General features: G+C 42.4%; 1 pseudogene; it reads right to left on the reverse strand.

The window, feature by feature from the left end:
* Window positions 1–41,741: 41,741 nt before the first annotated feature.
* LOC125439540 lies at window positions 41,742–41,848 on the reverse strand (annotated as a pseudogene).
* Between the last annotated feature and the right edge of the window lie 30,241 nt (window positions 41,849–72,089).

Consider the following 72,089-nt stretch of genomic DNA (forward strand, 5'->3'; position numbering starts at 1 on the left):
GGAAGGGAGGTAGGGTTTTAGCACTCCCTCACCTGGGCATGTTTTGTAGGCCCACAGAGAGCTTTAAAGATAAATGGAATAGGTAGGTGAACAACAAACAAACATCATTATCCCTGTCAGATTTGGTCCTTGGCTTCACCCCATTCTTAAAACAGAACTACATATTGGAAATACAAAAGGAAATCGAGAAGGATATGTGAACTATGAACGTAGAATGCAAGAATTCAGAAAGACAACTGATTATGGAAACTAAACAAACCAGAAATTCCCAGGGAAGTAAACCAAATAATCCTGTAGGTTGTGGAGATAATTATTTTTGATTCTCAGAACTGCATCAAATTCTAAATGTATGGCCACTCAGTAACAGTTTTTTTTTTTAAGTCTTCTTTCCCATAGTAGTTTAAAGCAATCTTTAAAGGCATACTATCAAGATTACATGGGTGTATTTTGGATTTCATGATTTGGGGAGCATCCTACTTTGATCTCACAACAAGACGATTGTTACTGAGAGACCCTGCAGACCAGATGAGGCAGCAAAGGATACTCTTTTAATTGACGCAAACAGAAGGGGGAAACGTCTTAGATTTCTTTAAAATTGCTTTGGGTTGGGTTTCTATCCCCTCAAGTGTTTTATTTTGACTATAAATAGAAAATGAAATCACATGACAAGCTGTAGTTGACATAGTGTGCAATTTATCATCTTTGAGCACATTTTAGAGTTCTCCTCTCAAAGCTGCCATGTGCTGTGCAGACCATGGTGATTTTAATGCATTTCATAACAAACACAAGTACAAAAAGTAGATAATATGCAAATAGTCTGGAAAAAGTACTCCAAATTTCTGTTTCCCAATCTAAAGTTCCCTGTGATAAGTATATCTGTTTTTGCCACAGGAAAAGGTTATTTGAGACAAACAGACCAAAGCAGTTCTCTTTCTGGTTCTCTGCCTTATAATGAGTCAACTTATGAAATGAATTGCTAAACGTATTTGACATTTTCTGTGTGTGACCTACTAACTTCATGGTGAAATGATCATAATGTATATGGAAAGACATGGAGTTATTTCTGATTGGTATTTCTATGACTATCTGATTCTGGCACAAGACATCACACATACCATAAGATGGCACAAGGATGTAAAAATGATTTTTCTGTAGCACACAGAAATCTGTTTGCTCCCAAACTCTGGATCTCTAAAAGGGCAATCCTAAACAGAATTACTCCACCAAAATTAATAGGCTTAGAAAGGTAAACATTTGCTTGGGATGGCACTATAAATGCAGCTCACTGGGTGTCCTTGGCAGAATATTCAGTTCCAGGTGTTGAGGGCTCCTTTTCTGGTCCTCTGAATTTGTTGCCCCAACACTGGAGGGGGCAATCCTTGCCGTTGTCTAGGGGTCGGTGCTAGGTTAAAGCAGCAATGGAGGCAGCTTATTGGGGATCTATGGTAGCCCTCTGGAACATTCAACAGCTGCCTACAGATGTTGACACCAATTCTGGAAAGCTTAGAACTAGGCATGGCAGAAATATCCACCCCAAGTAGTATGCATTCAGCAACTTGCCCTCATAGATATACCAACAAGGATCCATAAAATAAAGCTGTTGTCAGAATCTTTTCAATGAATTTACTAGATGTTTTTTAAGAAAAGCCAGGTCACCACCAATGTATCCTGAGGTAATAAATTACATAATCATATGTTACTAGCGGGCCCGGCCACGCGTTGCTGTGGCTCAGTCTGGTGAAGTGGAAAAGAAAGAAAAGGGGAAGCGAACGGTTCAAACATGTGTCATTGCACAATGCTTGTGAGGGAGGGGAGGGGCAAGGGGCCCCTTGCTCCCCTACCTCTCTCCCGTTCCCTTGCATGGCACCCCGCCCCATTCCTCCCTAATGTTCCCCTTCCTCTGCTAGGGTTGGTGGGCCATGTCCAGGTGGCTGAACCTGTCCCTTTCACTCCCTTCTCTTGCAAGCGAATTAAGTAACTGAAAACACACTGGGAGGCATGAGCTATGTTGTGTTGAAATTTCAGAGCGTTTGGCCCAGCAAACCCCCCGACCCTCCCTCACCTTCCCCTTCCTCCACTAGGGTGGGTGGGCCATGTCCAGATGGTGGACCCCATCCGTTTCACTCCAGATGGCAGCGGTTTTCAAAGAAGGCATGATTGTTTCCCTTGTATCAGAGGGTGTTGCTGTGACGGCCAGTAGATGGCGCTGTTGCGGAACAGAACTGTGGTTCAACTGTCACAGGTGTGGCATGTACACAATAACGGGCACAGTTGTGACATGTACACAACAGGAGGTGTGGAAACAGTATGGAAACCTGGCTGCATGCGAATGTGACATTGTGTGAAAATTTCAAAGCAATCGGTCTAGTAGTTTGGGAGATTACCTGTCAGCAGAAAAACGCACTGATAGATGTTTATATATATAGATATAGAGATATACATCTTTTGTTTGTCCTAAATCTACTAACAATCAAGTGTGTAAGATTATCCAGGAGTATCCAAAGAACCACTGGTAGAGTCCCTCCACTTCTTTCTGTTGCAACTCCTTGTGCCTCCTGCAGAGTCATCCCTGAAGGGTTGGAATTCTCTCTGGAATAGCATCCTCTACAGCTTGGGAAGAAGGGTAGAAATCAGGGTTTTTTAAAAAAACAAACAAAGACTTACCCACTTGCTTGAATCTATGGACACTTTCACACATGATAAATAATGCACTTTCAATCCACTTTCAATGTACTTTAATGACTGTTTGCAAATGGATTTTGCCATTTCATACAGTAAAATCCATCTGCAAAGTGAATGGGAAGTGGATTGAAAGTGCATTATTCTACCTGTGCGAAAGCGCCCAAAGTGCTTTCCATTTGTATTAGGGTCTCTTTGGATTTAAGCAGTTTGGGAAAACCATATTTTTTCTCTTCACTTCCCCTGCATTGTTCAACATCTGCCATTTATGCTCTGGATAAATAGATGTATACAGCTCCAGACTTAAGAGTTTATTACAAAGAAAGTATTTAAACTTCTGATCACTTTAGCTAGCTGGAGGGGCTTTCTCTACCATTTTCCTTCCTGTTCTGGGTCCATTATTAGGGGTTTGAAACCGACGGTGGATTCCATAGGAGCATATCTAGAGGCTGGGTTTGGTCTTCTGAACAGTCATGGTTGCAGTTTAGTCAGCTAGGTCCAGGCAGAAAGATAGTAATGGTCAAGTTCTCCCAGTGAGGGACTGTAAGCACCCTTTAGAGCTGAAGCAGAAGAAGACTCAAGAGCATTTTTAAAACAAGGGATATTGGGCATAATCAGTGATGTAGCGCCACAGGGCAGGGGGGGGGGGTGCAACGCCCCAGATGGAGCAGCGGTGTAGGCATGGACGGGCCATCAAGGGGTGTGGCAGGGGCATTTTGGGGCGTTGCAGGGTGGGGGCAAGCAACATTGCAGCAGGGCACGCATGCACCCCGGGAGCAGTTTCCCCTCATTCCGCCTCTGGACATAATCATCAACTTAGGGTGCTGTGGATCACAACCTTGCCCTGGTTTGGATGGCCCAGGCAAGTCTGATCTCATCAGACTTTTTAAGCTAAGCATGGTCAGTCCTGGTTAGTATTTGGATGGGAGACTACCAAGGAATATTAGGGTGCAGAGGAAGGCAATGGCAAATTATCTCTGTTCATCTCTTGTCTTAAAAACCCTACTGCATTGCCATAAGTCAGCTGTGACTTGACAGCGCTTTACACATACACAAATCAAAGCCTTGGAGCAAAGCATATTTAACAAACATAGATACAGGAACACCAACAAATATACTTCTGGTAATATATGCCCCTGAAGTAGTAGGAGACAAAGTTTTTGTGAAAACAAAGAAAAGAGATGAGAATGGGCTGGGCAGGAGAGATTGGTCTGGGAGTGGGAATTGGAACAAGCTATCCTAAATAGTACTTTAAATATTAATTTGTGAGTAAATAAACATATTAAATCCTAGTGGGATATCTGCATGAATGGCAATAAGCTCAGTCAGATCTGCCCTTTGCAGGCATGGTTTACCAAAGCAGCCTCTTTGGAACTGTTTCTAAGATTTTTGACAAATGAACTCCGTGCAGGTTGTATCATGGAACAGAGAATGCCTATTGTTTCCATCTGCCTTTGGCTTTTACAACTCCTTGGAGGCTTAACACTGAGACAGACATTTAGTGGAAAAGAAAGGTTTATTAGTAGGAAATACATAAAGGCGAAAGAAGAAAGCAAAACAAAACAAAAACCCCCGAATCCTCAGGAAGTTAAAATGTTTTAAAAGAAAATAGGCATGCATTTTTTATAACATGGACCCTGAGCACTTATTTATATTTCATCTCAATATGACACAATTTCGTTCATCTAATTCCATTTGGAAACATTTCCATTTGGGTTGCAAATGCCTTGGTACCAGGCAGCATTCTCATAAGTGCCCCCAGCTGCTGTTTTCTAAATTTCAGCTAAATGACTTATTCCTTTCTTTAAGAACAACTCAGAAAGAGAGGATGTTACTAAAATACATTTTCAGCTAGTTTGATTAAAGTTTCTAGTTTGTATTTATTTAAAATGGTGTTGAATGGCAGCATTACAGTCAAGTTTCTAGTCCTTAATTTCCATACTTTTATTGCATTTGTTAAAAGCCATAGAAAACAATAAAAAGAACAAAACAAGACCATCACAGCAGCACATAGAATCCATAAAATATTAATTAAAAGATTAAAACATATAAGTTTTAAAAACACAAGCTTTATAACTAAAAGGAGCAGATTGAGGGATTGGAACACCTTCCTTATGAGGAAAGGCTGCAGCATTTAGTTTGGAGAGGAGATGTCTGAGGGGGGATATGACTGAAGTTATAAAATTATGCATGGGGTAGAAAATGTTGACAGAGATACTTTTCTCTCTCTCTTTCTCACAGTACTAAAACCAGGGGGCATACATTAAAAATGCTGGGAGGAAGAATTAGGACTAATAAAAGGAAATATTTCTTCATGCAATGCATTGTTACCCAGCTTAACAGTATAGGAACTTATTTTTATATAGCAATGGGGAATTACTCGGCTTGGCAATGCAAGAGGTAGGCTGGGAGAGGATCTTTTTAGACAACTATACCAGAAACGGCTTGAAACGTATCCACAGAGAATTCACAAAAGACCAAATTGCAGTTTAAATATTTTAATATAAGTTTTGGTTGCAAACAATCACACAGTGAGACGTTAAGGCACATACACACAGTTCCTAAGTATATAAACAGGGAGGAAAAGATAGGTTGGATGATAGAATGGGAGTTGAGAAAACAGGGGACTTATACATTACCTAAGATCTGCAGAGAAGTTCCAGAAGAAGGCAAGGATCTCTATGCCAGCATAGAAACCCAAGCAAAGGACAATATTGTGTCTCACACCAACGTGAGCAAGAGAGGTTCAGGCAGAACTTTGAGGCTCTGGTGAACAGAACTTTTATACCCCTTTGGGCAGGTAAAGCGGGTAATTCAAGCTTAAGTTTCGTTTCTCTGCAGCTGCTTGGGGTGTCCTTGCTGGACTTGTGGGGCTGAGCTAATTAACAGCTCTATCTATTGTCTCTGCTTCCCGGGACAATGGGGTCAATTGGTCCTAGATCATATCAGTGATACCTTGAATGGTTAATGAAGAGGTGCTTCCTAAAGTCTCTGCCTTAAGTATTCAAATTTGGCTGAGGCTTGAGTGAATCAGGAAGGGATCTTGTTGTTAGGGAGATTGTATCTGAAAGGTGGGGGAAATGCAGGGAAGAAGCAATTGTTTGGAGAAATGTTTTCTCAAGAGCAAGTATCAAGGAGTTTTCCAAGATTCATTGTATCAGAACAGCTTAACAAGGTGTGGTGTTCAGGAGTTCTACAGATTCCATTATGTTAACGGAGTACTTTGGCAGGGTGGGATAATCAAAGATGCATGTCCTTGTTATGAGGCGTCCCAGATTGTATCACTGGAGTAACTCATAGATCTAATCTCTGCAAACAGACTGTTTTGCCTTAGGCTTGCTTTCAGCTTGGACATTCTGCTATCCACCCATACAAACATGGAAACTGGCATTTTGTAGCACACAGTATGAGAAATAATAAGAAATCCAACATTTCATAAGGCAGGGGATAAAGGGCAGGGTTACAGCATGATTGGTGTTTGGAATATGCTGCCACAGGAGGTGGTGATGGCCACTAATTTGGATAGCTTTAAAAGGGGCTTGAACAGATTTCTGGAGGAGAAGTCAATCTATGGCTACCAATCTTGATCCTCCTTGATCTCAGATTGCAAATGCCTTAGCAGACCAGGTGCTCAGGAGCAGCAGCAGCAGAAGGCCGTTGCTTTCACATCCTGCATGTGAGCTCCCAAAGGTATCTGGTGGGCCACTGCGAGTAGCAGAGTGCTGGACTAGATGGACTCTGGTTTGCCTTACTCTAAGATCTCCAAGGGTTACTCAGTATAGAGAAAAAGGCCCTGCATTCATGATGCTCAGAGGCATGGTTTCCATAAGGCCCATTTTGGCAAACAGGCAAGCAGGGTACCCAATCCAGTTGAAGTTTCCACAAATGTACCATGGTTTATTGTTCATCTGAGTTGAAACATGGCCCCATTTCAAGCTGAGATGTGGCTTTGACCTAAATAATGTAGCCAAAGAGATCTTTTTGAGGCACTGGAATTTCTGGGGAGCCTAAGTGCATGCAAGAGCATAATTTACCCAGGGAATGGCATCTGAGTTGCTGACTGATGTGGAAAATTTTTTGAAGAAGCCACTCATTAGAATTATTGGCAGCCTGTCACCAAGCGTTGTACACCCTTTTCAAGAATAAGACAGGGATTTATCATGCCATACATCATTCAGAGAGTACTGTAACTCTTCCAAAAGTCACATTCTGTTGTCACAAATATGCACTGACACAATCTACTTTCTTCTTTCAGAGCATCCAGCCCTGGGGGGGAAGGGGCTGGGCTTTTCCGAATGAATGTATGTGACCTAAAGTGGAAATCATATACACTTTTAACTGAGAGGCTCTCTCATTGAACTCACTGGGAGTTAGTTCCACACAAACAATTCAGGCTATAAGCATAAATAAATAGATAAATACATAAGCACAACAAGAGAGCCACCAGTGGCTAGAGTGCTGGACTAGGATCTAGGAGACCATGGAAGCTTTCTGGGTCACCTTCGGCCAGTCACACACTCTCACAAGGTTATTATTGTGGGTCTGCATGTTGGGGGAAAGCAGGTTGTAAATGCCAGTTCCAGCTAGCCCGACCTTGTAAGATCTCGGAAGCTAAGCAGGGCCCTAGTCAGTATGTGGACAGGAGACCACCAAGGAAGTCCCGGGCTACTGCGCAGAGGCAGGAAATGGCAACATCTCTGAATGTCTCCTGCATTGAAAACCCTACGAGGTTGGCATAGATCAGCTGAGACCTGACGGCAAAAAAGTATACAAGTTCAAGGAAATAAAGCTGTCCTAAATACACAGAGTTGAGGTGGAATACAAATATTTTAATACATAAATAAAAGGAACAAAAAAATTAAAAACACTACGATCAGATCTGAAGGGCTGATAAATCATCATAGACAAATCAAATCAAATCATTTCACATGGATATCTTCTAACAAAATAATAAAGCACACAGAACTTGAAATAATATATATTTCCCCCAGTTTATTCCTGACTTCACTTCCTTCCTCTCCGTTTGTTTTCTTCCTTGCCACAAATTTTAAATTACTGTCTATTTCGAGCATGGATCGGGCTTCTTCTGCTCAGTAAAGTGTCATGCATACTAATGACCCTAAAAATAATTATAATAATTAGGTGTAATAATACAGAATTATACAAAATATTTTAAAACAAATCATGAAGAAATCACAATTAGAATGAGTGACAACTAACCAACTTAAGTTGAACAATTCAGTTTGTGTTGCAAAATTCCACTGGGTACATTCTAAAAAGTGGGTTCAGATAGCACACTTAACCCAAGGTGTAGTTATTAGAGTGCTGGACTGTGAGCTGAGAGGCCAAGGTTGGAATCTCCATGCTGTTATGGAAACCCATTTTGTGACCTTGGGTCAATCACACCATCTTGAGCCTAACTATCTTTCAGGGTTATTGTGAAGACAAACCAAATCAAAGCCTTTGAGAATGGAGAAAGGCAGAATGTTGCGTGCCACGTTGGGTTCCCTTTGGGGAAAAGGTGGATTATAAGTGAAGTCAATAACATCTCTGCACCTATGTTAGGTCTTTGTACCTGTAGCTGAATGAAGCGGTAGATGGTTTGTACTGCTTCAGACCACAAGTGGAAAAAAGCATACCTTCTAATGCTCCTGAGCTAAAAATTCCTAGCATTTTTTAAAAATAAACACACTAGGGAGAAAAGTTCTGCCCTCAACTTTGGAAAGCTGTGATGATTTTCAATTGACAGGAAATTATTACTGCGTAATAGGAGTCTCTCCCCAGAGCCTGACTATGTTAACATCTTGTTCTGCTGCCTGTGTATACCAGGTCTTCGCAAACTTTACTGGCCTGGGCTAAACTGCATTTACAAGTATCATATTTGTTCAATATTTCTTCAAAGACTATGAAAATTAGTTTTTAAAATGTTTGTTTTACCCTGTTGGTGTCCTGTATTAATGGAAAATGATTTTATTTCATTTGTTCATATTTTATGAAAAAACTCCTAAGTACTCAGTAAGTAAAGCGTGCCCTATTTTGTTATGTCATTGATTGTTATAGTAGCTTTTGTTTTAAACAAAAGGTTAAATGAGTAAAAACACACATTTTATCTCAAAGTGTGTAAGATGTAGGGGGAATACAAACAACACAGAGACCCAATTCAAATGTGTACCATAACAATTTTTTCTGTTCACAGGAATCACTGTAATATGATACACCATTGCATTCAAATATTTCCAATTCATATACTTGTTACCTCATATAATTGAGTATAGGTACACACAAACCCTGTACCATCAACTGAAGGCATTATCTTCATGCATCTATTAAAATATTTATCCCCTCCTTACCTTCCATTCATAGAGGTAGGAAACAGCTTTCAATAAGTAAGTGCCAAATACTGGCACATTGCAAAAAAAATTAATACCAATTAAACTAGTGGTTCTCAACCTGTGGGTCGGGACCCCTTTGGGGGTCGAACGACCCTTTCACAGGGGTCGCCTAAGACTCTCTGCATCAGTGTTCTCCATCTGTAAAATGGATAAATGTTAGGGTTGGGGATCACCACAACATGAGGAACTGTATTAAAGGGTTGCGGCATTAGGAAGGTTGAGAACTACTGAATTAAACAATTAAAAGTACAAGCCCAATACACCATGTATCTCAGCTCCCTCAGAACAACCACCACAAAGAAATATCAACCTTGGTTGGAGGCCCTCTGAAGTAAATCCATTTTATGATGTATCTGAACACATAGAGAAACAATGCCACAGCACAAAAGCTCCACAACCTGTGTGTGGGAATAACCAGGAAAAACTGCTGAGATTATTTGTCGATGTGCAGGTCATACAGGAAGACAGGGATATTGCTTTGCAGTTTCTAGCGCTTAGCCCTTGTATGCAAAACAGATTCCAGGATCTGTTTGATTGACTGACTGACTGATTGATTCATCAAAACATTTTTACTGTGCCCTTCCTTGTGGTTCAAGGTGGTTTATAATAGCAGGTTTTGAAGATTTCCTATTAAAAGCAAAATAATAAACTCCAAATCTCTCCCTCCTTTCCTTCTCCCTCTTTTAAAAGATGCAAGCCATTTCAACCACAGCAAAATCCCCGACAAACAAACAAGTCATGCAATGCCTCCTGAAGATCCCTAAGAAAGAGGGGCCACTCACTTCTTCAGGAAGTCCATTCAGTAGAGCAGCAGCCCTGATGGAAAAAAAGTGGTGGATAGCCAATGTGCTTTTCAAAGAGCAAGGCAGAGTCTGTGAGCACCCTAAAACACAAGCAATCCTGGAATATTTTTTCCAATCCAAAACCTTTATTGGCATTATAAATTACAGAGTTAGTAAAAAGGGGCATTTATCTACTAACTGAGACATTAAAATATTAAAATACATTAAAACAGCGTTGAACATTCACAACATTCACGCACACATAAAATAATTTAGCCATTACTACTATGTAGGCAATGATTGCGCCTGACCAAATAGTTCCTCAAAAAACTTGCAACATTCTCACATACAAGATCACAGGAACCGTTGAGTAGAAAATTCATAACAGATGGTAGCCTGACATCGTTTGAGCTCTCTATCAATGGACAGATGTATATAGAGCGTAACAACTCGTACATTGGTGATTGCAATGTCCAATGCACCCTAAAATCTATGTAAGTTTCAAAGACCTGTTTCCTTTGTCGTAAAGTACATGCATGGCAACTTCAAGAAGAATGTGCAGAAATTCTTCCTGCATTGTCTCTAAATATGTATCAAATCCAGAGTATATATCTGCCAGCATACAAAATACTTCAAATGCTTAGAAAGGTGAATTTTGTGCATGACGGCTCAGCTACACGGAGATATTTTTCTACACCTGGATAATCATATTAATGTATTTGAATACTTTCCATTGTATGTTACATATTTACTTTTCCAGTATTCTGTTAGAAATTTTGTAAATTTTATATGTTCAAATTGTTGTGAGATATTTACTGGAAATGGGTCGTTTAAATTCCTTTCTTATTTTTCACTATTTTCTAAATCAGCATATCTTGACTAATTAAGAATGCTCACCATTGATCCAATGACCCCATACTAACACAAAAGATGGGGTGCTGCCCTTAAATTTTTAACTTTTTCCTTTGATACGTCAACAGGATCTTTATTGTACAATCACCAAAAAATTCTACACTGTAAAGCTCCTAAGTACTCCCATTTCCACATCATTTTTCTTACTCATTTTTTTGTTTGTTTTGTCTGTTGATATGGAAATGCCTATAGGATATTCTTAGATTATTCCCTATTAGATAGTGCCAGTCAACAACACTGACAATGTGCTCATCGTCAGCCATGACATAATACTACATTTACCCACTGGAGATTGGTTGCCATGTTAACGTGAGATTCAGAGTCCTGTTTAAGTCTGAACTGTTGAGGATTGTTTGTAATAGTAATTCCATTTGCTAGGAGTCCAGGAACTCAGATACATTTAGTTCTGGTTTGTGTGAATCTCTCTGTGTTGATCCTTATGATTCCCCCCCCCCCCCTCTCCTCAAGTTGCCAAGCCAATCTATTCCAGATAGATTTTCTAGATAGAAAAATGCAGCACAAGTACCAATAGCTCAGAAGAACCAGAGTCCCTTAAGTACTTCTGTTGCTTCATCTTCCCCAAATCTCAAGTGGTGAACTTTAGAACACTAATTACAGTGTGCTGTTTACAGAGGAGAATTGAGAGTGAAAGCACAGTAGGTAAAAGCAGATTTCACACCAGGGAGTGCATGTTCTTTTCTGTAAACAAGAATGAACCATAATGCTTAGGATTGTATTGTTGGCCAACAAAGTGTGTGTTTGTTTTTACCTTGAGAGATGAGCAGACCACATCTGAGCACAAAGGAGGCCTGCTGCTTTTGATGGGATTGAATTTAGTCCACGTTTAAGCTGCTTTACTATGCTTCACTTGTGACGGGTCATAGTTCTTTTTTCTTTCTGCAGTGATACAGTGCTGTACTGTTTCATCTTTTTTTTAAGTGGACAAAGTAGAAGCATAATAATGAAGACTGCAAAAATGTCAAAGATGAATGTGTGTGTGTGTGTGTATGTTCATCAAAACTTGCCTGAAACAAATTTCCAAGCACTTATTGTCACATGCTCCCTACTTCCCCAGGAAGTGAAAAGGCCTTTCACAATAATTGGAACAACTGAAGTAATTAAAATACATACAGTTATCCCCTTTTTAGAGCGTGGCCAGTTTTGCTGGATGGGCAATTTAAAGCAGCACAACTCAGAAAGGACACCTTGCATGCCACACGGTCCTCCATCTCCTCTTTCTTCCAGAATTAAAATATTGGGCAGCCCAATGCAGATGGAGGGAAGCTTCGTGGTGGCTGGGCATTGTGCAGGGGAGGTGGTGAAACAGCGACTCCAATGGAAGGCTGCAGAGGGCTACACTGAGGGCATTCCTGGGCTGAAAGTCTGGTGGAAGCCAACTATTGACCCCCAGGAATACTCCTATCCAGTGGTGGGATTCAAATAATTTAACAACCGATTCCGGTGGTGGGATTCAAATAATTTAACAACTGGTTGTTTGCAAGCCATTTTAACAACTGGTTCTGCCGAAGTAGTGTGAACCTCCTGAATCCCACCACTGCCCCTATCCTGCCCTTTATGGTGATGCAGCTCTGGAGGTGAAAGTCTATTCCAGATCCCCAGCACCCACCCACCAACCGGGTTTGATTCCCAGCTCTGCCGCCTGAGCTGTGGAGGCTTCTCTGGGGAATTCAGATTAGCCTGTACACTCCCACACACGCCAGCTGGGTGACCTTGGGCTAGTCACAGCTTCTCGGAGCTCTCTCAGCCCCACCTACCTCACAGGGTGTTTGTTGTGAGGGGGGAAGGGCAAGGAGATTGTAAGCCCCTTTGAGTCTCCTGCAGGAGAGAAAGGGAGGATATAAATCCAAACTCTTCTTCTTCTTCTTCTTCTTGTTTGCCCTCCCTGCTGGCATGGGTGCCACTTATGCTGGTGGGATGGGCAAGCGCATTGACTTCTACAGCCCATTCTGCCTGCCCCCCCATCTGGATTGGACTTTTAAAGGGGTACATGATTGTGAATATACCTCCTTCAGACAACAATAACATTTCCTACTGACATTAGTCTTTAATGTCCAGTACAAATGTTCCATGCCTGATGACCTCAGTTTGTAGTTGTACAGCGCAATCCTTGGGGGGGGGGGGGTTGAAACCGCTGAGGAGACAGTGTGACCCCAGCGCCGTAAATGCCCCTTTCATCAATCACAACAACACAATGCCCAGGCACCAGCCCAGCCTTAGCAGCAGTGCTCCTCCAGACTTCTCATCAGATTAAATCATAGTCCACATGAGTTCCAATAGTCCACATTTTTTTCTTACGTTCCATTAGCATTCATTTCCATTAACTTGTGATATTCAGATCACAGGGGAAGACTCATGATTCTGTTGGGAATCCACAAAATACATTGCTGGAGAAAGGATACGTTTTTTCAAGGAAATGGTCTGCAAGGTGCACACTTCTGCAGTTAAGGAAAGTCTGGATAAGCAGATCTGAAGATGTGAGAGATTTTCTTATGTGAACTGGATGATTCTCTAATTTATTTTAGTTTTATTGTCACAGTAACATGACTTTCTAATGTGCAGTTTAAACAATTAACCAGGGGACCTGGGTAGGGGAATACTTGCAGTTGTTGCTTCACAATATCAAGGAACTTCAGTAAAGCCAATGGGAATACCATTGCTATGACCTCTAAATTATGGGATTGTTAGAATGTATGTGCATGCAATTAAAAAAAATCCCACTGTCCATGATCTACCATTAGAACAAATATACAGAAGTATAAAGGGATTGAATTCAAAATGTGAATGAGCTAGGAAAATCCATTCATTCCTACGGGGAAAAAATGCAAACAAAAGAAATCATGGTGGGATTAAATATTTAAAGATCTTTCTAATAGAAGTCAAGGAATTTGAATGTTTTATCAAACTCTAACAGCCCATGCAGAATTCATAATTTTACTGACTGACCAGAATGCAAAAGCAGAACAGGAGTTGTCAAGTACATAGTGAACATAAGAACATAAGAACAAGCCCGCTGGATCAGACCAAAGTCCATCTAGTCCAGCTCTCTGCTACTCGCAGTGGCCCACCAGATGCCTTTGGGAGCTCACATGTAGGATGTGAACGCAATGGCCTTCTCCGGCTGTTGCTCCCGATCACCTGGTCTGTTAAGGCATTTGCAATCTCAGATCAAGGAGGATCAAGATTGGTAGCCATAAATCGACTTCGCCTTCATAAATCTGTCCAAGCCCCTTTTAAAGCTATCCAGGTTAGTGGCCATCACCACCTCCTGTGGAAGCATATTCCAAACACCAATCACACGTTGCGTGAAGAAGTGTTTCCTTTTATTAGTCCTAATTCTTCCCCCCAGCATTTTCAATGAATGCCCCCTGGTTCTAGTATTGTGAGAAAGAGAGAAAAATGTCTCTCTGTCAACATTTTCTACCCCATGCATAATTTTGTAGACTTCAATCATATCCCCCCTTAGCCGCCTCCTCTCCAAACTAAAGAGTCCCAAAAGCTGCAGCCTCTCCTCATAGGGAAGGTGCTCCAGTCCCTCAGTCATCCTTGTTGCCCTTCTCTGCACTTTTTCTATCTCCTCAATATCCTTTTTGAGATGCGGCGACCAGAACTGGACACAGTACTCCAAGTGTGGTCGCACCACTGCTTTATATAAGGGCATGACAATCTTTGCAGTTTTATTATCAATTCCTTTTCTAATGATCCCCAGCATAGAGTTTGCCTTTTTTACAGCTGCCATGCATTGAGTTGACATTCCCATGGAACTATCAACTAAGACGCCTAAATCCCTTTCCTGGTCTGTGACTGATAGCACTGACCCCTGTAGTGAGTCAAAATTTGACTGTGTCCCAATTCAGCCTCGATTAGAATATGCGACTATGTTTCACTATGTAGACTATTTTGAAAAGGTAAATACTGCCTTAGCAGTAGGGTGGATCCTCCATAACTTTTGCCTCCATGTCAAATTACAAAGCAAGGATTCTCCATTTGCGATCTGTCCAGTACAAAAACCTTCCAAGTTGTGTTTTCCCCTTTGGCAGTCTGTCACTTCCCCCCCCCTTGCCTGTTCATTTTATCAATGTTACAGCTGTAAGTAAATAAATGACAGCCAGCAGCCTATCGCCGACTGACAGATCGCCCTTGCATCAGCTCTGCGAAAACGGGAGAAGTTGTCATCTGTCTGGTTCTCCTCACGGTCTCTGTCAGCTTCGCTGCATTTGGGTTGCATGTCACAGGCATCTGAGCATGCTGAATGGAGCAGTGTAAACATCAGCTCGGGAGCCAAATCAATCAAATGTGCACAGCAGAGACAGGAGGGCTTGTGCTGAAAAAACAGACACAGAAAGGGGGCTTCCTGTGCCCTTTCTCAACATGTGACTGACAGCTAACGTGGAACACCTTTTCCTTTGAATTCACCCCCCCTCCCCCGACCACCTCATTTTATTGGGTTTTACTTATTGCCTCAATGAGATGGGGGAGTTAAACAGCTGTTGGATTCTAGAATGCCAGATACAGTGACTCAGCCACTCTTATGCGAAGCTTTGGCATGCCAGCCCAGAAGCAGGGCATGGCAATTGTGACAAATAAGGAGATGGTTCGCAATCCCAAGCTGGTGGGAAAGTTTTGCAGAGGATAGGAAGTGCTGCAATGAATTCTGTCCATTAGCATGCTGCACTCACCGTGGGAGAGCTGCTCATCACTCTGCTTAGTCCTGATTACAGCTCCCCACGACCCCTGAGCTCTCTTGGTGCCAGTTTTCTGTTTTGCACATGCAACAGAATGAGGAGGCAGAATGGACTGTACCATTTCAGATTGCAGTCGGGGGAGCACATTTTAAATGTTTCCCAGCATTAAAAACACTTGCACGACAGAAAGCAGACTGCCTTGGATGGAACCCTCTCCCTGCTAATATTTTTTTCAGGAAGGTTCTTTCCCCTTTTTTTGGTATTTTTTTTTAACATGCAGAGCAATCAAAATAGTATCCTACCCGCTTGCAACTTGAAGGGGTACAGCTTATCCTATTGCTTTTGAAATCTACTGTTTCAGTCTGCTATACATGTAGACCAATTTCATGCAGATCTCATGATCCCTAGCAAAGTTTGTAGGACAGGGTGCAAAGGGGTGCACTTCCCTTTTCCACCAGCAGGAAAGCTGGTCGTATCCAGCCCACAGAATGAGAATTGAGGCAGAACAAGTGTGACAGGTAAATATCTCCTGGGTGAAAGCAAGGGGGGTGGACTCAAAGACAGTCTATCCTCCAATACCACATTTCCCCTCAGGCAGTCCTTTATGCCCATCAAGTGTCGGTGGGCATAAAGGCTGGGGGTTACTTTCTATGTGCTTTTAAATACTTGTACATACGCCCAGAAAGCCCAGGAATCTAATTTGTATGTCTGAGCAAAATGTCTCCTCATTCCCACACCTGAAACACAACAGAAATGCCTTGTTCCGCATACAAAGGAACAATGACATGAAAAACTGGTTGCTGTACAAGGGTGCCCCTGAAACTGACAAATAGCGGCTGATAACATCTACTGCAAAGGAAGAATTATAATGGTGTATTGACAATGGACCCACAAATAGGAAATCAGGTGCAGAAGAACAAAGCCCTTTAAAACGACACAGTCAAATAAGAGGACAGGACGGCTTCTTCACATAGCATAGCAAAATGCAGTTCAGCTCTCTCAGTGTTATCTCCGTGCCTTGCTCCTTAATCGGTACTATCAGGACAGAGCAGAGGAGTCCAAATCAAGTAGCAATTTTGGCTCAAGCAATGATTCAGCCAATGTGATAGAATGGTTATGACCAGGAAGAGCTGGGTTTAAACCCCACCCTGCCATTAAGTTCATTGTGCGTACTTGTAGGAGTAACAATGTAAAGATACATATATATGAATCAGGGTGTTCATTCTGTTAAAAAAATTATTTTGGTTTTATGGTGTTGTGATGCTCCCAGGAATATTTCTCTGCAGGTAGAGTGGTAGCGGTGCCCACTTTATTCTCCAGAAGGAACTTTTTATAAACATGTAGGATTTAAGATTACAATCAAACTTCTGACAAAAACTTTGCCACTATAAGGCAACAATGAAAATCCTGACAATTTAAAAGCGTAACTACTTTGATTCAGTATAATCAATCATAGGGTCTATAGCTTGGGATAGCAGGCTGGATCGGAGTTCTTGGTATAATACGCAGTTCAGGAGAATGTGTGGGATGGAATCCAGCTGTCCTATGCTACAGGTACAGAACCTCTTATCGCTTGGAAGACCTTTAAGTCTTCCTCTATGTAGCGGAGATGGCATGATGTTAAATCTAGCCAGCATATAGGCTCTCCTGTGTATGGGATTTGTGAGCGCTGTAATATAATAGGCTGGGTATCCCTGCATGAAAGGAATTGACATATTCGTTGGTGAACAAGATTTATTTGCCAAGCTCTGCAGTTGTTGATAGGATTACAATCAAAGAGTGGTAGAATCTTGAATGTGATGTTTTAAAATCCCAAGAATAATTTTTCACCCCCTTTTTATTAGCAGGAAAATTGGTTCGAAGGCCCGAGGAAGTTAATGGCAATGCGAATGATAAAGTGTCATTTTTGCCGGGCCAAAGTGACATTTAGGGGAGTATTTTTCAGCCTTGTTCCAAAAGAATAACACTCCATGTACTAAACAAATAATGTCAGGGGAAAATGTCAGGAGTAATGCCAAAACAATAATGACTTTGTAGCAGTTATAGAAAGCTCTTTGAAGGATAACAAAAACTTTAGGCCAAACAAAAGCAGACTGTTTGGTTTGCTCCGCATGGGTATGTTTGAGCACTGGGCTATTTGAACAGCCTGTGGGAACTTAAGCTGCTTCTCTGGGTCTGCCACAAGGAAAACAACTGACTGGGTTACACATCCATTGTGCCTGCATTTGTATTACCCACAGCTTTCCGAGATCTGCCCACAGATCTCACCTGTATTGGCAAACTATGTTTGCATTTTTTCAACAACAACAAAAAATTGCTATTTTAACCATAACTCATGGCAAATTCCTTACCTTGAATAGCATGCCAGCAGTAAGGCAAGCAACATTATAAACTATGTGCTCAATCCTCAGAAGTTGAAGACCTTAGCATCCCAACATTCCCTAAGTCAGAGGTTTTCAAACTGTGTTATGTGGTACTTTGTAGCACCCTGAAAGTCTATCAGGCTTCCTCTATTCGTCAAGTTCTAATGGTAGTCAATGGCCAATTCCACACAAGCCCCTGAAAATGTTTTGCAAATGTTTTCAAATCATTTTCAAAACACCCCATTTGTTCGCACTTACCCCCTTGAACAGAGGTGGGATCCAGCAGGTTCTCACAGGTTCCCGAGAGTAGGTTACTAATTATTTGTGTGTGCCGAGAGGGGGTTACTAATTGGTGATTTTGCCACGTGATTTTTCCCTTAGTTATGCCCCTCCTCTCAGCAGTAGCATGCAGAACTTGAAGCAGTCTAGCAGGAGGTGCACCGGCGTGCGTGGCAGCCTGCGCCTGCGTGAATTCGTTTCCCGCCCAAGGACCAGTGCAGCAGCTGCGTCCTTGCCACAGCCCCGCCCAGAAATGCCCCACCCCCAAAATGCCCGGCCACACCCCCATAGTTCCCCGCCCAGCCCATTGGCGCTACACCACAGTTTGAATCCCACCACCATGGGAACCTGTTACTAAAATTTTTGGATCCCACCACTGCCCTTGAAAATGCTTCCGGGCTGCCATTTTGTGATCACTTTTTCAAAGTGTCCTGGCTTAGATTCATAGCTACAAAACATCAAAGCCTTGTGCTACAGTTATCTAGGGGTCATGTCTGCACAGCTACACAGTCACGGTCACCTGAAATAAAAAAAACTGACAGAAATACAGAGCAAGTCAGCTGGCACAAGCTCAGAAAATGGCACCTACAAGGAAGTTTGGGAACTTGGAGAGCTATGGGAAACATTTTAAAGAGATTGCACAGCAAGTGAAAACGTTTTCAAAATATTTTCCCAAAAGAATCGCTAGGGAACAGCATGTTTTCAGGCAGAAAATAAAGTACTGGGCTAAAAACCATGTGGAACTCCATGGAGGAAACATTTTATTTCCTGCTTCAAAACATGTTATTTGGTTTGTGCAAAAAAGGTCAATTACTTGAAAGCTTGTCCGTTGCTATTGATGTTCACCTATGTAGTCATCCCCGCAGGGTCGTCGCTAAGGAATAGGCGAGACGCGGAGGAGGTTTCATCTGGCGGAGAGCGTCAGCAACAGGAAGCGCGGGATTTCGTGATCCTGACAACTCTGCCCTGTGCTGGTCTCTGGCACCTTTTATTAGGGTTTCATTGTGGGCGTGTAGTGGCGGGTAGGAGATGAGCGGGAGACCGGGAGATCTGGAGATCATCATGTGATGCATGATCTCACCTGGCTACGCGGCGAGAGGAGCGTATTGCCTGAGCCTAATCCTCACCTAAAAGACCATTGTCCCCGCGTACCGTGATTGAGCTTTCAGACAGCGTTCACGCAATTCGCGGACTCATAGGATGAGGAGTGGGGGTGCGCCATCTTCAGAAGCGCTCGTGAGTCCGGCCGGCATGCCAAGCCGCTCTACCACGGTGTTGCTGGGTCGCTGTGCATTACTACATCTCCTCCTTTTTACGCTTTTAGAGAAGGTCAAATGCAAAGTGGGGGCGCATTTAGGGGACGCTTTGTCTCCTCCGGGCTGTTTGGTCGAAAGTTGACCGAGCTGCTTGTGCAACATTAGAACTTGCCATGGGCAGGGGAGAGTCGAGGGCTTCTTACACACGCTACAGGTAATATTAGATACAATATTGAACAAAAACAAGACCAATTTTATGGGGCATAGTTAAATCAAACCAATGCAGAGCTGTACGATAGCACTCCAACCATCCTCCGCAGCCAGCTCCAGAGGGCTGACCACCAATGGGGCAATACAATCGTATTTCAGATTGGATACAACTTCTTGCAACTCACGCACTTTCACATGAATCAACTGGGAATTATCAGAGAGATTAAAGCAACACATGTTATGTACATTCTCACAACCCTGGTGATGCAATAACAACAAATAATCAATGGCGGCACGACATTATTCAAAGTCGCTGATCTAGTTCCTGCTGTCCGGAGGCCAGGCATCCAGAGCAATGGAGGTGGAGTTGATGGACTTCGAAGGGCACAGGCCAGCCGCCAATAGTCTTGGTGTTACAGGAAACAAGTCCGACTCCTACAAGGGAAGTTGCGAGGGAAACACACTCCGGCTTTATGCCAGAGCCGCCACGTCTCGGCAAGGGCCGAGGGGAAGGGTGGAGCTGGCTGTGCTTGCCCGCGAAGCCTGAGGCAGAACGATGGTGAGTAGCGGCAGCAGAGAGTTCCGCAGACACAGGCGGAAATGCAGCAAACAACAAATACAACATAACTTCTAAAATTAAGGCATGCAATAACTTCAGCAATAGTTGGTTCACAGTAAGCAATAAAACATGGCTAAACTCCATACATAGGCTGGATGATGTATGGAAGGAAGGCAACCCGTCGCGGGTATGCATAATTGTCCAATGCATGGCTCTTGTTGTTTTGACTTACCAAAGCTACAGAGCTGGCTGGCGTGCTAGAGTCCATGGATTTCTCAAGAGCTGTAGGAGAGTTACTGAAAGTAGTCTTTAGCATTGTGGTGGTTCAGTGATTCTCAATATGCAAAGGTTGTGGAGAGAAGGCGTTGTTCCAACAATATTCCAAAGCTGACTGAGAACAGCCGGAGAGTTCCAAGGGTTGGCAATCTATATCAGGAATGTCCCCTGGCTGCAACTCCAAGAAAGCTTCAGCCAGAGGCGCAGAGAGGAGAGAGAGAATAGCCATTGTAGATGAGGAAAGCAGCAACACGGGCATCAACCTCTTGAGCCACAGCTGGCCCAGGCTGCCCGCTCCCCCAGAGTGAAGCTAGCCGGGGCTGGGTGATCCTTGTGGGAAGAATGGGTGTGCTGGCTCCAGAGAGAGATCCCTCTCCCATCTCAGCCCAGGCTGGGGGCAATCCCGGACCCCTCCTCGACAGGGCTGCAAGCGGGGTCGGATCTCCAGGGAGGCCCCGCCTCCATCTCCGGGATGGGGCTGGCCTGGCATGGCTGCAGCTGGACTCCTGTATGGAAGAGAAAGTATGCTAAATGGCAGCTTTTTTCCCCCAGGGGTTTTATGCGTACTTTGTACAAGGTTGAGTTAACCTTATAGATGACTGATTGGAAAGCTTCCGAGCCCCTGAGTGGGGGGGGGGCGCAATTTTTTTGATAGATAGAGAATAGAGAAAGAGTACTTTGGATATGGTCTGCTGGATGAGAGACCCTTGATTGGAGTCGATAGAGAGGGGGGGGAACTACTCCCCTTTCTTTCGCTTTGTTTTGGGCCAAGCTTTAAGAAGAAGCACTTGGATTGGCCCATTCCGACAACGCATCACTTTGCAACATTCATGGCGTTAGAGATACAAGGCAGGAACTTCGCCCAAGGCTTAGGAGAAGGAGAGGGTCCATATCCAGTGTCAGGATAAGTGTTTGTTTCAAAACAATCTCTTAAATCCCAATCGCCTAAGGTGTGGGTTTTTTGCAAAGCTAAACTTGAACGTAATTCACAATTATTATAGTCATATCGTGAATATAGCATCTATAGTGGAAAGATATAAGGAGAAGATGCAAAGAAACAGTTCCCTGGACTTGAGAGTTTGATCACAGGAGCAAATTCGAGAGGGTTTGCAAAACCCTTTATCAGATCCTAGATCTAGAGGTGGGGTAAAGCGCCAATGGCCCATTAGAAAGAGTGGGAGTGGGTGTGCAGAAAGGAAGGTGGTGGGGAGGGGAATGGAAGTCAGCTCTACCTTCCCCTCCCCGTGAAGGGGACTCTTGGCCGTGGTTTGAGCTCTCCCTCGGGCTTCCTACCTTCACAGCAGCGAGGCTGTGTGCAAGATAGGTGTGACTGAGAGATTCCCCCCTTGGCACTGTGACCAGCTTCAGGGGAGAGCTCAGCAGAGAATGTGGGAGCATGAAAAATGATTTTTGGCTTCATATGTATAATCCTGGCGCCTAATGCCAATGTGGTGCGTAGGCTCTCAGATGGATCGGAAGGAAAAGGTTCTCAAGGAGAGGTTTGAAGAAAAGTTTTGAAGGTTTAAACTTCACAAGATGGGAGGGCGGCTTGAAGCAGGTCCCATCGGTATCCTGGGAGCACGACGCGAGCTGTGTCCACGCTTGAAGCCGGATGCTGTAATGGGCTTAAGCCTTCTGCTGCATTGGCACACATATTACACACCCACCAGCCCAATGGTGCTCCCTGCGGGATGGGATCACTCATACTGAGCTGGGGCAGCCCGAAGATCTCATGGGGAGCTCCGGGGAAGGGGTTTGGAGGAGTCAGGATCTTGGTCTCGGGGCTGAGGGGAGGATGCCCCGAGCTGGGCCTCCCAGCTGAGGCATTGGGGAGCCCGGTCTTAGACTTTCCTGGGGGTCTTCGCCCTCTGGGGAGAGAGAGACCCTCCTCCGTCAGGGTTGTGGCCCCCGGCCAGGCACCTCCGAAATGTCCTGGTTTGCCGCAATTGAGACACTCGGCCTCGGCTGTCTCTGGCAGCGGAGAGGCGCTAGGAAGGCTGGCTTGATGGGCTTAAAGACCCGGAGCATCCTGGCAAGCTTTTGAGCATGCTCAGGCCAGTTCGGGTTCCTTCCCTAGGCCTGCGGATAGGACGCTTTGGCGGCACTCAGCTGGAGGCGTTCTCCTTGGCAAGGCTTTAAGGCGAAGTCTCGCCCCTGGGCCTCCTCGCTGTCAACCTGCCTCTTGAGGGCCTCCTGGAGCCTGTTCACAAACTCAGCATAGGGCCCTTTTGAGGCTTCTGGCCGGGTGCTATAGGGAAAAAACCTTTGCCATTGGCTGTCCGGTATTGGGGATCTTTCAAAAAACGCCTTGTGGTAGGCGATTCAGAGGCTAATCGTGGCGGTACAATACCCGGCAGGGACGTAATCTGGATTGTTGGGGTTACTTCGGAAGGCATCGGCCGTGAAGCTGTGCGGCGGTGTAGAAGCCTACTCGAGGCTGCCGCCCTGCTAAAGCATTGCTGGCGGAACTCGCCTCCCAGATCACAAAATTGTGCAGGGCTCAGGAGCATGCGTGGAAGGTGGTCTTCCAGTCGTCCGAAATCCATTAAGTGCGATTCCTCGCGACCGCCTCTAGCATGCCTCTCACATAGGGGCTGGTGGACTTAATGTCCCGCATCGCTTTTATGGAGCTCGGAAGTGAGGATGTTATAGCTTAAGGGACTGTACTCGACCAACCTCGGCTGAACAACGCCTATCCTCCCCTCGGTATCATCTGTGAAATGGACGGGCACAATGTGCTAGCAGAATATCGGGTATCGCTCTTCCGCTTCAGGGTTTCTCTTTTCCCTTTGCAGATCGTGCATAATGACGCCTATGAGAGTCTTTGAAACCCTGCCGCCATTACGTGGGCGTTTCTGGACGGAGGTGCGGGGTGGCTGGAAAACGAAGGCGGAGCATAAGTTGGGAGTAAGGCTGAGCCGCTGGAGAATTTGAAGTGGGCTGGCGGAGCAAGGGGGGGCAGAAGGAGGACAGGAAGGCCCATCCGATTTAGGCGGATATGGTGAGAAAATCTGGGTTGAAATTGGAAGGTGAAAGATCGGGAAAGGAGGGGCTGCCTACATGCAAGTGGTTTGCCATAGGTCTGCAGGCTGATGGCTATTACATGACACTGTCTCCCCATCGCCAGTAGCAGTGACATCGGCGCGCCGCCCGCAGGCTCTGCGCTAAGAGTGCGCTGGCATGTTTTCCCAGTCCTTAAGATTCAATGTCCCCCTCTGGTGCAACACCATGGACACTTGTTTCTCAATCTCAAATCAACCAATGGCGCAGCTCCCTCTTTGGCGCAGCTCCTTCTCTTTACGGGACCCTGTCGTGATTTCTCGCTTAACGCTGAGTTCGCCAACGCATTTGGTCATAAGCCCCTGCTTTTTTGCAAAGCGCTCCCTATACTCACCGGTGTTCCACCGGATCGCAGAGAGTGGTCCCCAGGACGCCGGCAGCCCTGGATGCGCCGGACATCCAGAGGACAGGCGAGCATACCTGGCAAACGCGGGTCCCTGGATGCTGCCGATCCAGCCGGATCTTCGTATCATGTGCTGCCCCTTCCCAGGCTGTATGCACGGGGTGAAAGCAGGGGGGGGGTGGAGGTTCGAGGATTCCCCGGGTTTCCTGCACCAGCTTGTTTGTAGTCACTATCCCTGCAGGGTCGCCGCTTAAGCGAATAATAGGGCGAGACGCTGGAGGAGGTTTCTATCTGAGCGGATGAGAGCTGCTGGGCAACAGGGAAGCGCTGGGATTTCGAGATTCCTGGACAACTCTGCCCTGTGGTGCTGGTCTCTTGCTAACCTTTTATTAGGGTTTCATTGTATGCTAAAAAGGAGGTGGGTAGGGAGATGAGCCGGGAGACCGGGAGAGACCTGGAGATCATCAGTGTGGATGCATGGATCTCAACCTGGCTACCGCGGCGTGAGAGTGTGAGCCGTGAAGCTGCTCTGAGCCTAATCCTCTCACCTTGGGGCAAGACCATTGTCCCGCGCCTCGTGACTGAGCCAGACAGTTCACGGTGCACTGCGGACCTTCATAGACCTGGGATGAGGGAGTGGGGGTGCTGGGTGCGGATCAGAAGGCCGTCAGAGGGTCCACTTCGGGCATGCCAAGCCGCTCTCTACTACGGTGCTGCTGGGTCAGCGGTGCATTACTACAACCTACAATCGGGAAGCAGAGGGGGAATGTTGGATGAATTGGTTGGGTCAATCCATCACAGTTTACATAAAGTGATCATGAAGTATATCAGATCCAGAGAGCACTGTTCCTGAGTGGAGTGCATGCCTTAGAAGGGCCCATTGCAGACTTTTCCACAGCATGAATGCAGTTGGTGGGTAATGGTTGTGGTGGGGTTTTCGGGCTGTTTGGCTGTGGTCTGGTGGATCTTGTTCCTAACGTTTTGCCTGCATCTGTAGCTGGCATCTTCAAAGGTGTATCACAGAGAGAAGTCTGTTACACACTGTGTCTAGTGAGAAGAGAAAGTTTCGTGGTGGGTAATGCTTTGGAAGTGCTTGGTAGAAGACAGAAGGTACCTTAAATAATATACTGACATTTCTGTGCCATGTAGCACAATTTTCCATTGATAGTCTTACACTGGATTGTTCGTGCTAAGCTAGTGCTTAAGAAAAAAGGGTCTTTGCCTAGTTGTTTTTTCACAACATGATCATTTTCACATATAAAGAGCTTTCAGCACACAGCAGCATTCAGATTTATAATCCCTACGTGTATTCTGAATTGGTGTAGTTTTAGAACTACACTGTGATCTTTTTAATATTTAACAGGCTCTTACAGTTCAGTCTTACGCATGTATATTTGGAAAATGTCCCAACGAATTCAGTGTTTAGCACTGCAGCTTAATTTATTCCTTAGCCTGGTATTTTGTATTAACAGACAGGGCAAAGTATGGTAAAGGGATGATTCTTTCACTGCATTGTTTCTTCTTATGCAATGCCATTTTCTGCATTAACTTATCACGTCTAATACTTTTGTTCGTATTTGTAACCCTAGTGTAGTGCTTCTCCTGCCCAGTCTCACCTGCCCAGTCCCTCTCTGTCATCTTGCTATGAGCCACATGGCCTCCTTAGGCCTCAGAATTAGAGAGGGACTTTCTCTTCCACGGGCAACAGCTCCCATATCTCCAAGCTGAGCTTGCTTCTTCCTGGACATCATCAGGAAGAAACATCTGTTGTTTCCATCCCTTTCCCACTGACATTGAATGTAAGGACAAATTCTGCCCAGGCTAGTTCCTGGGCCAGTTCCTGGTCAAGCAGACCACAGTCATTCCTTACTTCTTCTGCTTGCCCACACCTGGCCCTTTCCCTGCCCTTCTATGACGCCTCGCAATCTGGCAGAATAGCTAATAAGGAGTGCTGGTTGGGCCAAAGGTAAGACTTAACAGAGTGACCACCCAACTCACCTCAACAGCTGGCCAAGTTGGTCCCCACCTGCCCCACATGGAAGATGGCTTCCCCATTCCCAGTTGCAGTGGTGCCTGCTGCTTGTGGGTCAGCTGCTTCTGCTAGGATCCTGACTGGCTGCTTTTGACATGGCTGTGGCTCCAGATAGGCTGAGGTGGTCAGCTCCCAGTGCTCTTCCCTTGGTCTGTGCTTTGGGCCCTTCCAAGATGCCACAGTCCGCTGCAGTATGATTAGTGATGGGAGGAGGTATTCGCAGGAGTGTAAGCCCAGAGCTATTTCCAGACACCTAAGCTTATTATATTGCTTATTATATTTCTCATCCTACTGATTGCATTGACTAACACTGTGTAATCCACCTTGAGTCTCAATGAGAAAGGTGGACAATAAATCAGTACATACATAAATGCTTATGGGTGGAGTGGGCACACCAACCTGGGGCGGGATACTGCCCCTGAGGCTCTGCAGCACTGTTTGGAGGTGGTCACTGGTTGGTTGAAGCAAAGCAGGTTAGAACTGAATCCAACTAAGACGGAGGTCCTTTGGGTGGGTCGCGATGGGGGGAGGGGTTTCAGCTGCTGCTGCTTGAGGAGATCTCTTTGCTGGTAGCCTCCTCTGTTTGTAGCCTGGGGGTCAACCTGGATTTGTCTCTACTGATGGAGACCTAGGTGGCCTGTACAACCCAGGTGGTGTTTTTTTCATCTGCACCACGCACAATGGCTGGCTCCTTACCTCACCCAGACTGACCTGACCACTGTGATCCATGCTACAGTCACCTCCAGACTAGATTGTTGCAACTTGCTATATGCGGGCCTGCCCTTGTGGCTGATCTGGAGGATGATGTTGGTCCAGCATGCTGCGGCGTGTCTTCTCGTAGGTAGCTCTATATGGCACCCTATCTCTCCTATCCTGCGCCATCTGCACTGGCACCCAGTAGAACACTGGATCACCTTCAAGGTGTTGGTGTTAACCTTTAAGGCACTTTGCGGTCTGAGGCCCTCATACCTTAGAGACCATCTTTCCCCATATGTTACCACACGGCCTCTGCAGGTCCCTGACCTCTCTATGATGTGGCTAGCCTCCACCTGGGCCAGGATCTTTAGTGCCTTGGCACCTGCCTGGTAGAACTCCTTGCCACCATTCATTAGGGCCCTGCAGGACCTTGAGCAGTTCCGCAGGGCCTGTAAAATGGAATTATTCCACCGGGCCTTTGGGGGGGGGATAGCCACTGAAATGGATGCCATCCCCTGTATTTTGATCTGGTATGGTTATGTCATCTGGACCAACCCTCATGATCTGAAATGGAATGTGATCTGTGCCATCTGATTTCTCTATATCAATAGGTTAATTATCATTTTATGTTATTTATAATTGGTTTTAAATTGTAAAGTTTTATTATGTACATTATGCACTGCCCAGATAAATAAACCTATACTATTAAAGGCTACCAAATCTAGAGACCTTAAATGATTTGCATGTTATGCAAAACACTGTTGTTTATATTTACATCCACCTACATACCATTTGTCCAAATCACCCTCTCTATTTGTCCAAATCACCCCCACCTTCCTTCCTTATGAGGAGAGGCTGCAGTGTTTGGGACTCTTTAGTTTGGAGAGGAGACGTCTGAGGGGGGATATGATTGAAGTCTATAAAATTATGCATGGGATAGAAAATGTTGACAGAGAGAAATTTCTCTCTCTTTCTCACAGTACTAGAACCAGGGGGCATACATTGAAAATGCTGGGGGAGGGGGGGAGAGAGAGAATTAGGACTAATAAAAGGAAACACTTCTTCACGCAACGTGTGATTGGTGTTTGGAATATGCTGCCACAGGAGGTGGTGATGGCCACTAACCTGGATAGCTTTAAAAGGAGCTTGGACAGATTTCTGGAGGAGAAGTCGATCTGTGGCTACTAATCTTGATCTGAGGTTGCAAATGCCTTAGCAGACCAGGTGCTCGGGAACAGCAGCAGCAGAAGACCATTGCTTTCACCTCCTACATGTGAGCTCCCAAAGGCGCCTGGTAGGCCACTGTGAGTAGCAGAGTGCTGGACTAGATGGACTCTGGTCTGATCCAGCAGGCTAGTTCTTATGTTCTTATGTTCTATAGTATCCCCTTTTAACCACAATGCCCTAAAAACTCCTATACTTTAAGTTCATGTACCTAAGCACTTCACACAAGCCAGCTTTCATGTCAGTGTTAGTAGAGGATTGGAGTATGAAACTAAACTGGATTTTCATGGTGAAATTTCTTGCATTTGTGTAATGGAGATGCCTAATTTTAATTAAAGTGATAGCAGGACAACAGCCAAGTGCCTGTACGCGACAAAAAGAAAGGATACAATATGCTGTAAATACCTGGTCAGCAGATAGCGAGTTAAAAGCCATTGGCTCAGGAAAACCTCTTCTACCAATGATGACATAATCTCATGACGTGTCTCCATTTTCTTAGCAAAATGCATACAGGGACCCCCAAAATGGACTCCATAAAAAGGCGCATGACAGTCTTGCTGCCAAACCCAACCTTTCCATCTTCACATATCTGAGCATTTCTAAACTGAACATCCTTTCTTCCACATGCATTCACTTGTGATTTCATTCACCCTTCCCTTCATCTGAATCATTAATTACACCCAATCCTCCTGCTTCCGTCCTATATCCTCAATATATCCTCCTTGTTGATTTTCCACTGCCAGCTGAATGCCCGGTTTTCTTATAAGCCAAGACATTAGATCACCTGTCCAATGTCTAACTTCCCCTCAGGTATGTTTGTTCACCTGGCTAATCCTTGCAGGCAAGGCCATCAGTTAAACTCGGAGCTAAGTGTAAACATGCCCACTTGACACACAGCCATACATTCTGTTCAGAGAGATTACCAATGCTTATTAATAAAGTTTAGCAGAAAAAAGAGCAATGATTATAGCAATACACTTCTTAGCAGTATGTGCTAGAGTTCGATTTGTGCACAATTCAAGTCTGCTTTGCTCATAAAAAGTCCACTGAAAATGAGCTGACCTTATTTGTCATTAACTGTATTTTGGTGCATAGTTTTTTTTTCATATATGGAGGTTGCATCAAAGATAATAAATAATCTTTGTACAACAAGGTATGAATGGCTCTGAAGACTCATTGCATGGATAGAGAAATGAAACTTTGCTGGCACATGGCTGCATTTCTCACTAGAAATACAGTTGGTTTTTTAAAAAAACCCAGAGGGTTAGATATGTTGTGTATGAACAGATTGCCACTGGAAAGTCCCCACCCTGCCCCCCGCCCCCCGCCCCCTGTACATCCTGAAGAACTTTCCCAGCGTTCAGGGGACCTCCCTGCACTAGGCACAATGCAAGGATCGGCAATAGGTGGGAGAACCAATGGCAATCATTCTTCACTTTACTGGCAGAGAGACGGCCTTGTGCAGACAGTAAGAGAGAACAGCATCTAACCTGCATAAAGCAACAATGATGGCACTATGGGAAAGCAATAACCAGACAGGCAGCTTGGCTAAGAGCATTTTTTGGAATGCTGAAAAGGCACAAAGTTTAATCGATATCTTCCTTGTTCCCACTTTTTGATGTTAAATATTAAGCCCATTCTGTGAGAAAAGAGAACGACGTCCTTAAGTTCACAGGAAATTAATTTGTTTTCTGATAACAGCCTCATCTTTTCCCAGCCTTTTACTGAAAGGCACTTTTGACTATACAGCCCACTTGTGTATTGTATTGATATATTGTTAATGTATTGATATAGTGCTGCTGTTATTGTTATTGGTTAATGCTAGGTCTGGTGTGTTTAAGTCACCATCTATAACTCTGTTTTCTATTTTTATAGTTTTTTCTGTATTTTATTGGTATTTATTCTGTTGTATTATGTTGTTCGCTGCCCTGAAGCCTTCGGGGATGGGCAGGGTAAAAATCGAAGAATAAAATAAAATAAACTTCTGATGTTGTTGGCTTTTGTGGTTAATACATTTGTACAGTTTTCCAATACTTTTGCCCTCCTCCAGCTACTGACAATCTTTGCACAGAAGCAGACTTCAGAGGTCATCACTAGGTGAATGAAACAATCCGAGTACAAATGGTGGTTGAATACATGGTTCCTCGCTCCTTTCCCATTACATTAATTGTGCCTGGGTTTTTTAAAAGAGTAATATCACCTTAATTATTTATTTATAAATATTTTACCCCACCTTACACAGAGGTCTGTAGACAGCTCACAATAAAGTTAAAACAATAAAAACATACAATAAAAATATAATAAATTAAACAGTAGCAATAAAAACAGGATGATAAACAAAAATCATAAAAATTCTTCTCTATGTACCTAAACTTGTAAAGGGTAGATACCCAGTGAATCTCCAAGGGGAGATTATTCCAGAATCTAAGGGCAATCATGGAGAAAGCCCACCTGTAAATGTTCAAGAGGTCTCAATGTTCAAAGGTATGGTGTCTGCCTTTATTAGGTTTTCATTCTCCCCAAGCAATTGATCAGTAAGGTTGATCAGCACGTTCTACTTTCTCCTGAATATATTTGTTTTATACCTGAATAATAACTTTGGACATTACAAAGATAACATTCCTTTCTCTAGACGTTTGCCTACCTTATCAACGTTTCACCAGTGACAATCAATACTGGATCATTAATGAAGAGGAGGGATTGTTTTGACCAGTCCAGAATATTCAACATGCACTAGCATGAGATCTTTACCTCAGGATTGCAAAACAATGCTCACAATATACCTTTTCCATCTTTTTATTTTGTAACACCTAATGAAGAATTCTGGGGAACTTGAAAGCTTGTGCATTGTTATGTGTCACTGGGCTGGCCCTGATAATAAGGGTAGTGGTGTAGCATCAGTGGGGCTGGGGGACGGGACAACCCGGGCACATGCCGGTGCGGGGGCGTGGTGGGGGTGTGGTGGGGCATAGGGAGCACGTGTGCCCTGGGCGCTGTTTCCCCTCACTTTGCCCCTGAATAAGGGTATTACGTGGATTGTATTTTGGCATTTTGATTTTGGACAAACAAATCTGTAAATAACAAATAACTGTAAATAAGTTGACCAGCCAGTTTTCATTTGCTTTCATTTTTTTCCCCTGGCATATGAAGAATTGTGGTACCTGCACTCTGTTTCATTCCCTGGAAGCATAGTATGCTTCTGGGGCAGCCAGAGAACAAGTAAACCAGAATCTGACTAATTACTTAGGGGTAAATGCAACTACAGTTCTTTGCTTATCCAGTGCTATGACCATTTCCTTCAGTAAAATGACCATGGAACCCCCTCTAGAAGCAAGGGGACGGGGAATGTTCCATCTGCTGCATGACTCCACAGCCGCAAACAATTGATGCATTGAAGTGATGGTCTTTGTGGAAGCTCTCACAATTTGTGGGCTTTTAAATGGCATTACAACCAGAAAAATTATTTCCTACCTTCCTCTAAAACCTTTTAGTTGTAACATTATACACTTACAATGGCAGAGAAATTTGCTTCAGCATTTTAATATACACCTTTCAGTAATGGGTGTAAAAGTGTCAGCTCAAAAGCCAATTGTCTGTTATTTGGAGAATCAGATAGGACTTTACAGAGTGGTCTGTGGCACAGGGGCTTATCTTCTTGTGTTATCTTAGTGATCTGTACTAAGTACTACTTTCCTTGGGCAAACAAAAAAAACCCTTACAATTTTTAAACAAAATAAAATTATTATTGCTATGCAATCTAAAAGTGATCACTGAACGCTGGCAATAATGATCCGGGCAGAGTTTCGCATTCGTTATTTATACAGAACCCTCCAACAATAAAAACAATCCTAGAAACTGAGCTGATAACATGGATTTCCTCATAAAAGTGTCACGGCCACATATGGTAAAGATCTCAAAATAGTATGAGAAAAAAAATTGTAAAAGCAAACACTTTTAAAGAGTGGATTGGAATCAGTGTGAGAAAGCATGAGGTGATGCGTTCCTAGAGTTTTTAATTCATTCTTTAGCTATAGGAAGTACCCCCTTTTCTCTCTTTCCTTTCTTTCTTCCTTACAAAGCCACAGTCTCCCATACTGACATTCTTTTGTGGTAATGTGTGTAGGCTGGGATGTTGAAGACTTGTGAATCTATTGTGAAGCCTGCTTTTGTCCGTATTATCTCACTGCTTGCAGGCTTTAATCAAAGATTATTAGATATAGGGATTTGTGTCAAGCAACCCCAAGAAACGGTCTCCTGTTTTGAAACTGGAAAAAATGCAATACAATGGGAGTACTCCCAGACCTCCACCCCCAAATTAATGGGGTGGGTTAATGTGGGTAGGATTGGGATATTAAAGGGAAAGGGGGCAAATCCATGGAAGATTTGAAGTGGAGAAGAGGTTTTCAATGTTGATTCAGGAAGCTCACTCTGTTTTACTGTTTTGTTCAGTGGTTTTCAACTGGTCTTCCAAGAAACTCTGTCCTTCAAGGGGCCTTCCCTGAAAAGATGATAATGAAAGACAACTTTGATCACCATTAATTTCTTCCCCTGCAATTCACAACATAAAGTAGTGTTAGGGCTTTTCAAACACTGTAATGTAAAGGAAGCAATGAGTTCACAAAAACACAAGATTTATTGGTTAGATTTGTTTCCCACCAAATGATTTACAAACTACAGAACAAAATAAAAACAAAAATGAAAGCCAAAAGAGTCACAGGCTGCAAAATTTTAAAAAGAGGGTGAAAGAAGTCATAAGAATAGTCCCATCCAAGAAACCTTCTAACAAGCACAAAGAATTACAACTAGCTGATAAAATAAAACAAAATCTGAAACTCTTCACCACTAGAAGGTGAATAAAACTCACTAAACCTTGTAATGAGGAAGACAATATTGCAGAATTCTTATAGAAAATTCGTGGGCAAATAAAAGGATATGAATCTAAAACTTAACGTAGGTACTGGGCAAACTACTGTGAAGAATTGGTTGTGGTGGGTTTTCCGGGCTGTGTGGCCGTGGTCTGGTGGATCTTGTTCCTAACGTTTCGCCTGCATCTGGGGCTGGCATCTTCAGAGGTGTATCACAGAGGGAAGTCTGTTACACACTGTGTCCAGAGAGAAGGAAATGTTTGGGGTATATATTGTCCATGTCCCAGGGTGGGGAACCAATTAGACAGATCACTATTTGCTTGGGTTTAGATTTACAGGAAGACCAGGGTTCTGAATGAGTTGGGAATCTATTAAAATGATCTGATGCTGGAGCTCAATGGATCTGGATGGCTTTCTGATGGCTCTAGATGATTTTCCTGTTGATATGGTTGATATTCCTGTTGATGCCCTGGTTGACTTCTGAAATGGGGAAGTACCCCAGGTGGTTGACTCCGGGTGTTCTCTCTGAAGTGCCAGAGCCCAAGTAGGCCCCAGTTGACTAAGCAGCTAAGGATGGTGAAAAGACAAGGGAAATACCTCAAATGCCGGTGGATGAAGACTGGGGACAAATTCAATAAGGCACAGACAAAAGTTCATTTTAAAGAATACTCCATGACACTCTATGGCACTTTCCCACCACCACTGCATCTGCAGAGTATAGGCCAGTGGAGTTGTTCTGGGTGGCCAGAGGCCTGTTGAGATCTAGCCTGAAAGAGGAAGTTTAACAGAAGTTTAATGAGTGTAAATGGACAGCTGAAGATATTCATGGCATGAAGTTAAATAAATCACTTGTTAACTGCTTGCAGATAAATAAATCATTAGTTTAGCTCCCTGTCTCTCTGCCAGGTGGCTCTCAGGGAGGCTTCACCAGGCCTGCTCCCTTTTCTAGCTGCATGACTGTGGGGGAGTGGGGCCAATGGACCTGAGGGCTGCAGGCTCCAATTGAGTCTGCATGGCCCCTTCCGCACATGCAGAATAATGCACTTTCAATCCACTTTCAGTGCACTTTGATGCTAGATTTTACTGTGCGAAATAGCAAAATCCACTTGCAAACAACTGTGAAAGTGGATTGAAAGTGCATTATTCTGCATGTGCGGAAGGGGCCCATGTTAAGATGGAAGGGATTGAAGGTGTGCTATGCATTTAAGGCCAGCTAGACACTGAAAAACTAGAAACTCTATACAGAATATCTGAATCATTTGCAGAAACAAGATTGTGTAAATTAAGATGACTAGCATTGAGCAACATACCTCCGTTACCAGAATGGGACTGAACTTTAATACATTTAAAGAACTCTAATCTTCACTGGTTTTCAATCCAGTCAGATATTCTTTTTTATATACTACAATAATGGAAGAGGCAGATAACAGAAAACAGAGGCATGAGAAGGGAAGAAAACCCAGCCAAGCTTCTCCCAGCTCCCATATTCACCCCCCCCCCAAATATCATATGAAAAGATTATATCTGTTAACATTTTCGTGAATACACCCAGACTTACATTTCAAATTTACTGGAGAAACTAGGTGGCTAACAGAGAAGCAAACAATATCCTGCAGTTGCTGTTTACTGAATATAGTATCAGCAAACTGGCACATGTAATGGATATTTATCAATCAGGCATAAATATACTATCTGCACATTGCAAAATACAACCCAGAGGATGCTATTCATCAGTAAGGGACAAGAGGAATTATTTCCCAACCTAGGACACCTGAATACTAAAATTAGATAGCAAACCGTGGAGAGAAAAAGTTTTCCCAAAACCACTGAAATAGTAGAATGATTGACTGGAAGATGAAATGTGCACAGAAACAGTAACTGAGATTATCCTGTTCCGCAGGAATATCTTCAAACTATTCAGGTTGGACAACTTCCCTGCCAGGCAATTTTCTGCTAAGTCATCTTTTTTATTCAGTGACCATCCCAGTGCAAAAGAAACTGAAAACAAACACTGTTTGAAAATTATTTCACTTGGATAAATGATATTGACAATGATCATCAATGGGAATTATTTGGCTCTAAATTAGTTATTTATAGCACTGCACTGTGGGGGGGGAGTTGCGTGGGGGGGTTGCTCGGTTTCAAAATTCTGTCACTTTTTATCCTGGACACTGGATGTTTGTCCATTAAATCTTCAGGAAGCAGAATTAAACATGGTTACAGTTTCTTCAACCAATGCCCCTGCTACATTTTTTCAGGGCAGTCCACTCATTTCTTGCATATCATCTTTGAAGAGTTCCTCACAATTTGGCAGTTAGGTGTATATAATTGGACCCTACAGGGGTGGGCAAGAGGAGCCATGGGGGCATCACAGCTATCTTTTCACTTGAGTCGAAAAGATAACAGTAGTGATTGTACATGCAATACTTTTATTTTTAATTCATTCAAAACAGCTTCATGTGTAAAACTATAAAGACTCCATAAACATTTAACCAAAATGACTCAATTAAAAAAATGAAAACTGGAATGGACATGTGTAAAATAAGAGTACACTTAGACAAAAAAACACAACACTCAAAAATCAGATTATAATATTACAATAAGCAATTAGTGACATAATCATAAATAAATTTCAAAACCAAAGGATAAAAGCTAAACCAATCAATTGAACTAAAAGCAGAATGGTTTACAAAGGCCATCCCTTGTAATCTAGGTACAAGCAATGCAGGCACCAGATGGATTTCATGGGGCAGAAGACAGCTACTGAGAGAGGTAGTGTCTGGAGATCCAACTTCAAAGCTCATTAGGTGATTTTCAGCCAATGGCTCTCCCTCAGCCTAACCTATTTTTCAAGATTATAGGGGAGGGGGACAATGTATGCTGGCCTCAACTCCATATAAGAAGGATGCATAAATATGTGATAATTAGTAGGAAAAAAATTCAATGAATGTGGTAATATCACTACAACGTTGTCCCTGGTTACACATCACCTTTCTAGGTGGGAATACCAGAGAAAGGAACTGGTGAGATAGGCAAGTACAGATACCCCAGGCTCAGATAATGTAGGGAACCTGATCTTTTAGAGGAAATGTCATCTCATCCAGAAAGCTTACCACTTTCTCAAGTATATTGTCAAAAAGTGGGGGAGGGGGAAAAGGAGAGAGAGAGAGAGAGATCTGAAATGAAAGAATTGGAATAATCCATGGGGTTCAAGGTAGACTTTTTGGAAGAAGGGTGGAGAGAGTCCAAGGTCCCAGAAAGAACAGGGGTAGTGCTCTCTGGTCTACACAGAAATGGAAATTAGCAACACTTCCCTCTAGAAGTGACAGAAAGCAGCAGAATTATTTTGGGGAAATGGGTTTTAAATATTAAAAGCTCAGTCCAAATCATTAATCAAACAAGCTTAAAATGGGAAATCAAGTGTGCAGCGCTGCTCATGGCTAACCAAGGTTGGGAGATATGGTGAAATCAGATGAGGTCACTGAGTCAGAGAAATCTGAGAATGCTTCTAATAATCCCATTATTACAAAGTGATGTAATACTAGTAGTCCTTGAGTCACATCTAAAAAGCTATTTAGACCTGAACTAAAGATTCCAAGGAATGACAAAGTTAGAATAGAATAGAATAGAATAGAATAGAATAGAATAGAATAGAATAGAATAGAATAGAATAGAATAGAATAGAATAGAATCTTTATTGGCCAAGTGTGACTGGACACACAAGGAATTTGTCTCCGGTGCATATGCTCTCAGTGTACATAAAAGAAAAATACATTTGTCAAGAATCATAAGGTACAGCACTAATGATTGTCATATAGGTCTAGTAAGCAATCAGGAAACAATCAGTAGTAATGAAAACATAAAATGTAAAATCATAAAATAAAATAAAATAAAATAAAATAAAATGTAAAATAAAATGCCAGCACAGGCTATAGTTATACAGTCATAAGTGGGAGGAGATGGGTAATAGGAATGATGAAAAAAGTAGTGCAGTAATTATATAATAAGTATATAATAAATAGTTTAACATTATCGAGGAAATTATTTGTTTAACAGAGTGATGGCATTCGGGAAAAAACTGTTCTTATGTCTAGTTGTCTTGGTGTGCAGTGCTCTGTAGCGACGTTTAGAGGGTAAGAGTTGAAACAGTTTATGTCCAGGATGCAAGGGGTCAGTAAATATTTTCACAGCCCTTTTTTTGACCCGTGCAGTATACAGGTCCTCAATGGAAGGCAGGTTAGCAGCAATTGTTAACCACAGCTCTTGATAATTTGTTCTATTAGGTAATTACCCAACACATTGAACATTTATACCTGATTTCCAATTTGAACTTTGCTGAATTTCAGCCTCAGGGCCTTTGTGCATCATTACTGGAGAGATTAAAACAGAACTTTAGCAGGTACCAATTTCCCATGAGTTCAGATCTGGATTTGCAATCAAATTATCTTGTGAACTATTTTAATAAACTTTTAAAAAGCCAAATGCCCTTTCTTTCATTGATATCTTTCAGCAACTTAATAATTTATTAGGATTGATTTTTTAAAAAAATTACAAAAAAGGACTTGATAACAGCATACTCTTCTGAGTAAAACAAACTGAAACAAGACTATACGTACTGAGCTGTGAACCTTTCTCCAAAAATGAGATGACTTTAAATTGGAGTCAAGCAACTTTAAATCAGAGAATCACCATTTTTGCAATGGTAGGAACATTTTTAAGCAACATTGCATTCTTTGGTGAGTCTTTGTAGGGCTCCAGAGGGGCTATTGTTTGAGATAGAGTCACCAAATTTTCAGTGTAGCTGCAGGTACCTCTCCTTACAAGAGCTTTCAAGTTTGGTTAAGTTTGGGTCAGGGGGTTCAATTTTATAGGCATCCGGTTTTATTTGTGGGCAGAAAAATTGATCTCCCTAACCCAATCTTCACGAAACCTGAGGAATCTTCTAAAGAGAAACATCTGCAGCTATGCTGAAAATTTGGATCCTCTACCTTGAAACATAGCCCCCCCCCCCCCCCAAGCCCCAGAAAGATTCACCATAGGGTAACACGGAGCCATTCCCTTTAAAAGTTGAAGGGAATGACTTCTATGTTAGTTAGTGGGAAAACTTTGCAGGGGTCTGTGGAGCTGTTTATTAAGTTAGTGGTGCAAAAGTTTCAGCATAGCGGCTGGTGCCTCTCCTTACAAGAATTCCCAAGTTTGGTGAAGATTAGTTCAACATCCTCAAATGTTCCTCCATTGTTTTCACTGGAGATTGGATGGAGGAGCCATGAAATTGGACCCCTTACCCAATCTGTACCACACTTGAAGGTTCTTGTAAGGAGAATCCCCTTAGCTACTCTGAAAATTTGGTAGCTCTACTTTCAGAGAAAAAACTGCTCCCCCAAGTCCCACAAATATTTCCCATAGGTTTTTACGGACCCAAAATGTTTCAGATAGTAAAAAAAGAAATGCCAGGGGAAAATCCCCACATTGGTATGGAGATTTGGCTTTTTTTGAATTTTCAGAAAATTTTCAGGTCTATTAAGCTCAAATCTGAAAAATACAGAGAAAAAACGGTGCACAACCCTAGTCTTACTAGTCTTTTTGTCATCCACTATGCTTTAACAATCCACGTCTAAATTCTGGAGAATACAGACTATTGGCTTCAGCTCTTGGGGAAACTTGGAATGCTTTTAACACAACTCGTGCTTGCAATTCATAAAGTTGCAAGAGCTGGTGATCAAGCGTAACCTTCCCACTTTAGCATTTGAAAGATGCATGCAATGAAGAACTGTGCATCAAGCTTGATGGCTTGCTGCTGATTATATCATAGCCTATTCATCACAAACAGTTTCCCCAGGATCTGTGCAGAACCCACTGTTATTTAGACTGTATTTCTGATATGGCAGTCAAAAATAAGTAATGTTGCATCTTATCTGGACACCACAGATAAATAATTGAGCTGCATATGTAAAAGATTCTGTCTGAATAAGATAAACAAAACAACATCAAAATTCAAACGCAGCAAGAAACAAGCCCACAGTGAAATCTATCTTAAAGCTGAAATTAAAATTGAAACTTTTCATCTTGACTACTTGGTAAGTGGATGTCAGGACAGACAGTGGCATAAGTAGGCCAGGAGCCTAACTACAGCCCCCTTTCAAACCCTTTTTAATGACAGGATCAGTCCTGAAAGTTATACTGAAAAGAGCGCAGCTAAACATAAGCAGAATGTCTCAGTATACAGAGTGTCTCAGTATACAGAGACCTACTCATCATCATATCAGATTGACGCTTGGCAACTCACATTTAGGTAATTAGGTACCAAAGCCCAGAGACAATCTAGATTTTGCCCCCGACTTCAGCCCTCAAGGTGAGTGTGGGGAAGGGATGGTTGAGGAAGATCTGCTATTTCTTGCTCTGTCCTTATACTAGAATGGATCCAACAATCCATGGATCCAACAATCCAACAACAGTGGAAGATGCTTATGGATATGAATATTTGCTGCATTCCCTTCCTCCAAGAAGTCCCTTTTGACCTGCAAAAAGTGGTTCCTTCCTTCCTTCCTTCCTTCCTTCCTTCCTTCCTTCCTTCCTTCCTTCCTTCCTTCCTTCCTTCCTTCCTTCCTTCCTTCCTTCCTTCCTTCCTTCCTTCCTTCCTTCCTTCCTTCCTTCCTTCCTTCACTTACTTACTTACTTACTTACTTACTTACTTACTTACTTACTTACTTACTTACTTACTTACTTACTTAGTTGTTATCAAGTCACAGCTTATCCTGTAGGGTTTTCAAGGGAAGAGACATTCAAGGTGGCTTGCCATTGCCTGCCTCTATGCCTGATTTTTAAGCCGCATTCTATGTCAACAATTTTGTTTATTGCTTTACTAAACCGAAGTTACTTTAACATGGCTAAGGAATAAGTGAGTGAAAGCATTAGACTAGGCAGCCTGAGAAACAGAGGTTAAACTCTGCAGCGTGGACATGTCCTGGAAATCAAGATGCAGGGAAGAGGGGAAAACCTAGGCTTCTCCTGAGATATACATTTAAGTCAAGGATCACTAGGCAATGTGGACTTCCTGTGGCTTTGGAGCTTCAGAAATCTGCAGTGATCCAGTCCAGAATCTACCAATAGATGGCTTACCATTGCACTGAAGGATAATCTACTTTCCACATCCTACATGTCTTGAAAAGAAAGGGGTCAAACTGTTTGCCAAGTCCATTGTTGAGGAAATGTGTACATTTTCCTCCGAGGGTTTATAGACTCTATGCATCAAACAGTTCAACTCTTAGAAGAAAAGAATAGACTGAAATAGGTGGCCTTTGCCCTACTTTTCAGTTCTAGGATTTGTTCAGTAATGTTATACTCCATCGTCTAAGTACATCAGAGGATAAAAGAAACTTGCATCTGGAATGCTACAGCTCAGCACAGGTATTTATTAAGTTCAGGAGACTCCATCCGCAGATGTAAGCTCTGAACTTTCAAGTATGGCACAGAAGAGAATTATCTCCTCTCATCTAAAGTCACTTTGTTGATGCTGTAATATGAAATAAGATAGAAATAAAATCTCTGGTATGCCCATGCAGCAGCAGCACATTACTGAAGAAGTTGCATGGGCCTTGGAAAGGAATGGGGAGGATGAGGAGCTGTCCGTGGCTCCACCTGCATATATCATCAAAACCTATTGGTTTCATAGGGGATGTCATTTTTCTTCTTTTTATACGGGTGATGACTAACAGAATATCACAGAAATAGGCTGAAGTTCAAGAACGCTGTGGGGAACACTTAACTATGAGACATGCTTAGGTGCTCCTGGAATGGATATACCTCTCCTAATCTGTCTCTAATCTGGAGAACAAGGTTCAATTTCCCATTCCTCCACATTGGCCCAAGGTCACCCAGCAGACCTATCATTGGCCCAAGGTCACCACATTCCAAGTACATGTAGGTTTCCACAATGGGGGAAGTAGTAGGTTTCACCCGATGGGAAAATCACAGGCTGCTGGGTGACTTTGGGGCAATCACAGGTCTCTTGGAATTCTCTTGGTGCACACAGTGGCAGGCTATGGCAAACCACCTCTGACTGTGTCTTGTCTTGATACCTTAGAGAGTCGCCATGAATCAGATGTGATTTAACAGCACTTGTCACCATCACTGCCCATCCAGAATTGGGCCCTGGTTTTTAGAGGAGAGAAGGCAGAGATGGAAGGAAGTTCCAAGGAGAATCAGACATAGGTTCAGTCAAGCAGGGGAGATATCCAGAAAGCTGGTTGGGCACATTAAATTGAAACCAGGGTGTAGAACTGGAGAGGTGCTTTTAAAACCAAAGAATCCAAGCTGCTGCAGTGGGCTTCCCTGATACAGAAACCCTTGGGAGACAAGGACTGCTTTGTGCTCAGCTGACATTAATGGCAATCTGGAAAATTAGTGATTTAGCTCCAGGAGCATGCCTGCTCTACGGTTGAAATGCTTTTGACCTCTTTTTGACGTCTTCTTCTGCCATGTGCTGTAGAAATCACTATTAAATTTCTGCTGAAAGTGGGACAGGAGAGTTCACAAATGAATTGAGAAGATTCAGGAAAGAGTGGGGAGAAATCAAAAGACAGATTCTGTCTCAAAGTCAGCAGGAGGCAATAATCGTGATAACATATATGATCCACTGAGGTGGAGTTTCTTGTAAGTACAGTGCATGGTTTTTCTGAGCCAATTAAAAATGTGCTGTTTAAGTTTTATACTAGTTTTTACAGGAAGTGAGAAAGGAGAGCATGAGTTTATTGCTGGCAAGTTCATATTTTGTATTCTGGTGTAAACAAGGCTGTTTCATGGGCCACTTTGCACATTAAAGTGGAAAGTCAGAATATAAATACCCTTAATAAGTGGGGTTTTTTGAAGAATCAAACTGGAACTTAAGACCAGGGGTACTGCAGACATTTGCTAAATGTAGCATTTTAATTGAAACTGATGGTGCCAAAGCATATTTACTGAAATCTGTTTTCATTGGATCCACTGTTTATTTATCCATCAGATCCACTGTTTGTTCATCCAAAAAGTGCTCTAGCAAGTTCCACACCAGAAACACAAACATATTATAATGCTTTTGTATCCCCCCCACCAATCCCCTTGAACCCCACAAGAAATGTTTAAAATGATGAATGCTTAATTCACAATTTGTACATGTCTGTTTTATGAGAACAAGTTTTTAATACTACACTTGATCTTAGCCAAAAGGCCGAGAAGCGATAAGTTTTTAATACCACATCCTTCTTGATGCCTTATAAGCTAATCATGATAATGAAGAAGAAAAAGAGCTGGTTTTTGCACCCCACCTTTCTCTGCCTTAAGGAATCTCAAAAAGACATCCTCCCACATCAGGCACCTTGTGAGGTTGATGGGGCTGAGAGACTTCTGAGAGAACTGAAATTCACCCAAGGTCATCCAGCAGGCTGCAAGTGGAGGACTGGGGAATCAAACTTGGTTCTCCAGATTAGAGTCTGCCACTCTTAACCACTATACTATGCTGGCTCTCATGCTGATGTGCTATGACTGTGGTGGCGAACCTTTGGCACTCCAGATGTTATGGACTACAATTCCCATCAGCCCCTGCCACATGGCCAATTGGCCATGTGGCAGGGGCTGATGGGAATTGTAGTCCATAACATCTGGAGTGCCAAAGGTTCGCCACCACTGTGCTATGATGATTTTTTTTTTCATGCTGGGGACTTTAATGATAATGGACACTTGAAAAAAAGCATTGGCATGTCCACTGGACAGCAGGTTGATTCTGGCAAGGGCTTTCATGGAAATTTATCGCAGTGAGTAGCTAAATGAGATTACAGAACATGAAGAAGACCTTACCTGATTTTCCTCTACAGTGCAGCCTTCCAACCCACACAACTTAGAGGGCCTTCCTGTATGTAATAATGCCTTTGGGGAGTTATAGAAAGTCAAGGTGGTGAGGAAAGGGGTGGTGGTGAAAAAGGGGTGAGGAAAGGAAAATCATCACATCACAGATCTTTCCTATAATGATATTCTGGGCTGATATATTGAGTTTATTGGAAGAGAGAAGCAGTTGAAGTTACTTTCACAGAATGTGACTAATGATGTTATTTCAAGGCTGTAAGATCACAGGCTGCAGCCCATGAGGAAAGGAAAATCACTTTCTGATAGCAGCAGGATTGGATGTCGTCACAGAAAAGCTCTGCCGTCCCCTTTCCCAAGCAATCTACTGTTTGTCCTAAAAATCTTCTCTGAGGATCAGGAGAGAATTAAAACAAAATGGCCACAATATGGGTTACTGCAGAGATAAGAACATAAGAACATAAGAACAAGCCAGCTGGATCAGACCAAAGTCCATCTAGTCCAGCTCTCTGCTACTCGCAGTGGCCCACCAGGTGCCTTTGGGAGCTCACATGTAGGATGTGAACTTAAATGGCCTTCATGGCTGTTAGTTCTTATCACCTGGTCTGTTAAGGCATTTGCAATCCCAGATCAAAGAGGATCAAGATTGGTAGCCATAAATCAATCCTCTCCTCCATAAATCTGTCCAAGCCTTTTAAAGCTATCCAGGTTAGTGGCCATCACCACCTCCTGTGGCAGTGGGTATGAATTTCCAAAACACCAATCACACGCTATGAAGAAGTGTTTCCTTTATTAGTCCTAATTCTTCCCCAGCATTTTCAATGAATGTCCCCTTGTTCTAGTATTGTGGAGAAAGAGAGAAAAAATGTCTCTCTGTCAACATTTTCTACCCCATGCATAATTTTGTAGACTTCAATCATATCCCCCCTCAGCCTCCTCCTCTCCAAACTAAAGAGTCCCAAACGCTGCAGCCTCTCCTCATAGGGAAGGTGCTCCAGTCCCTCAATCATCCTTGTTGCCCTTCTCTGCACTTTTTCTATCTCCTCAATATCCTTTTTGAGATGCGGCGACCAGAACTGGACACAGTACTCCAAGTGCGGAGTACTGTGAATCAGGCCAAACAACCTTTCCCCCTCTTCTGTTGGTGACTTGAATCAACAGATAAGGGAGAAAGAGGGTATTTTACCTGATTCCCCTTCAGTCGTTGCAGAGTCTGTAGCATGTTGAGTTTTGTTAGCAAGTCTACTTGGATCATCAAATATATATATATAAAAAACAGCAGAAAATGGGGGAAAGATTGGCTCTGGTAACTCCTTCCGAGAGCTTTTCAGCTGAATGCAAAACCCCTAAAGTATAAATTTCATAAGTTTCACTTCCTAGAAAGCCCTCTAAAAAGTTTCTAAAACCAAATCTTGACAGCAAAAATAACAGGAAATGATTGCATATCCTTCAGCATTCTATAAAGGAAGGTAGGAGAGCAGCTGTAAAATAATATGCCAATGCCCTGTTCTGGCTAGAACATTTTAACTTAACTGCAGATTTAAACCAGAGTGTTATAGCAAGAAATCCAAAGGTTGTTGTCATCTAGACATTTAATGGCATTTCATTCTGCACTAAATGACAACAGAATTGGGGAACGCAAAAGGACACAATCCTGCTTTGAAGGAATCGAAGCAGGACTCGCATGATTTGAAAACATCACAGATCTTTCCTATAATGATATTCTGGGCTGATATATTGAGTTTATTGGAAGAGAGAAGCAGTTGAAGTTACTTTCACAGAATGTGACTAATGATGTTATTTCAAGGCTGTAAGATCACAGGCTGCAGCCCATAACTTGGCATTATGTACCTACAACATATGCTTAAGAGTTTCTGTTTTCCAGGGGTGAGAATAATGTTCAGCAATAATAACAAAGTTGATTTTTTGTTGCAGAGCATCTCATTTCTTTGTAACATTAGAAATGTTACCCATTTCTGAAGAATGAATGGAAAGAGCGTTCTGAAAACACAGGAGCTAGGACCTGCTAGCTCAGGGCAGAGAATAGACATATTACATTTTTTTTCATGGGTTGTGTATCTGGATTTCCCACTCTGGGGCTCATTCCGCACATGCAGAATAATGCACTTTCAAACTGCTTTCAGTGCTCTTTGAAGCTGTGCGGAATAGCAAAATCCACTTGCAAACAGTTGTGAAAGTGGTTTGAAAACGCATTATTTTGCCTGTGCAGAAGGGGCCTGACTTTCAGTAAGATGTCAGCTGCATGCTACCCACTCGGAATTCAGTTCCCAGGAGCATGGGTCTCTATTTGGATCTGGACTTTGGAGCAGAGATCAAAACCTTCAACCTTACCTGAAATGCTCTGGGCGGTGCTAGTTGCCCCATTGTGGAAACCTACATGTACCACATCAGTCCACCTGCAGACCCCAGTAGGGAAAATAATAAACCCTGGGACCATTTCAGTCAGCAAAATAATGTGGTCCCAATCCAAATCAGGCCCCAGTGGGAAACTCACAGCTGATATCTGACCGAAAGTCCTCACAGTGGACCTGGGGAGGACCTGTGGAAACATAATATGCAGATTGCTTTTTAGCAAGCATGGAGCAAAGAAACCAGGGTTGGAAGAAGTGAGGGGAAGAGGCAGAAGGCTTAATTAAAGAGGGATCAATCTAGGGAAACATTGACGAGAGGATGGAGCAATAACAAATATGGTATGGGTGAAAATCTGACATTTGATCTAATGGCAGTACAAGTATAACTGAAAGGGGTATAAGCCCTAAAATGTGTAGGCGGCAGGGCACATTAAGAATGCACTTACTTTATTAAAATATTTATGTCCTCTGTTTTCTTGTGGCACAAGGCAGATGTACAAATTTTGTATGAAAGCTAAATCATACAGCTGAAATAATCAAAATGATTAGCAATGAGATCACAGAAGAGGATTTCTAACAGAATTTTTAAGTGCTATCAAGGCAAGAAATCCTGGCCACATCCCAGGGCCAGCTCTACTACAACTGGCCTGGGGCCCTAGGACGTTGGTGGGGCATCCAAGTCCCAGCACTGGAGAAGGACCACAGTGGCCGCATGTTGACAAAATCTCCCCTCTGCCAGGACAAGTGCCCCATGTAGGGCAAATCCGCCAGTGTGGTTGCACACCACTTCCATGAGCGGATCCCCCTCCTTGGATGGGGCTCTCTAAGTAGAAAATGTAGTATGGTATATTAGGAGTCTGGCTGGCCTGCTGTATAGTAAAAACAAATGCATGTTTTATTTAGATAAGGAAACATTTTCATTTCACCGAGTGCCTTGTTTTAACGTTAATCTACATCACAGGGAGTATTCACACCTATCTAACAGTAGTAGTTTACATCCAGGGTTGCTTCAGCAATTAAGGACTTCACTTCTCTAACATTTGGTATACTGTTTCAGTGCAAAGTAGACTGCTATTTGTCCTCTCTGCTTTGTGTGCAAGCTGAGAGGAAAGTTAACATCTATTCTGCAATCCCTTACCCTCAACAAGAGAATATTACTGACATGGCTTCCAAAAATCCACTATGTCCAAATATTTATGCTGCCAACCCAAAATATCCCCAGAGGTATACAGCAGTAAATTGCCACTGGATGTTCTAACATTAACGTTGTCGTGTTATTCAAGTGTGAACTGTGGCGCAGTAAGAAGACATGCAGCACTTAAGCCACACCGCCAGGATGAATATAGCCATAGTTTGAATCTTACATCCCATGCAGGAAAAGAGATCTTCAGCATTTTAAGCAGCGAAAAGGTTTGGTGCTGAGGGTCTCTTGTAGTGCAAAAGATAGAGATCCTGTAGACTTTGTTTAAAAAAAACCTATGTTCTCCTTTGACCTACAGTTACACTCATCTTTTTTTTCTGTTTAAATGTTATCACATAGCTTCTTGAAAAAAAATTTTTAGCAGTCTCCTGGTGGGTGGGCAAGAGCAAGGATAGTGATTGCAGCTAGATAGTAAGAAAGCTTACACAAAAGCCACAAGATTGTCTCTTTTTTCCCCTCCAAGATTTTAGATTAGCACCGTGACACATAAAGCAGCTAGTTTAAAATCCATTTCTTGTCACAAAAAGGGGGAACTGCACTCTTCTGGTAAACAAAGCAAAGTTTTACATCCATTATTCTCTGAAAAATAACTCAGTTTAGTAGATTTTCACCCAGTTCTTTGAGGAAGAATCTCTGTGGGGGAAGGAGGGAGAGCATTCATTTATTTATTTATATTAATTATAGTCTGCTCTTCTCCCTGGGACTCAAGGCGGATTATACAGAGTGAGTCAATACAATCAACAGGATGGAACATTCAATAAGCAGTGTGAGAGGATCATGAATGCAGAAATCTGGAGCCAACTAGAAAAACACAATAGAAGCAAAGCATATGTATTAAATATGATTTATTAAAGGATGCAGAAATACATAGCAGGATCCTCCCTACATCAAGCTATATGTTCATATACAGACAGACAGATAGACCACAGACCCTGATAATTTATGGAAGCAACTTTGTGGACCATTTTGTTCAGTGCAATCCGGTTACCTGCACAGAAAAGTCTTCTTGAATAATTCGATTTTGCATAGTTTGTGGACAACCAGGAGAGTGGGAGCCTTCTTTACCTCCTCAGGTGGGCTATTCCATTGTGAGGGCCACAATGAAGAAGGCATATGTGGGGGCAGTTGCTGATTTTGCCCACTTGCAGGTAGGAACCTGTAGGAGACCTGATCAGTTAAGTCAACTGGAGCAGAAAAGACCTGGCCAGTTTGGTGGATGCCCTAGTTACATCTAGAATAGATTTCTTCAATGTCCTTTACACGGGCTGCCCTTGAGAAGTGTTCAGCAATTTCAATTGGTACAGAATGCTGCAACCAGGATGTTGACTGGAGTGAATTTCAGGGAATTTCAGGAATTTCATATCTACACTGGTTTCTGATTCGCTCCTGCTGGTTATGACCTTCAAAGTCCTCCTATATGGTTTGGGAACAACATATCTAAAGGACCACTGAATTCATTATGAACCTGCCTGATAACTACTGCCATCTTTGTAGGCCCTGCCTCAGACACCTCACCTTTAAGATGAGGCAGGAGACGATCTTCTCAGGCAAGGCTCCAAAGCTCTGGAACTCTCACTCCAGGGAGGGTCACCTGCCCTCTTCAGTTGTCATCTTCTGCCAGGGAGTGAACACTTTTTACTTCCATTTGAAATTCCCTCAGTGACCCCTCCTTACTGAACAATGCTTTAATTGCTGTTTTATATCTCTGTACACATTTTAACTCTGTTTTTAATTTAAAGGGAATGAGATGAGAAGGAATGAGGCTAAGAAATGTCTTAAAGGAACCCCAGGCAAGTTGAGGAGAGAAAAGGTTGGGGTTGAGGTTTCTGAACACTCCAAGAGAAGAAAAAGAGAGGGTCAAGAAGAGCACTAAGAGCTGGGGCAGCTCATCCCAGAGGATAAAAAAGATGTGGGGGAACCCCATAGGTATTAGTTTTTTGTATCTCTTCTGCCTTCAATTGACTTTTCTGGAAATAATAAACTAGAAGCTAAAACTAAATAAGAGTCACTAGACATGATGAGTCCTCTACAAGTATTGATTCGCAAATATATTTTTCGGGGGTGGGGGGTGTTACAGAAAATAGAATGTATTGCTGAGGGGAGTCACCCCTAATATGCCTAAACTCAAAGCATCCTGTTGTTTGAGAGCTTTTTTCTTCCCACTTGGCACACTCCCAGAATCAGGAGGCAATGCTAACCCGCTGCTCTTGCCTTAACCCTAACCCTAACTTACTATTTTTCTTTAATTTATTCAGTCATAAATTGTTCCCAAAATTGTGACAAAACCCTGAAACCAAAAACTGACCATAGCCCTATTTTCGGATTGCACCATAGAACTCTGCGTAACACTAAGGCAATGCTGACCCGCTGCCCTTGCCTTAACCCTAACGCTAACTTATTATTTTTATTTAATTTATTCAGTCATCAATAGTTTCCAAAATTGTAACAAAAACCCAAAACGTGAAACTGACCAGCGCCCTAGAACTCAAATTAACACTAGGCAAGCCTGAGCCACTTCCCTTCCCTTGCCTTAACCCTACCCCTAACTTATTATTTTTATTTAATTTATTCAGTCAAAAATTGTTCCCCAAAAAAGGAAAGGTGTTAAACCTAAAACTGACTAATCGCGCTATAAACACAGCACTACAACCCAACGCAACATCAAAGTCATTTCGCCTTGCCTTGCCTTTTAACCATGTCCCCGGTACGGTGCCAACGCCATTAACAGCATTACAACACCATTACAATGGCGTTACAAAAACCTGAACCATAAAACTGACCATAGCCCTATTCTCTGACAGTGCCCTAGAACCCAAAGTAACACTAAGGCAAGCCTGAGCCTGTTACCTCTTTGCCTTTAACTTCCAGAATTCCTTTGGCAATAACAGCTGCTACAACGGCATTGTAACGGCGCTTTTGTAACGGTAGCGCTGTAATCTACAAGTATATACAGCATTGCTCTTAATCCGTGAACCCTTTCCTTATAACGGCAGGTGTTAAGAATAGTGTTGTTACGGAGTTGTAACGTCATTGTAACAGCATTGTAACGGGGTTACAACAGTGTTACAACAGCATTGCCTTAAGTGTAACAATGCATTACAATGGCGTTACAAAAACCTGAACCATAAAACTGACCATAGCCCTATTCTCGGACTGTGCCCTACAACCCAACGTAACACTAAAGCAAGTCTGAACCTCTCCCCTTGCCTTAACCATAACCCTTATAACGGCATTACAACGGCGTTGTAACGGCGTTGTAACGGCGTTACAACAGCATTACAATGGCGTTACAAAAACCTGAACCATAAAACTGACCATAGCTCTATTCTCGGACTGTGTCCTACAACCCAACATAACACTAAGGCAAGCCTGAGCCGCTCACCTTGCCTTAACCATAACCCTTATAATGGCGTTAAAACGGCGTTGTAATGGTTTTGTAATGGCATTGTAACAGCGTTACAACAGCATTACAACAGCATTACAATGGCGTTACAAAACGGCATTGCAACGGTGTTGTAACGGCGTTATAACAGCGTTGTAACGGCGTTACAACAGCATTGCCTTAACCGTAACCCTTATAACGGTGTTACAACGGTGTTGTAATGGTGTTGTAATGGCGTTGTAATGGCATTGTAACGGTGTTACAACAGCATTACAACAGCATTGCCTTAACCATAACCCTTATAACGGTGTTGTAACAGCATTGACAATGCATGCTACAAAACCTGAACCATAAAACTGACCTTAGCCCTATTCTCGGACTGTGCACTAGAACCCAACGTAACACTAAGGCAAGCCTGAGCCACTCTCCTTGCCTTAACCGTAACCCTTACAACGGCTTTACAACGGCGTTACAACAGCATTGCCTTAACCGTAATCCTTATAACGGTGTTACAACGGCATTACAACGGCGTTGCAATGGCATTACAATGGCGTTACAAAAACCTGAACCATAAAACTGACCATAGCCCTATTCTCGGACTATGCCCTAAAACCCAATGTAACACCTGAGCCACTCCCCTTGCCTTAACCGTAACCCTTATAATCGACGCTATAACGCGGCATAACAGCGCTAAACGCGCGGCTAACGGCATTGTAACGGGTGATGTAACGTTACAAACAGCATTGCCTTAACCGTGAACTCCTTATAACGGCGCGAAAGTAACAGTGTTGTAACGGCGCTAGTAATGGCGCTACAACAGCATTTCGCCTTTTAACCGTGGTGAACCCTTATAATACGGTATGCATAAACGGCTGCTAAGCATATATAACAGGGTTTTTCTAATGGCTTGTAGCATGCATTGTAACGGGCAAGTATAAGCAGCATTACGCCTTTAACCAGAACTCTTTATACCGGGCAAGCATAAGGGCTATTGCTAAGACAACAGCGTTACAACAGCATTGCCTTTTCCATAACCCTTATAACAGCGTTGTAACGGCGTTGTAACGGCGTTGTAACAGCATTGTAACGGCGTTACAACAGCATTGCCTTAACCGTAACCCTTATGACGGCGTTACAACGGCATTACAACAATGTTGTCACGGGTTAAAGGTCAATGGCATATCAATGGGCAAGCACGGCGCTACAAACAGCATTTTCGCCTTTAACCATAACCTCTTTATAACGGCAAGCATAACGGTGTTGTAACGGTGTTGTAATGGCATTGTAACGGCATTGTAACTGTGTTACAACAGCGTTACAACAGCATTCCCTTAACCATATAAACCTTATAATGGCGTTGTAACAGCATTACAATGGCGTTACAAAAACCTGAACCATAAAACTGACAATAGCCCTATTCTCGGGCTGTGCACTAGAACCCAACGTAACACTAAGACAAGCCTGAGCCACTGCCCTTGCCTTAACCGGTGAACCCTTTACTAACGGCATACAGCGGTGTTACAACGGCGCTAAGCAACAGCATTTTGCCAACATAAATTTATAACGTAGCTATAACGCTGCGTGCTATAACGGGCGCGGTAACGCATATTATTGTGAATGGGCAGTAATGCTGTAACGGTAAGTTAAGCAACAGCATTGCTCTTTAATCGGTAACCCTTATAACGCAAGAAGCATAACGGCAAGCATAACGCATGCTACAATGGTGTTGTAACGGCGTTGTAACGGTTACAATGGCGCGGTAAAACCTGGAACCATAAAATCCGGACTATATTTATTCTCGACTGTGCCCTAGAACGAACGTAACACTCATGCTTCCTCGAGCTACCCTCTACCTTAATCCATAACTCCTTGGTAACGGCAAGCATAACGAAGTTACAACAGCATTGCCTTAACCGTAGAATCTCTTAATAATGGCTGCGGCAACGGCGTTATTAAATAGCATTGCTCTTTAACCGTGAATCTTTATAACGGTAAGGCATAAACGGCGCTATAAACGGCATTACAATGGCATACAACAGCTTGCTCTTAACCATAACCCTTATGATAGCAAGTATAACGGTGTTACAATGGCGTTAGCAACGGTGTTGTAACGGCAAGCGCATAAATAGCGCATAACAGCATTTCGCTCTTAACAACGTGAACTCCTTATAACGTGACATTATAACAGCATTGTAATGTCAGTTGTAATGGCGTATAACGCTCGCTACATAACGCAGAAGCTACAACAGTGTTACAAAAACCTGAACGATAAAACTGACCATAACCCTATTCTCGGACTGTGCCTTAGAACTCAACATAACACTAATTCAAACCTGAACCGCTGCCCTTCCCTTAACTTTAACCCTAACTTATTATTTTTGTTCAATTCAGTCATAAATTGTTCCCAGAATTGTAGTTCCTCAAACGCGAAACGGGACCATATTCTATTCTCGATCTGCTCTCTAGAACGCCATATCGCAACACTACTAAGGCAAGCCTGAGTCCCTGCACTTTCCTTAACCCTAACCCTAACCAATCTTTTTAATTCAATTTAATTTTATTACAATTTTTGGATCAATTTTATGACTGAATAAATTAAATAAAAATAATAAGTTCAGGTTAGGTTTAAGGCAAGGGCAGGGGCTCCGGATTGTTTTAGTGTTATATTGAGTTCTAGGGCGCTCCAAAAAAAGGGTTGTGGTCACTTTCAGGTTTCAGGGTTTTGCCGTAACACTTATTTTTATTTAATTTATTCAGTCAAAATTGTTCCCCAAAAAAGGAAAGAACCCGAAACCTAAAACTGACCATCGTGCTAATAGTGGACTCTGCCCTACAACCCGACGTAACACTAAAGCAAGCCTAAACCGCTCCCCTTGCCTTAACCGTAACCCTTATAACGGTGTTGTAACGGCGTTGTAACAGCATTGTAACGGGGTTACAACGGAGTTACAACAGCATTACAACAGCATTACAACAGCATTACAAAAATGTAAACCATAAAACTGACCATAGCCCTATTCTTGGACTGTGCCTTAGAATTCAACATAACACTAATGCAATCCTGAACCGCTGCCCTTGCCTTAACTTTAACCCTAACTTATTATATTTATCCTTAGCTCACCTCCCTTTCTGCCTTTAATCAGTAACTCCCTGGTATAACGGCAAGCATAATCAAGCGTTATTAATCACGGCGTTGTAACGGTGTTGTAACAGTGTTACAACGGCGTTACAATAGCGTTACAACAGCGTAACAATGGTGTTAAAAAAACCTGAACCATAAAACTGACCATAGCCCTATTCTCGGACTGTGCCTTAGAACTCAACATAACACTAATGCAATTTTTGGGTACAATGTTGGGATCAATTCATGACTGAATAAATTAAATAAAATTAAATAAAAATAATAAGTTCAGGTTAGGTTTAAGACTTGGGGGAGGGGGCCTTATAAAATACTTGCTTGATTAGAGGCAGGAGGCTGCAGATCTGCCATTTTTGTCTCCTGACCCCCCCCCCCCCCTCCCACACACACACACACACGAACACCCACATAGACAAATCCTGTATGGCTATTTGGACTGGCTTTTCCCCAAGTTTGCTAGAGTATTTAACTGTGGATATTGATTTCTCAAAACAGCTAACACACTGTACTGTTCTCTCAAAGATTTTCTCCTATCAATGTTAGCAGATGGTGTCTCTCAACGGGCTGTCTTGTTACTCAGTACTTCCCTCAAGCACTCCTGCCAAGGAACTGAACCCCTTTTAAAACAAGCATTTTTTACGGCGAATACCTGGAAGGTCCCAACACTGTTTTGGCAAATGTTAGCAGACTGGAGCGGGGAGAACAGCATTTGTGGATGCTGTGATGTAACTTCCGGATGACGCCGAAGCCAGCCCCTCCTTGTCTCTATGGGGTTTACCATAACAATTAGGAGAAGTCATAGCCTACAAGATTCTGTTTCCACATGTGGTGGTTCGGCAATTAGACACAGAACTTTTGGAAGCTTGCACTAGATAATACGAAGGACAAGATCCCCCTTAGATCCGCTATCAATTCTACTTAATGGGGGTGGCAAGAAGTCCCCTTTCTGACCCAGGAGGCATTTAAATAACTATGCTATGCGATGATGCAATGCAATGTCCAGTTATGGAGGTCATCTACATTCTTTTCACATCATTTTCAGCGATGTTGCTGTATGCAAGTAAATTGACTGTATGCAAGTAAATTGACTGAATTAATCCTACTAGTTAGAAGCCAATGTAGGAAGAATGGAGTCTGAGAAACAAGGTTATGTTTCGTTTCACATACTGATATGAACAAGCAAAACGTTTCTCCAGACAGAAATGATCAAGACTATTTAACTTTTGTAATCATTACATTTGTAATTGTTACATTTATGAATTCCAGTCTCTTCACAGTTATGTTGTCCTTGTCAGGAACACTGGAGGTGTCATTCTATATTAACAGCAGTCCAGAAAAACATAATAGCCTTCATATGTAAAAGACACCCTCTTCTGATGTCTGTTTATCTAATGAGTTCTTTTGGCTGTTACATCTTGGCTCTTACATCTTGGCTCTTACATCTGGGCCTTATACTATCTGATGGGACTCGCCATTCCTCCCTTTGGGAAAGGATTTAATAATAGGTAGCCGGGTGCCACTCACATTTATAATTATCAGTATTACAGTTAGTCTTCCGCTGCTTTTATAGGTTTTAACTAATTTTATGAAGGTTTTATGACTGTATTTTATTATATGCTGTACAATCACTCGAGTTTCTCCTTGGGGATAGGGCGTATAAAAAAGCCCAAAGTATGTAGTGGATGGATGGATGGATGGATGGTGGGTGGGTGGGTGGGTGGATGGATGGATGGATGGATGGATGGATGGATGGATGGATGGATGGATGGATGGATGGATGGATGGATGGATGGATGGATGGATGGATGGATGGATGGATGGATGGATAGATAGATAGATAGATAGATAGATAGATAGATAGATAGATAGATAGATAGATAGATAGATAGATAGATAGATAGATAGATAGATAGATAGATAGATAGATAGATAGATAGATAGATAGATAGATAGATAGATAGATAGATAGATAGATAGATAGATAGATAGATAAAATCCATTCCCTGAGGAGGAAAAAAAAGGAGAGGGGAAACCAAATAAAACAAGACACCATGTGATGCATTCACACATGCGATTTTTTTTCCCAGCATGGATAGTGGGAAGCTGCAGGGGCATACTCTCCCGAGGAGGACATATATGGGGACCAAATGTCCCGGGCTGTGGCTATATTTGTCTTGATGGGGGGAAATCGCCTCACACATACCTACTCCTTCCCGCAGCACCGGGTTGAGCTTTCGACCTGGTGCAAAAAGAGTTGTTTGGTCATGGTGGGGGAGGGCAGCCACCCATACGGGATGTGGGATAACAGATTTTGCACTCAGGCTAAGGCATTTTTTTCTAGATACACCTCTAGGAAGCTGTCACAGCAAATGGGAGCCCATACATGATGCTGTGGTGGATCTTGGATATGACATTGGTTCCCCTCTCCCCCCAAACATTTTCTGGCTCAAAGGGGAAGTTATGGAGGAAAGCTTCTGGCAGATCATCATCCATGGTAGACAGTCCACCCCTTAGCCATTACAGGGAGAGGGTGGAGATGAGTTTCTGCTATCAAAATGGTGCTGGGTTGATCACTTGCATCCCATTTTATTAGCCACCTCCATTCAGCTCTAGAAGATGGCTCCCTTACCTTTGACGTTGCCTGCCAATCTGATCATGTGGATCCCATGCCACTGCCAATTCTCAAGGCTAGACTGCTGAATGCACCCTACATAGGTCTAACCTCATAGTCTATTCAGAACCTCCAGTTGATACAGAATATTGCAGTTCAGTTAGTATCAGGAATTAAGCAGAGTGTCAGAACCACCAACTTGACACAGAGCATACATATCACATCCATTCTTCAGGAACTTCACTGGATAGTGTATTCAATTCAAGGTAATGATTGTCACTCACAAAAGTCTTAATGGCTTTGGACCCCCAGTTAAGCATGATTGCCTATCATGCTATGTTCTGACATGTGAGTTTCATTCATTTGAACAAAGCCTTCTGAGTGTGCCCCCATATAAATGTGTAAGATCAACAAAAGCCCATACATATGAATGAATGAATGAATGAATGAATGAATGAATGAATGAATGAATGAATGAATGAATGTTCATACTCTACGTCTCCCACCTTGCCCTACATGAAATATGCCTTTTTCAGAGCAGCTGCACAATGGATCAACATTTTTGTTGAGCTATCCACTGTCACCCCAAGGTCCCTGTATTTTGTCTTGCTGTTACTATCAGCCAGCTCAGGATCCCATCAGCATATATGTGAAGCTGGGATTATTTGCCCCCAGTGTGTACTTTCAATTTCTACACTTTGTTTGCATTGAATCATATTTAGTCATTTCAATGCTCATTCCCCCATGCTTCAGTGAGCTCTTTGCTTTTGCATCATTGTCTTCTACCTTTGTAGTCCACTAGTATATCGTACCCTAGACAGGGTTTTTAAAATTGTTTTCCAGTTGTGTTATCCTAGTTGGGCTTTAACATGGTTGTCCCAGAGTAACTCAATTATGTCAAATCTCAGAAGCTAAGCAGGGTCAGCCCTGGTTAATACTTGGATGGGAGACCACCAAAGAAGTCCAGGGTTGCTATGTAGAGGCAGGCAATGGCAAACCACCTCTGTTGATCTCTTGCCTTGAAAATCCAATAAGAGGTTGCCATAAATCAGCTTCTGCTTGACAGCACTTTACACACACACACACACAATCCTAGTCCTGTGGCATCATTTATTTGTCACCTTATCTGGCTGAATAAATTTTTTAAAGTATTTGGTAATCCACCTTGAGTCTCAAAGAGCATGAAGTTAACAAATAAATATATTCCTGTATGTATTGTCAAAGAGGACACTGAGGCAGGGATCTTTAAGTTCCTGTGTGTGGAAAAATCAGTTAGGGGAAGGGCAAGCTTTATTTTGCATTTGATTTTTTTAATGTTTAGCTTGCATTTAAGTCTCCTTTTCTTTGGGTGAAAAATGTGAGCCCTAATTTGCCTCAGTGGGCAAACACTAACCAGGAAAGAATACACACAGACTCAGTAACTGGACTAAAATGAAGTATAATGGTTTACTAGACACAATATAAATCAAAAGCAAATAAAAGATATACATGAATAAAACTCAGTATCGGAAGAAAGACAGAGATGACACATGGATAATGATAAAAAATTGGAAAGACAATTAGCAGATGGTTACGTGGCAGGAAGATATACCTTCATTATCACTACTAGTCCATCTAGTTAAAAGTTAAGCCCTGCTTTAGTAACCTCTCTGTCTAGGAGTCCTGTGGCAGGGGAAGGGCATGGAAAAGAAAATGGGGCCAAAACACAGGGCCTTTCCACACACTTGCCTTACTTTTGATTTTCTCAAGAGTTGATCCACAAGGATTAGAATTGGTTTGGGGCCCAGTTTGTTTGCACATCTGCACTCCCTCTGCATTTTCACAGTTGGGATGTCAGTTTCTTTTCTTCCACATGTGCCTTAAAAAAATCATTATTTTCAAGAAAGGATGCTGTCACAATTGGTACTGTCACAGTACCACCACTCCCTTTTAATTTTTAGTGTGCATTTATATCACCAAATCAATATTACGGCTACGTTTTAAAAGGCACTAAAATACTGATACACTGCTGTAATCATAGGTCAAGTAGGTTCTCTGAATTCCCAGCTTTCATTTATTTAAAAGGTAGACTCTTCCCTGAGAAGATGTGCCTTCTTCCTTATTTCTCTGCAAGGGAAGGAGATAGAGATACACTTAAAAAAAAAGAATGCTGAAAATTCAGAACCCATTTGACCTATCATTATACTAGTATATTGAGATATTGATATTTCAGTGTCTTTTCAAAACAATGAAACCACTTGTCTTCAAGGTGGGGCGAGGGAGATGGAGTGGTTTGATAATAATGACCGTCCAACCATAGAAAAGTGGGCTCGAGATGGATGGGCAGAAAGAAAACAGATACATATTACACAGGAGGAAAAAGGAAACTCCCAACTGCCAAAAAAGATCAGAGTAAAAGTAGTCTCAAAAGAAACAGGAAAACAGAAAAAATCAAGAACAGTATTGCAGGATCTGTAAGACAGAACTGTTCCACCAGGCATATGTTTGAGGCAGCTATGATTACCGTCTAGGCCAGGGGTAGGGAACCTGCGGCTCTCCAGATGTTCAGGAACTACAATTCCCATCAGCCTCTGTCAGCATGGCCAATTGGCCATGCTGGTAGGGGCTGATGGGAATTGTAGTTCCTGAACATCTGGAGAGCCGCAGGTTCCCTACCCCTGGTCTAGGCCTCCCAATTTACCATTTACTATTTACCATCACCCATTAACTACTAATTATTAATTATTAACTTCCCACTATTCCCCTCAGCGCGGTAGGTTTTGTTGTTTGTAGAACTGACATGGAATTCCCCATCAGCATCGTTGCATTTTTTGGGGTATTTTAGTGACATAACTAGGCTACTTGTGATACTTATTACTGTTATTATTTAAATGTTTGTATTTTTGTTGTATTCCACCCTGAGCCTGAAAAGCAGGGGTGGCCTATTATTATTATTATTATTATCATCATCATCATCATCATCATCATCATCATCATCATCATCATCATCATCATTATTATTATTATTATTATTATTATTATTATTATTATTATTATTAAAGAAGTGAAAACTAAAGGCACAAAACTGCATGCAGAAATCAAGGGATAAACCAAACCCATATGGTGCCAAAGCTAACCAAACAAATGCAGAAAAGTTAAAGAGGAACCAATGTTAGAAAAAAGGAGAAATTGCTACTAAGAAGATATAGGAAATGAAAGAAGAGGTAGAAAGGAGAATTATTGTAGTTAAGGCAGTGGTGGGATTTAGCAGGTTCACACCACTTCAGCAGAACTGGTTGTTAAAATGGTGCTTATAAACAACCGGTTGTTAAATTATTTGAATCCCACCACTGAGTTAAGGCATCATTGAGGGAGAAGAGAATTAATACTAGATCAGCATCCTTCTGTGTTTTTTATGCCTTTTTAATTGCCCAGAGGTGACCTCTCCTCTTGAGTGAAGCAACAACCTTTATTAAAACTTATTATCCAATTACTTTCTTCTGGAGGCCCAACATGGCTGGTGTAGCTTTCACCACATGTAGCCTTTCCCCAAACCCCTCCCTTTCTTACCCATCATGTAATCATTAGAGGAACCCTCTTAATTTTCTTTCCCATCTTCATCACCACAATAGGTGCATACAAGACCATTTGGTTCGTTACACAGACAACTCTGTACTTCTGACTGTTCTTCAACTTTATTGTACTTAAGTCATCAATTATATAGCAAAAATACTGTTCCCCTATCTTCTGTCTAGACAAACTGCTTAATTATAGTCTTCATGTAGCTTTCACCACATCTTTGAGTTCCTGGGATCACGGGATTAGATAGTTTCTACTTAAAAAAGATTCTTTCAGTTCTTTATAGCTGGCTTTATAAGAGGCCAAACTCAGGGTCCTTGGGAATTATCAGATTAAACTTTTCCATGGTTCAGCGACCAGGTTTGGGGACTGATTTAACAGAAGGCTTCTTTGATGGAGTAGGTATGAACACAGTTTCTGTGGATCAATATAGGCCCACTTTGCACGGGCCAATAAACACAGGTGTAGAATGGTTAAAAAAACCATTTGGGGTAGGAGGAACTTTTCACAGATCCTGCCCCTAAAACATGTCTGCCCCACGTTATTTCCCCCAAAACTTTTTTTTAGAATCACACTATCTGCACATTTTTCAATGTGCAGGAAGTGTTTTATTCGCCTCCATTTTACTTTATTTTGTGATTTACATTTGCATAGCTACGCAGGTGCAGATGGTCATTTCGTGAGATGTCACCTTGACTGTGGGGGTTCATTTGTGCATGCCTGCGTAGCTATGCATCAGTGGGAAGTAAATTAAAAAAAGAGAGACAGCCTCTGTGAGAAGGCGTGACAGCAACCTGCATTGTTTCTGTGGGCTCCAATTGCAACCTGCATGGATGCATGAGAATATAAAAACAGGAAAATGGGTTACTCTATCCCGATTGCAACCCACTATACATTTGCCGGGCGGAAAGGGCCTTAGTGCAGCAATTAATGTGTTGCAGAAGACTTGAGAGGCCCAGATTTGAAGAGCCAGCATGTTATAGCGATTAGGAGCAGGTGGACTCTAGTCTGGAGAACTGGTTTTCATTCCCCACTCCTCCACATGAAGCCTGCAGGGTGACCTTGGGCTAGTCACAGTTCTTTCAGTAATCTCTCAGCCCCACCTACCTCACAAGGAGTCTGTTGTGAAGAGAGGAAGGGAAGGAGTTTGTAAACTGCTTTGAAACTCCTTATAATTGAGAAAAGCAGGGCATAAATCCAAACTCTTCATCTTCTCTTCTGAATTCTCACTTTGCCACGGAAGTTTGCTGAGTGACCTTGGGTGACTCTCAGCCTAAACTGCCTCACAAGGTGTTTTATGTTGTGAAGGTAAAATAGAGAATGGAAAAACAATGCTGCAAGCCACTTGAGGTCCTCATCAGGGACAAAAAAGGTAAAGGTAATCCCTTGTGCAAGCACCAGGCCATTACTGACCTATAGGATGAAGTCGCATTACGGCATCTACCAGGCAGACTTAGGCCCCTTCTGCACCCGCAAAATAATGCATTTTCAAACCACTTTCACAACTATTTGCAAGTGGATTTTGCTATTCCGCACAGCTTCAAAGAGCACTGAAAGCAGTTTGAAAGTGCATCATTCTGCATGTACGGAATGAGCCTTTGTTTACCGGGTGGTTTGCCATTGCCTTCCCCAGTCATCTACACTTTGCCTCCAGGAAACTGGGTACTCATTTTACCCATGTCAGAGAGATGGAAGGCTGAGTCAACCTTCAGTCAGCTACCTGAATCCAACTTCCATCGGGATCAAACCAGTTGTGAGCAGAGCTTTGACTGCAGTACTGCAGTTTACCCCTCTGCGCCACCGGGGCTCCAGTAATGAGTGAAAGGGTATCAATATCCTAATAAATAAATAATATCTCTCTGCTCACCCACAGGACTGAATGTCAGTTAGAGCGGTCTGTGCTGGTCTGTACCACTTACTCCCAGAAACACACAACTAAGGAAAGAGAAAAATAATCTCTGTATCCAAAATAATATTCACTTCAAAATGGGGCAGGGGAAAAAATTAGAAGCAAACCTCTGCAGTCAAACACATGGTAAATTACATAAATGCTTTTAGGCCGATGCCCAAAACACCAGAAAAGAGCCTTTTCTGGGAAAGAGCCTCCACGATTCCAAATCATAGATATTGAGGCGAGCTGCCACTATCAGGTTGCAGTGTGTCTCTCTTAGTACTCTTGAACAGCAGTACAGAGAGAATTCCACAAGTACAGTCAAATAGTCCAGGTCGGGGAAGCCAGAGAGTCTATAGGAGCTGGTAATACAGTCCAAGAGTCAAAGTTCCAGGAGTCAATCAGGAGAGTGTCAACAGATTCAGTGTTAGCGGAACAGGTTGCATCCACACCCTGCAGCCTCTTTCCAGGCAGCTTTATAGCCACTCACAAGGACCCATGCACACAGCCTGCCTTTCAGGAGCCATCCTACAAAAACTCATATCTGCTGTCAGTCTGTAGCTTACCCTGAGCAGCGAGGCATGCACTACATCTTTGTGTCTCCTGTTCCAGCCTCAGCCTCTTTCTAGGGGATTCCAGGGAGGCTGGGGACCTTGGAGAGCTGCAGCCGAGTGGTTGGTCTACCCTGACTGCCTCAGTCAGGTACTGGAGGTGCCTCTAACTGTTGGCTACATCTCTGGTAGTGCTTGATCTCCGTCTGGTCATCTGCTGCCAGTTGCACAGAAGAAGAGTTTGGGTTTATATCCCATCATTCTCTCCTGTAAGAAGTCTTACAAACTCCTTTCCCTTCCTCTCCCCACAACAGACATGTTGTAAGTTAGGTGAGACAACAGCTCTCTATACACTTAACAAAAACAGGATGAATGTTTATCAAAAGAGCAATTAATGATTCCACAAGATTTTTCCTCCCCCCTCCCCCCAAAACCCCCCAAGGAAGGATGAATGATAATTAACTACCAGCAACATCTTAAGATTTTTAAATTGCTGACATTATGACATTTTCCAAAGGGTGTGAGCAGCCTAGCCTCTTGACAAGCTTTTCTAGAGGAATTCTTTTCTTTTCTATTATAGTTAGAATTATTTATTTTAGCTGTAATTATTTTTATAAAGTTTTATGTTTTAGGGAGCTGCACATAAAAATGTAGTAAATAATTAGGTGAGAGCGCAGTTTGTAGCTTAAGAATATAAAGCATAATGTATTGCAGCAGCGGGGATAGAAGGGGGAAAATGTAAAGAGCAAGGAACTAATTCAGCTAGTCGGGAAGGGCCCTGATGTGAAATCAACCAGAAAATGATAATTCTACAACAATAAATACACAGTACTAAAACAAAGTCTCTAACATTGTGAAAATCCATAAATAAAAAAGACACCCCCAAAAGCATTCTGGAGAAAGTATTTAATGTGGCTATAAAACAGCGGATTTGTTGTCTTTATATTAAGTGTAGATTTGATTGAATCTGTAGAATTAAACTCTAATGTTATTATAAGTTAGAATGGGAATTTCTGTTTGGCATCAAATCAAGCAAGAAATAAGTGTGAGTCACCAAGTTTGAAGATGTGATTTGCCTTTATATGGCTTAGTTAGGGATACTTTGGATGTGCTGGAAAATAGAAGTATTTTTTACACAAAGAAATAAAAAAAAAGTTTCCTCTTTAAATACACAGAGAAAAAGAAGCCTGTGCATCAGTGACATTTGTGTATATATACAGCTCTTTAAAAACATAAACAGAGGATTACGGTTAGCACATTTTCTGTTGAGATTAACGTGTTGGATTAGGACTTCTAGCCACAGGCTGCATGTTCAAATTTAAACTGAGGACACAGTCTTCCTCTGAAGGTCTCCACATGATACACAAATGGCATCTCTCTGACACTCCTGGACAACTTAAGTAGATGGATTGTAGGTAGCCCAATTTTATGCTGATTTATTCAGAAGTACATTTCTCATCAGATCTCAGAAGCTAAGCAGAGTCGATACCGGCAAGTATTTGGATGGGAGTCCTCCAAGGAATGCCAGGGTCATGATGTGGAGGCAGGCAATGGCAAACCACCTCTGAACATCTCTTGCCTAGAAAACCCCACTAGGGGTCACCATGTGCCAGATGTGACTTGATGGCAAGAAAAGGAGGTTTACTCCAGAACACACATGATGCTGTCTTAAATTGAGTTGGACCATCTGTCTATTGAGATCAGTACTGGCCCTTTCCGCACAAACCTTTTAAAAATGTTTTGAGGCAGGAAATAAAATGGGTGCTCCATGGAGTTCCACATTGTTTTTACCCACAAACATTTTATTTCCATCCTCAGAATGTTTGAAATGACTAACCTTTTAAAATGATTTTCTGGCTGAAATGTTTTGAAAATATCTTCAGTTGCTGGGCAATCTATTGACCTGTTTCCCCCACTTTTCTGCTTCCCTAAACTTCCTCCTCGGTGCCATTTTCTGAGCTCACTCAGTCCCCCCTCACCTATTTATTTGAAGCATTCCTCTGTTTGTTCTTTTATTTTGCAGGAGAGGGCAATCTTTAAAGCATCGAGTATTCAAAGCGTATAGTATGCAGCAGGAGGCTCTGAAGCATTGAAGCATCAATTCAACACAGAACTTTTCAAAAGGGGAAAAACCACATAATGGCGCCCAAGAATACTTTTGAGGGGGTGAGTTCACACATACGTTATTGTGTGTGTGTGTGTGGGGGGGGGGGGTTGAGTATGTTTTAGAAATATTTTAGAAGATTTGTGCAGAAAGAGCCACTGTCTACTTGGACATGCAACAGCCCTCTGGAAGAGTTATTTGCCTCATTTACTACCTGATCCTTTTAACTGTGTCCTTCCACATGCAGAACCAATGCTCTTCTCTTGAGCCACAGTGTCTTCTTACCAAGTATGCTTAAAAATGCAAGATCTACAGTGGAATCCCAACAAAGTTACACCCTTCTAAGCCAACTGACTTCAGTCTTTTTAAAAGGGTATAACTCTGCTTAGGATTGCCCTGAGTACTTTAGGTTTTTTTCTGCCTAAAGCCTCTAGGAATGTACTTTGGATAAAACCTGTCTACATGGGATTATTCAGAGCTGAAAATAGTTCTCATGGAGAAGGGAAGAACTACTATGATATTGCTGTTTATGTGTGGCTAGGGAGAAATGGTTTGGGATTTAACTATGTTTGACATGTTTTTTTGGCTGTGTTACTGCTTCTGAATTCTCACATTGCCTCTTCAACCTGCACATTTGGAAATAAACATATTGGGTTGGATCCAACCAGCTCTTTGGCTAGTGAAAAAAAAAGGAGAGGTCTCCTTTGATGCCACAAATAGCAGCTAAAATGGTGTATTGTGTAAAAGTCTGGCTATCCACACAAATCTTGGTTGAAGTATCAGCTCACCTCTTGATGGTGGTTGAAACCACTGCAGTAAGCATTGTGAATGAAGCTGCTGAAGATTCCTTCCTTATTGTGCTGATGGCTCATTAGAGACAGTGGTTCAACACAGTCTAAAATGTATTTTGCACAAGCCCATAACTGATAGAGAAGGGTTTGGAGGGATACTTTCCCAAAAAGTGAACAAATGTGAGGTAGCCCAAGTACATCTTCAAAACAAGGCATTCATCTTGACAACCGGCCAATAGAAGCCATAGCAATTAGTATGGCTTAAGACAAGGGGAAAGAATAGAATAACCTGAGCTGATATCTTGTATTTTATCCAAGAATGACATTATGTTTTCAATTGTATTAATCAACTGGAACAGGACAACTAAAAAGTATGTGCCCTGACTTTTATTTCCTCTCCACTTCTACACAGTTCATGGTGTTTATGTTTTAATTGTCTAGATTTAAGCTGTTTATCCAACCATAAATATCAAGATCCTCCTTAGTGACTACTCTTTTAGGGAGGTCAACAGGCCTCCAGAATTTCCATATTGTCCATGATTTCAGCTCAAGATATTTAAAGCCACTCATTAAATGGATATAAAGATGTAACAGATGTCAAAGTACACCTTGGGATGCCCCTCTGCCCTTCCCACCTCTATGTAATATCAATCATAGAGCCAGACTTTCACCTTGGAGTGGATGAACCAAGGCCTCTTCTATTAATTTTCAGAGTTAGAATTGCAATGGTATATCTCCCTTTATGCCAGCTACACCCGTTCAGGACACAGAGACATTTCCACACTTTGCTAGCTAGGGATCTTGCCCTTAACACACACGTTTGATGCTTATACATGGTCTCTTGGCTGCCTACATTTCAGCCCATCTGGTGGGATGGCATTATGCCAGTTTACAAGGTAGCGTGCCAGCTTCACTTGCACAAATATGCCAAGATACTGAGTTTCTTTTAGATATCCAGTCTTCATTGTGTTATGTATATCCTTCACCTTGAAAATGTTTCTGCTGGGGGATTAAAGGACTATAAGTTTGAAAGGCATGAGTTGGGGATGAATTAGGATTGTCTGAGGTGTCAGTAGATTTTATAAGTTGAACTAGGCAATTTCAGGGAGCCAAACAGGTACAATATTATTTACATCGGGGTGGGAGGGGCTCTACATTTTTGTTTCTTGTGCTCTGTAAATCAAGAACAGTAAGATTCTGCATTGATCAGGGATCCCCAATACGTAGCTTGTGAGCTACTGGTAGGTAGTTCTCCAGCTAGTGCAGAATAACTTGTGTATGCCCTGGAATAAACATTTTTTAAAAGACAACAATAGATTGAAGAAAGATCACAAAAAGATCTACTAGAGATACTTTTATTTTATTCTTAAGAAGCTGTTGAGCTGATGGCTTCATTTCTGGTGCTCTGGCTTAGACCATGTTCCTTTTTTATGACAGAATAAAACCTGGTAACGTGTGGGGAGAGGGGAGTAGTTGGAAATATTTTTCATTATTCAGAAGTAGCTATCATTAAAGAAAAGGTTGGCAACCCCTGCAATAGTTATTTATTCAAAAGGTATGAGTTACAAAGTAGCATGTATACTTTGGCTTCATTGTACGGTGGCTGAAATATGGAAGTGAAAAAGCATGCAGTCATATTCAACTTGACCTTCTAACTCCTCATATCCAAAATCATAATCATTATAAACACAACCCCAAAGTCTGCTAAAGTCCTGAGACAAATGTAGACCTAGGATCATGAAGCAGTTATTTTGAAAATTACAAATAAGTGCAGTTGCTAGAAAAGAGGATGCCTTAGAATTGTTTTGAGGCTGCCAATAAAATGTTGGGGGGGGGGGGACAATACAGAACTCCTTGGAGGAAATGTTTTATTTCCTGCCCCCAACATGTTTAAAATGTCTGTGCAGAAGAGTACAAAGGAAGACCTGGGGAGTAATTTGATAGAGGAATACTAAATCATTCTTATAGTGATGATTAATCAGCTCTGTTCCTACACCTCAATGGTTTTTTTATGTACAAGCACTCAGGGTGTCTTTACTCATATTCACTTGTATAAAGAACCATAAAGAAGTTTTCAAGACATGGCAATCCAGCTTCAATATCAAGCATGGGCTTTACCAAAAGGATGGAAATGTGCATTTTAATCATGACGGGGCTTTTTGCATCATATGTGAAGAGTGTTTGTCATTTCTGTAAAGCAGTACACTTTCCTGACTAGACCTGGCCTCCTGAACTAGCTGAAAGCAGGGCTGGCAACATTTAAAGCAGGAGAAACCTCTTTCAAGGACAAAGGTAACGCAAGCTGGTGGGAGTAACGGTTCATTGAGTGGATACTTCAAGGATTGGATACATTCAGTCGGCTCCTAATTAATCACCTGTACACCAAAGCGTGTCCTGACCTGAATTGCTCAGGCTAGCCTGATCTCATCAGAACTTGGAAGCGAAGCAAGGTCACTACTTGGAAGGGAGACCTCCGAGGAAACTCTGCAGAGCAGGGCAATGGCAAACCACCTCACTTGCTTCAAAAGCCCCTTGTTGGGGTTGTCAGAAATCAGCGGTGTCTTGACAGCATTATACATATACATACCAAAGTATGCCCTGACCTGGAAGGCCCAGGCTAGCGTGATCTTGTCCAGTCTTGGAAGCTAAGCAGGGTAGCCCTGATGGGTACTTGCATGGGAGATTATCAAAGAAGTCGGGGTTGTTACTTAGGGGCAGGCAATAGCAAACCACCTCTGTTCATCTCTTGTCTTGAAAACACTACAGTGTGACCAAAAGTCAGTTGCCACTCGATGCCACTTTCAACCCGCACGAAGAAACTTCTGTCCTCTGTGCTTATTCCAGTCAAATAAGCTAAATGCAGACTGGAAAACTTTCCAGAAATTATCATAGCCAAGATGGAAACAAACATATTTTGAAGAACTGAGAAGCAAACCATGTTGCCTTTGAAGTGTTCCACCCACCTCCTGTTCTAAAACATGCCCTCTTGGGACATGTTTGCCCTTAGAAAGTTTCATTTGAATTGATATCCCCTTTTAATAACCTCTCGTTGCCAATCTTCCAAACCTCACCACTTTCATGAAATTTGCTGTCAGAACATCAGGATTTGATTTGGATACATGTATTTATCTTGATCTTCTGAGAGGGAAATTAATGGAATTAGTTATTTTGTTTTCAGGGTCCAGGATCAGGTATGTGATGGGCATCTCATGGAAGTATGTGAAATGGTACAAAAGGATACCTTCTGGACTCCCTAACATTTCAAATGAATTTGTGAGGGTGTGTGTGCATATATAATATACATGTGTCTATGTATATAAACTGGCATTTTTAATGAATGATACTCTGTAAAATATTGGGGGGAGTCTGACATACATTGCATAGCAATTGCGGGCTAATGAAGATCCAGGTATTAAATCAATTAAGAAGTATCAAAAGCTACCTAATCATCAAGGAACAAAATTGGCACCACAATATGTAGTGAGTATGGGAAAGCCTAATTTACTAAACATACCCTGCAGTCACATAATTGCATGTAATTTTACCAGCATAATTAACTAATTTAATTACCACTTCTCAAGTGCATCAATTATTGACATTACAGAGTTTTCAGACAGCGGAATTACTGTGTGATACATTCAGAGAATGCAAAATTTCCCCGTGCTAAGTTCCCTAGTCACAGGCAACAACGGAGGGGAGATACAAGAAGCACCTCCGGCACACCTCCTCTCCACTTCCCTCTGCCCCACACGAAAAAATGCACTGCACAGCTGGGTGTCCAGTTTGGGTTGCAAATGTCACATGGAAATAGAAATCATTTTTCAGAAGCTGGAAAGCAGTAGGATTGAGCCATCTTTGCCCCAGATTCACCTGTTCGTTTTCCCCCTCCCAGTTTTACTACGATGCTAGTCAGCCTGGTTTTATAGAGGTTGTTTTAATCATACAAAACTTGTAAAGCCATAAATATCACTATGGGGCAGACAAGAACAAACATATGTGTACACTGTAGACTCTACCATTCCATCTTTAAGCTATACACTATCATCTATAGACGACTGAAGCCAACAGTAGACAATAGCAATATTAGGTTCAATGTTTATGCAATGACTGCTCTCTTATGTCTTCAAAATAGTGCAAAATAATGTTTATTTGCTCATAGATAGATAGATAGATAGATAGATAGATAGATAGAGAGAGAGAGAGAGAGAGAGAGAGAGAGCTGCCTCCAAGAACTGAACTCCAAACCCCTTTTTATTTCCTCCTAAAGTAGTGTGTCCAAACTCAGATTCCTGCTGATTTTTCAACTTTAGTTTTATAATTATGAGTTTTAATGGACATTTTTAATTAACTTTCAGTCATCATGTAAACTTTCAGTTGAAAGGGCAGGCTTTTAAATATTTTGACTGACAGACACCTGAAGTCCTGTTACCTTTCAGACCTCCTCTCTCTTATTCTATAGGCCATGTTAATTCTGTAGAGAGAAGAAGGGTTTGGATTTATACCCTGTCTTTCTCAACCATAAGGAGTCTCAAAGCAGCTTACAAACTCCTTCATTTCCTGTCTCCACAACAAACACCTTGTGAGGTGGGGGGAGTGAGAGAGTTCTGAGGGAACTGTGTCTAGCCAAAGGTCACTCGGCAAGTTTCATATGTAGGAGTGGGGAAACAAATCCAGTTCACCAGATTAGGGTTTTCCACTCATGTGTAGGAGGGGGGAAATCAAACCTGGTTCTCCAGGTTAGAGTCCACCTGCTCCTAACCATTACACCACCATGACTCTCATCTCCTCATAGAATGCACCTACTGTAGCTACAGGATGCTCTTCTTCAGGTAGGTTTAATTGTTGAGGTAGCATTCATCAGTTCTGTGCTTCATCTGCATTGGTACAAGGCCTTTGTGTCATGGTAATGAAAAGTACGACCTGAGAGCAAGAAAGTATGTGGCTCACATTCAGTTACATCTGTGCATTCACCAATAATGTTGATGCCAAATACCAAATAAAGGATGGAAGGAGGGGAGGGAAAGGAGGAGGAGGAGCAGGAAAAATTCAGAAATTCATTCCATTCAGAGGCATGGCAAAGTCAAAGGAAGATTTGTCCCTCCTTCAGTAGAGTTCTAACTTTTGCACACAAACATTGTGGAGGGCTCCTTAGGGAAAACCAGTGGGATACTGTGGACTATATCACTTCCCCATATCCTTTCTGTGATGGGTTATACTAATTCAGTTTCATGCATCTGTATTCTAAGTCTCTAGCTTCACGCGCTAGCTGGACCTTCTGCTCTCTGGCCCTGCAGAGTAGCTTCACAACAGATTTTTGGAGGATGTGCAAATGACTACTTCCTCCCTAATGAATAACTACGGCTGACACCAATCCATCTAGATGTGAGTAGGCACATCTTATAGGTTTAAGTTCCATCTTATTAAAAAAAAACCTGTTTAGGCAAAATGGAAGAGAGTTCAGAAGGAAGAGAAAGTTGAAAGTCATTGAAGATACTTTCTTATTCAGCAAATACAACCTACGCCTAAACAAGTAGCAGCAATATGTAAATCTCCACCTAAACCTATTCTATTCCCACAATGAACTTTTAAGAGTAAAGAGAGATGTCAGCACTTGCTCCCTCCGGAGCCGTAAGAATCAGTGTCAGTAAAAAAATGGGCAGCGTCAGTAAAAATTATGCCCCATGTCAGTAAATTTGTTAACAGAGTGGTTAGAAACCCTGGGAGCTGTGATTTTCTTTTCACATTGCCCTCTTGTACTTGACCTTTGCACAGCTGTTTCACAGTGTCTGGAGATGACTGAACTGTGCAATGGTGATTACAGGAAAGGGGTATTTTAATGAGACAATACAATCTAGACCCAGGAACGCAAAAGGCCCATTCTTTTCTCTATCCATCAATACGTACGAAAGTCTGCTTCATTCAAATTAAAATGGGATCTATTTAATTTTATTCAATTAGAACACAATTACCATTATTATTATTATTATTTTGACAGAAAAGTGGAAGCTTTCAGTGATTTGAGCTGTGGTGATTTATTCCAGAAGAATGAAAAGAAACAGGGCAAAACCCTCAAGAAAACAGAAATGTCACCTTTGATTTATGGCTATCTTGCAAGTTTTCAAGGCAAGAGATGTTGGGAGGCAGTTTGCCATTGCCTGCCTCTGTGTCATGATGACCCTGATATTCCTTGAAGGTCACCCATCCAAATACTATCCAGGGCTGACCCGGGTTATCCAGGGAACTATCCAGGTCAGGGCTGGATTTCTTTTAGAGATGCTCAAATACTTTCTGCTTTTGCTCAAATTCTGTTTGGCTGCTGTGAACAGGGAGCCATTTTTCACCCTTCAGTTTGACTTTTCGCAAACAGTTCAAGCCTGTTTGTCAGGTTTCGTTCCATGCGTCCAGTCAGCAGTTTTTCACATATGCACATTCTCATACAGCCCTATGGAGTTCCACTGTTGTCACCATACACTGCTTGGCAGCCAATTGTATTCGTAGTCAGAAAGTGATGGTTAAAAAACACAACTTTTTAAAAAGTCTTTCCATTTTGGGTTTGTTCACATTGGTATCAACGTTGTGTCATGCATGTACATTTTCTCAGAGCCTTATGAGAGGCATAGCTTCTACCCTGCCCTAACCACCTATGACCCTGAGATAAATTTTACCTATTTCACAGGGCAAAGGAATGAAATTTTACCATGACAGATACTGCACAGCTGCAAAGCTGTTTGAGACAGACAAGCAAACAGACTGGAGCATGAGCTCATAAGTGACCATGGCTGTTGAACACAGAGTATTAGCCTTTCAAACATACTCACTGTGAAGTTTGCAACAGCCTCCATTTATTTCTGGGACACTGGATTACTCACGTGATTTGCAAACTCCATCAAAAGCAACAGTAATCCTATTACGGTTTCATAGGCATAAAAATTATGCCTAGGAGTGGTCCTTCACTGTCTCCACTCCAGCAGCAATCCCAGACCCACCACACTTACCTGATCATTGCAGAAAAGCCTTTGCAATGGAAGCTGGGGATGGAGGTGTGTCCACCTTGCTGCTGGGTCCCACACTGATCAAGAAGTCCAGGAGCTGGTCCTCACAACAGCGGTCTTCTGCAACAACAGCTAGCTGCCTGCTGATGACATCATTGCCAGGCAACAAAAAGCCAGCAGCCTCTTTACACCACAACAGGGAATCTCTGGCAGGTTACACTGTTCCTCTAAACTCTGCTTTATCCTCACAGCAACCCTGAGAAGTAAGTTAGGCTGAATGTGTGTGTTACTGGCCCAAGGACAACTAGCAAGCTTCTGTGGCATTCTCCAGATTCAAATCTGATTTCCAGGATCCCAGACACTCTAGCCCAGGGGTAGGGAACCTGCGGCTCTCCAGATGTTCAGGAACTACAATTCCCATCAGCCTCTGTCAGCATGACCAATTGGCCATGCTGGTAGGGGCTGATGGGAATTGTAGTTCCTGAACATCTGGAGAGCCACAGGTTCCCTACCCCTGCTCTAGCCACTAGACCAAACTGACTCTCACTGGTTTACATTTTATTTCAACACCAACTGCTTTGCAAAATGAAGATGCATTAGTAGAGCCCCGGTGATTGTGACTAGACTGTGGGTGTCACAGTTACAGTTTTCATAGTTTCTCAGTGGGAACACCAGACTGCCTAAAATAAATGATAAATGGAGAGAGGAGGAGATCAGACCTGTCAGCTCAACAGTGTCCTTCAGTTAACCCAGGCTGCTCAGGAACTCCCAGGAATACGAGCATTAATTACTAGCTAATTTTTCCTCAACTGTGTGAAGTGAGGGGAGAAAAATCAGCGAAAGTTAATCCAGTAAATTGATGTAAATAAGATGAAGAAAAGGTTGGTTTCTCTAGGGAGAGCTAAACCTTCTTTTGTACAGATGTAGCGTATACCTGATAAGAAAAGCTCACAGAAGCTTCAGAAATAGGGAACCTAAAGCAACCATTTGGCTCTTTTTAAAGTCCTCTTACTCTTATAGAAAGGCAAGAAA

This window comes from Sphaerodactylus townsendi, linkage group LG09, assembly GCF_021028975.2.
Source record: "Sphaerodactylus townsendi isolate TG3544 linkage group LG09, MPM_Stown_v2.3, whole genome shotgun sequence".
Taxonomy (NCBI): domain Eukaryota; kingdom Metazoa; phylum Chordata; class Lepidosauria; order Squamata; family Sphaerodactylidae; genus Sphaerodactylus; species Sphaerodactylus townsendi.